The 70,015-nt window shown below is 53.1% G+C and overlaps 1 protein-coding gene across 1 annotated transcript; it reads left to right on the forward strand.

The window, feature by feature from the left end:
* Nucleotides 1-1,288: 1,288 nt before the first annotated feature.
* On the forward strand, nucleotides 1,289-51,566 carry LOC131411216 (GDNF family receptor alpha-2-like). Its single transcript, XM_058549835.1, has 6 exons — nucleotides 1,289-1,426; nucleotides 36,273-36,456; nucleotides 37,216-37,356; nucleotides 39,312-39,484; nucleotides 49,255-49,308; nucleotides 50,175-51,566. The coding sequence occupies exons 1-6, from the start codon at nucleotides 1,289-1,291 to the stop codon at nucleotides 50,325-50,327; spliced, it is 843 nt and encodes a 280-aa protein (XP_058405818.1). The 3' UTR covers nucleotides 50,328-51,566.
* The last annotated feature ends 18,449 nt before the right edge of the window (nucleotides 51,567-70,015 follow it).

Below are 70,015 nucleotides of genomic sequence, written 5' to 3' on the forward strand. Positions count from 1 at the left end.
TTCCTAGGGGAATAACTAGGGGGCGATGGAATCATTCAGTAGAGGGGTTGTTGGATGTGTAGCATTTGAGGTGCCTGGGGGGCCATCGCCATCCCCACAGCAGTGTCTGGGGGCGTTTGGACTTGTGGGCCTGGAGCTCAGTAAAGAGGCTGGAGTGGAGACGTGGGTTTGGGATTGTTGGACGCCTGGTTGGTGATGAAAGCCACTCGGTGACTGAGATGTACAGGGCGGGTTGGGAGAACCCAAGAGGGAGTCGGGCTGGAGATCCCTGCAGATTTGGGCATCCTCAGGTTTTGGTGAGAAGAGAAGCCGTTGGTGTGGACAGTGAGGCAGGACTCTGCTGGAAACACCAGTTCTTAAGGGAGGGGCAAAGGAAGTGGAGGCTGTGACAGGGAGGCTGGGAGGTGGAAGCACAGCCGGTAGAGAGTGGGCCAGAGTCCAGAAGAGAAAGGGGTTCCTGAGGGAGGGAGTGGCTGAGGCATGGTGCTTTTCAGAGAGAGAGAGAGAGGGAGGGAGTGAGTGTGTGTGTGTATGAGAGAGTGTGGAGTGTGTGTGGTGTGTGAGCGTGTGTATGTGTGGGGGAATGTGTGAAAATGTGTGTGCGAGTATGTGAGAGTGTCATAGTCTGTGAGAGAGTGTGGGAGTGGAGTGTGTGTCAGCGTGTGTGTGTGTGTGAGTGTGAGACTGAACGTGTTAGAGTGTTTGTGAGTGGAGGGTGGGAGCGGCTGCAGTGGGTGCAGGCCTGGCAGGGAGGCAGGAGTGGAGGCAGTGGGGGCCAGGGGCTGCAGAGGGAAGGGGGCTTCTTTGTGTCCTGGAAGCGCTGGGGTCCTGTTCGTGTGGAAGGAGAAGCAGGACTTTGGTTTGGAAAAGAAGCGCTGCTGAGTTCAGAGCAGGGGCTCATCCCCAGAGCTGGCTGCCGGTTGGGAAAGCCGTGGAGAAGATAGGCTTTTCTCTTTTGCTTGCTTAAAAAAATATACCTTATCGCCTACAAAAACTAATCGAGGCGATTTGAAATAAAACTGCATACAACAGGCGGACGCTTAGAAGTAAAAACTGAGACCCCTGATAAGGAAGTCTGGGAGCAAATGCTGCAAGTGTGCGCTCTGGCGGGGTTACTAAGCGGAGCTTCCCGGCAGCTGAGATAAAGCAGACTCATGGGCCACTTGAGCCCAAAACATGATGGAAGGGAGCATACTAATTCTTGGGTCAAGATGCATTCTCTCCTTGTTCTAAATGCTAAGAGGACCTTGTCAGGCCATGGCACGCGCAGCGTATGAGGAATGACAGGATGGATGAGGAACTGCGCCTCGAAGGGAGCTGGAGGGCCAGCCTGAGTCCAAGCCCAGTGAAGACAAGCTGGGGCCTGCGGACCCCGTGCACACGTGTGGGCTGGGTGCACGGCGGCCACCAGGCTGCAGGGGCATGGGTAAGCCTCCCTCAGACGTCTCAACAAGGAGTCTTGGGTTGAGGAGCGGCATGAACAGCAGCACCCCCTTTACTAGTGGTGTCTTAAGGAAGGACAGTGTGCGGCTCCTAAGGGGTCTGCGGCCCTGAGTGAGACGGGAGAGTTTGGAGCAGGGCGATTTGGTGGCTTGTAAGAACATCTGTGTCTGTTCAAAGAGCCAGTGGGGTTTGTTTGTTTGTTTTTCTGGAGGCAGGGGGACCCAGGAAGAGGAGAATTGGAGGGTAAGCTTCACATTGTAGAACCAGAAAGGGTATTTAAACAAGACTAGGTATTGGGAGGGTCGAGAATGAGGTGTCCCGGGAGCTAAGTGCTGACAGTTTCTGAGAGGCGCCGAGCCGAGTGGGGGAGCGCCAGGCACTGGGCGTTAATGTCCGCAAGGGCGACTGCAGGACCCACGAACGTGCTGTGTCTTGGTATTGAATCAGGTCCTTTGTGGGAAGGTCCGGTGCTCCAGCGTGTGGCCAGGTGAGCTCCTGGTCCAGAGCCAGGATACTGCTGTAACCCATCTCCCACAGCCCGTCCCACCCGCCCCCACTCAGATTTTCCACCACCTGCCAGTGGCGGATAAGGGATGAGGGAGAGCCTGCGTTCAGGACGAGTTTGGCAGGACCTGGGGATTGTTACAGCATGGCCAGCTGTCCCCTGGGGAACTCTGCCTGGACTCAGAGTTCAGGTGGGAGAGCTGCACTGGGAGAAACAGGGACCAATGGGTGGTGGGTGGAGGTGGTTGCCGTGGTGGCCTGGAGACAGGAGACCTGCCTTTTGTGCTCGCTCTGCGCTGGGCTCTGTAGTGGGCCTGGAGGGATCATTTCACTCCTCATACCCTCAGTTTCTTCGTTAATCACACAAGGATGCTCATCTGTCTCCAAGGACCCTTCCAGTTCTATGGATCTGAGTCTGTCAAAGCAGCTTTCCCGTCTGCCTTCTCCCCCTGCACCTGCACTTGAGGTTATGTTCCTGGAGAGGAGAGCTCTCCTCGGCACAGGGGAAACGACCAGAGATGCCCCTTCAGGGTAGATGGTGTGGGGGTGGATTTGAAGGAGAGGAGCTGACTTCTTTGCACACTTTTGCAAGCCTGACTTACTGACTCATGGACCTGTCCCTGTGGTCTGTGGAGGGGCCCGGGAGGTGGCGGGTGGCTGGAGGGGAGCGTCTGGAGAACAGGACATTCTCCACCATGCCTGGGAAGGAGGGCTCTCCCTTCCCTTCCTGGCCTTGGCTTCCTCCAGGTTTCTGCCTGCCAGAGTGGGCACCACGAGTGGAAGTCTTGACTGTGAAAATGGGGGAGCCCAGTGCCACAGTGTTTGGAGCAGGACTGTGGACCCCCAAGCCTTCCTTTCCTGGATACATGCATGGACAAAGCTGGCCTCGATGGGCGTCATGGGAAAGCCTCTCTGGGCTGAGCCTGTGGGAATGAGGCCCTTGTCCGCAGTGTCTCCCAGAACATGCCCCGTGCTCCAGCGCTGCAGTGCCCAGTCCTCATCACCGGGCCTGCCTGGCCCCCTTCACCCTCTTGCTCAGGGAGTTGGCCCAGCTATGTCCAGCCTTCTCCCTGAGTGAATCTTGGCCCAGGAATCCTGGGGGACAGCTCTGCCAGAGCCTGCCTCACCTGGTGCTACGTGAGAGCGAGTCCGTTGAGGTGCCGTGTGGCTCACCCAGTGGCGTGCTCGCACATCCCGTGTGCCATGTGATATTTAACAGACTCGGCTGTGCTGTCTGATGAAATGTCACTAATGACAAGGTGTTGGCGTTAGACAAGGGCGTCTCCGTGCTGGGGCCCGCGGGTTATTGGAAGCCCTTCTGAACCCTTTCCTGCTCTTCAGACCGGGATCAGTTTGGGTGAGAGTGGAGGCTCCTGTTCTACCTTGGCTTCCGGCTGCGCTTTTGCCTTTGTCTGGGTCACATCCCATGAGCCTTTAGGGCTGTGGACTTAAGATCAGGAGAGGCTTTTCCTTTAAAAGCCTTCTGATATGGAGTCTGGAAAGCCCAGAGAATCTCTGGGAATGAATCCATGGAATTTGGCTGAATTCTCTCACCCCAGGCCTCCAATGGGCCATGACCTACCATTTTTTTTTCTTTTAATATAATCTGTTAGTTTCTACTCTCTCAGTTTATATGCATTGCAAGAATGGTCCAGATTGTGTGTGTGTGTGTGTGTGGTGTGGTTGGGGGGCTGTGGGGAGGATGATTCTGTTGTCCTGCAAATTGTGTCCCTTCCAGGCCTTGTCTGGAAGAGGCCCTCTACAATGCCCTGCTCCTCTTAGTCTGCCAAGAGGATATAAATAACTCCGCGCTGGCCCTGTGCCATGTCCTGGGCTGTAATTTAACCTGTGGGTGCTGAAGATGTGTATAAATAGATTCCAGCCTGCGGCTACCCTGGCTGCCTGGGCCCCTTCATGCAGTGGATCCTGTCCTTGTCCCAGAGGATTGCTGGTGAGGGGTTCCCTCCCTCAAGACTGTCTGCAGGGAGTGGGGAGGAGTCCCTTCAGCAGCACCCTCCTTGCCCAGCTCGGGGCATATTCAGAGTCTGCAGGCAGTGTGGAGGGACAGGTCTGGGTTTGATTCTTGGCTCCTGGGCTGTCCCTTGGCTTCTTCTGGAGTCTCTGTAGGATCTGTTGGCTCATGTTTTTAGCGGTTATCTCTAACTGGCCGCAAATGATTATTTGAGTAGGAGTAGATGGGCTGTGGGGCTTCCAAGCCTTCACTTCTTTTAAAGGAGAGGTCTTGAGTTTCTTGAAATCATATGCAAAGTTTTATGTGTATATTCTAGAGAGAAACTTGTTGCTTTCATTAGATTCTCAAAGGGTCCCTTGACCTCCCAAAGCTTAGGAACCTCCACCTTCGCTAGCTGACCAACTTGGATTGGCTGCCTGGAGAATTGTGAATCAGCCTCCTGGCTCCGCAGCAAAGAGGGCTGTGATTGATTAGTGATGCCTGCCACAAGCAAGGGCGGGGCAGAATGGATGCCCTCCTGGAATCCAGCCAGTCATTCCTGGGGCCAGTGGGTCACCTGTAACAGGAAGAATGGGGTCTTGGGGCCATTCCTTTCTTCATTTGACAAGTGTTTATTGATCATCCACTCTGGGCCAGGCCCTGTGTTGGGATTGGCTGGTTAATGAAATAGGTAGGGGTCCTTGCCCTCAGGGTGCTTACAGTCTAGTGTCAGGACACTGTTTATTGCCTCTGCAATGGAGATGGATCCACACGATAAACTGGATAATAGCATTTCCCCTCAGGTTCTCTTGAAATCCCAGTTCTACTCTGCTACCTACCAGGTCTTCCCTGGGTCACTCTGGTGGCACTGGAGAGCAGCCCCTTCTTGGGGGAGACAAGCCACAGACAGATGAACCTCGTTCAGGGGCCTGCCTGAACTTGAACAGAGCTTAGAGCCCGACAGTCCCACCCATCCTCAGAGCCAGGCTGTGGCAAGGGGTGCCATGGGGTGAAGAAGTCACCGTCTTCCTGAAGAAAACCTAACTAGCAAGATTGCCAGTGGTGGGAGACTCTCTATGTGGGGAGAGGCCATGGGATCCTCAGCCCTGCCAGAGACCCTGAGACCCATCTTCTCCTTGGGGATCCCATGCTGGCTCCTGCTGCTGGCCTCAATAGGGGCCCTGCTCGACCTTGAACTCTGGGCCAAGGGTGCCCAAGTGACTCTTCCTGGAATTTCCTATGGCAAGTTGAGACAAGGCTGGAATGTTGAACATTACTAAAAGCTCTGGGGAAATAAACACAGGGGAGCAGATATCTAGTTTACAAGATATGGTTTACGTATCTTTCTGTCCTTGCCACTACAGGGATAGCAGCATGGTTGGGCAGGGAGTGGCTTTAACCTTTATCATCCAGGCTGCTCTCTGGGCATCTGGGCTCCTCAGAGTTCACACCCAGAGAGACGAGGTACACTCCTTGTTCAGTTAAGGCTCCCATGTGTGGAGTTCTGCCTGGAAACACATTCCATCGCTGGATGATTGGCAGGAGGAAGGACCCATATGGATAGATGCCACTTATGCAGAGAGAATCAGAATCTAAGTCAGTGAGGTTTGTTCATACCAGAGGCATCATCTGTAGTCGTGTGTGTGTGCTAACACAAGGCAGGGCTCACTTTCAGCTACCCTGATCTCCTGTTGTTCCACCAGGCTCCTTGATTACTTCTGCTTCCACTCATTGACCTGGGCTCTCTTCTTGCTAGTGTCTTAGTCTGCTGGAGCTGCCATAACAAAATACCACACACTGGGTGGCTCAAATGACAGCTTTTCTTTCTCATGGTTCTGGAGGCTGGGTGTCCAAGATCAGGGCGGAGCGTGGTCAGGTTCTTGGTGAGGGTCCTCTTTCCGGTTCTGTCCTCACACGGCCTTCCTGGGGCATGCACGCAGAGAGATCTGGTGTCTCTTCCTCTTTCTGTGAAGGCACTAATCCCATCTTAAGGGCTCTATCCTCATGACCTGGTTACTTCCCAAAGGCCCTGCCTCCAAATACCATCACACTGGGGATTAGCGGTTCAACATATCAGTTTGGGGGACACAGATGGTCAGTCTGTAGTACCTAGACTTACCCTTCATCCAAAACCCGTTTGGTCCTCATCTCACTGAGCCCTCTCCTATCTACTTCTTCCACTGGTGCTTTCTAGAACTTGTCTGTATCCTGCATGTGGCACTAATCATGTGGCTTTCCTTTAATATTTTGTTTATCTTCCCAATTAGGTCTGTGCTTTTTTATATTGTTATATTATGACTGTGTCAATTTATTTATTTAACAAGTAGTTATCACGTGCCAGGCACTGGGCTAGACGCTAGATATTTATTTACTGGAGAACACAAATAGAGATGGTCCCTGCCCCCTTGGAGCTTATAGTCTGATGGAGGAGCTAGTACTCAAGTAAACAGACAAGTATATAATTAACAGTTTCGGAATGGGCAGGATGTGGAAGTAGAGAATAACAAAGAAGGAAGGGGTCCCTACTTGCATGGGGGGTCAGGAAAAGTTTATCTGAGGAGATGACATTTAAACTGAGACCTGAAGAATGAGGAGCCGGAAGTCAGGCAGGTGGGAGAAAGAACAGTTCATGCGGAGGGAATGGCGTGTGCAGAAGTTTGGAGGAGGGGAGGATCTTGGCATTGCTGGGGAGGGAGAGGAAGCTGGTGTGGCTGGAGCACAGGGAAGCTCAGAAGGGAGGTGCAGGAGGAGGTTGGGGGGCAGGCAGGCCCAGATCACACAGCGCCTTGTAGGTCATGGCAAGGAGTTTGGATTTATTCTGAGTAGAGTTGGAAGGAAGCTTCCAAAGCCAAGTAGTGATATTAAAATTGTGTTTTGAAAAGGTGACTCTGGCTACTGTGTGGAGAATTAAGAGGAGGAGGCGAGAAGGACCTCAGAGAGGTTACTTTAGTAACACCACGTCAGAGATGGTGGCACCTAGGCCGGGGGTGGGGTGGCCATGTGGAGAGAGGTAAGTGGGTAAATTTGAGACATTTTGGAGATCGAAATGATGTACCTTGATGTGGGAGCAAGGGAGACAGAGGAACGCCAGGATGGCTGTGGGCTTCTGGCTTGAGTGTCTTAGTGGGTGATGGTGCCATTTTCTGCAATTGCGAAGGCTCAGTGGGGGGAGATAAATTGGGAATTCCATTTTAGGCATGTTAATTTTGAGATGCCTTTGAGACATTCCTATCTGGAGCTTGACTGGAGTTATAAATTTTGGGGGTAGTTAGCATATTTATGATATTTAAATCTAGGGGAATGGGTAGGATCTCCCACAGAGAGACTGGCTTGAGAGGAGGCACTCAGAATGTGCCTGGCCCCCTGTATGTGCCTGACGAGTGTTTGGTGGTGTTGTGATGGCGCCCCAGGAGTCAAAAGGAGATTTTTGAAGAAGAGGAAATGGACAGCTATGTCAGATGCTGTTGAGAGGTCCAGAAAGATGAGGGCACACAGGTGACCACTGGATTGGGGAAAGTGGCGGACAGTGGGGACTTCTTCCACAGCAGTTTCGATGAAGTGGTGATTGCGGAAACCTGATCAGAGCTAAGGAAACGTTTGTCAGTTGGTTGGTCAGAGCTTCCTGGGAAGGATCCTCATGGAAAGGGAATGCGTCCCATGTGGAGAAGTTGCTCGTCTGTCCCCTTGGTGGAGAAATGACTAAGGAGAACCCAGGGCTGGCTTGGCTTTGGGAAGTGTGGGGTGGAGGTCATTGCCGCTGTGGGCGATTCCGGGTGCTCTGTCATGGCACTCCGCAGGTCCTAGGACTACACCCTTGGCCAGGTCAGTCTATGATCCTGAGGCCCCCAGCCTTGGGGGCAGCCCATGGTGTGCCTGATGGTCTTCGATGCTGAACCATACTCTGCAATGTGATTTGGACCACAAACATTCTCACCTCCCATGTCCCTGGGCTCTGAGGGGCCACGATATGGTTTCCACTGATTCAGCTTCTCCAGCCATGGCCAAAAGAGTCCTTAAAATTTGGGAAGAGACCTTTCTGTAAGCCCCATGTTCTTCTGAGCAACCTAGAGGGCCTGCCCTCCCAGAGAAGGCAGCGTGGGGCCTCCCGGAGGAGCCTTGCTTTTTCAGCCTCCTTCATGAGGAGGCACGTAGCACAGCTGAGCAGAGCTTAAGAGGTGCCCCAGGCTACCCGCGCTGGGTTCCTGGCCAGGGCATTTCAGCGGGTGGGGTGTGACTTTTCCATTGTGTTTGTCTTTCTGGGGCAGTATCCACAGAGGTGAGGCAGGCCTGCTCCTCTTCTTATAAAGTAGCTTTAGCCTGGTGTCCTGGAGCTGGCTGTCCATCTCAGGGCCCTTTCGGGGGCTGTCTTTGAAGACTTAGAGACCTGCAGGTAGCCCTGTTATCCCAGGGACTCTGAGGTGGGTGAGCATATCAGACAACCATTGGCGCCCTCCCCCTGGAGCAGAACCAGGATGTTGAGTTAATGACAAAGGAACAGTAAGATATTGCTCCTCATAAGAGTGGGAGGGAGGGTTGGGATAGCTGCTCACGCCCGGCGTGGCCCGGGCTCCTTGCTGTAGTCCAGCAGGAGTCCTCCTGAGTGTGTGATTTCTCTGTCACTCGGCCCCCGGGGGGCTCTCTGAGCACCGTGAACGTGCTCCAGAACAGAGTCCCAGCTGTGTTCTGCAAAGGGTGGCAGGAAGAGGCTGGAGTCTCGGCCTGGCTTCAGAACCCCCCTCGGCAGTTCCGTGAGCTTGGGCAGGTTCTGTAACATCGCCGAGCCTCTGTGCTCCCTTTCAAAATAAGGACAGTAACTCCTTCCTTGGCGCTTGGTAACCTGGTCAACAGGACCTCCATGAGCTCCATTTTTAGGTGCTCAGCACCCAGGGTGCCCCGAGCAGCCCAGGCTAGCGCTGGCTGCGAGGTGGGGGGCCGCCCCTCCGAGGCTGGCTGGGGCTGCGGAAGGCAGCTTGGTGGTGGTATCTGAGCGAGCCTGAGGAGTAGGCCTATCCGAGGGGTGGCCCTCTGGTCCTCACAGGGGGAATGTGTGTGTTAAAAGGGGGTGAGGGAGGCAAGGGGGAACCAGCTCTTAAAACTCTTGGTGCATTTTGCCAAGGAGTCTGATTTTCTCTGGAAGACAGTGGGGAGCTGTGAAATATTTTAAGCAAGGTAGTAATACAATCCAGTTGGTGTTTTAGAAAGATGCCTTTGTCTGCCGTATGCACCATGGTCAGAGGAGAGCGAGGCTGGAGATGGGGAGCCCCACTGGGGACCCACTGTGATGGAGCTGAGGTCAAGGCAGAGGGGGAGTGGGGAGGCCTGATCCGAGACAGCTTCGGAGGCCTTCAGAGCTCAGTTCCGGGGACTTGCTGGATGCGGACCGTAAGGGAGGAGTCCAGGATGATGGCAAGGTCTCTGGCCTGGTGACTGGCTGGCTGGCAAAGCCATCACCTGAGAGAAGAGAGGAAGAGGAGGAGGTCTGGGCATAGAGGGAAGATGTTTGGATTTCTAACCTGTTGTTTGAAAGTCTTTGGAACACACAAGTGGAAATGTCAGCAAAGTATTTGTAAATGTGGGAGTTTGGGAGGGAGGCTGGGACTTGAGATCAAGATTATGGGATTAAGTGAATAATGCAGGAAAAGCGTCGAGCGTGGGGCCCGGCACACAGGCCCCTGCCAAACATCAGTTCCTTTAGGGAGCTTGTAAGCTCATTTGGGGAGGCAGGGCTCACGCGTGCCAACAGTAAATACTAAGAGGAGGCCCTGCTTAACTAAGTGTTGTAAGGCTTAAACCACTGGCTGCAGCATTCAGAGAAGGGGAGCCGTGTGGCTGGAAGGGTCCCGGAGGGTGGCGTGGAGGGAGTCAGGGTCCTGCAGCTGGGCAGGAAGGAGGCTTCCAGGAGAAGGGGACAGAGCAGCGAAGCAGGACTGGGCATGGCTTGTCCCAGGCAGGGAGGGATGTCCTGCTTGGAGCAGAAGGCGCCAGTGGAGGGAGGAGAGTGAGTGTGCGTGTGTGTGAGACTGGAGCTTTGAGATGTCCTGGAGAGACGCTGAGCAGATAGGGTCTCCCCAGCCCTTCCCGGCTCCCTGCCTGTCAGTCCCCAACTCCAACAGACTCAGGGTTCTCCAAACTTGTTGCTATTTTAATAAGAGGAAGAAATAGAGTCAGGTGAAGGGTCCTGGATGAGGAGTTACACTAAATCCTAACACACCTGCAGTCCTGTTACTACCTGTGCCCATAACTAACTCTGTGATCTCGTCGGAAACTGGAATCAGTTACCTTGTTAGGTAGTGAGTGCCCCATCCTGAGAGGTATGGAGCAGAGGATGGAGGCCCCTTACCAGGCCTCAGGTGAAGATCAGGTTAGTGATCTGTTTAGGTTCCTTCTGAGAGGTGTAAGTGGATCTGCTGTCTCTAGGGGTCAAGTGAAGGGAGTGGATTTTGTGATCCAGGAGGCTCCCTCTGCTCCTTCCCCTCTCCTCCCCCTCCCCTTTCTCTCTTTTCTTCCTAATTTTCAAAATCAAATTCACTTTACTGTTTTTGCTGACTGTAAAAGCTGTGTGCACTCACTGTAAAACATAATTCAGGCAAGACAGGACGGTCTATTAGAGAAAGTAGAAATCATGCACAATCCTCACACCCTGAAATAAGCCACGATTAACTTTTTGGGGAATATATACTTCCAGCCTTTTTAAATATGCATACACATATTTAACAAAAATTATGTTGTGCGGTATGCACTGTTTTGTAGGCTGTTTTTTCCTCTAAATACATTGTTACCATTTCAGCTTTTGTTCACATCTCTGTAAGGGTGGGTTTGCTGGTTTGAATGGCGGTCTGGTTTCCCCTGGGGGTTTGGGTCCCTGTGGGTGACATGCAGAGCCTGTCTTCCTACACGTGTCCAGTCATGCTCATCGTGTGTCTGGATGGGAGCGTGCGGATGGGGGAGACAGCACAGTCTAGGCTCTCAGAGGGAAGGAGTACTCAGGCAGCAAGACCCTCGGAGAGCCCTTGGCTCCCGGGACGCAGTACTATGAGGTGAGGTGGGGATGGGGAGGGGAATGAAGCAGCGTCTTCACAGCGGGTGGGAGTGTCCCTGGGTAGTCTCCATTTGTGGGTTTGGGTTGTTTCCCGCTGGGGTGCGTCATTAAGGAGAGTGTGGTCTGTTTGCTCTGACTTCTTAGGGCAGTGGCAGTGTGCAGGGCGAGGACTGTAATGGAGCCAGTGAATTTCAGAATGGAATATGCGGAGGCCTCTGTAGCAGCCATCCAGAGACAAGGAAAGATGGTGCCCAAAGAGGAAAATTTTAGAAATCAGTATGTGTGATGGCAACGTTGAAAAATAAGCTGGCTGGTGAGGTTGAGAGGGGCTGTGGGGCCCAGTGGAGAGGGCTGGAGAGTGTTGGCGGCTGGGCCCGGAAGGAAGGCCTGGGCTGGTGACATATTTTCTCCACTTGGTTTTCCTAAGTGTTTTGTTTCTCTGGGGCACTTTTAAATAAACCAAGCGAGGATCATTGCCAGCTGCTTGCTAATCTTCCCCTAGTTCCAGCAGGAACAATTGGAAATCCCTAAGAAATCAGCAAGTAGTAGCTACGGAGTGGTAACCAGTGAGCTCAAAGACTTGGGGGCTGCGGCAGGGTAGTGAGGCTGCCGGCCCGCCCTGCTGATGGCAGGGACTGCGAGCTGCGCTGGGGGAGGTGGGCCCCTGTCTCCTGGAAGGTGGGTGGGGCAGGAAGAAAGCTGGGCAGGTGAACAGGTCTGGGGGTCCTCCCCTACCCCCTGCCATTGGAATCTCGTCCGCAGAAGCCCAGCGAGGAGGCCCTTGGGCCACCCCTGCTGCCTGTCTCCTGCTGCAGGCTCGTTGTATTCTGGCTGCTTCAGTTAGGGCCTGTGTCTTTATGGAGCTTGGGGGTAGAGGAGGTCTGGGAGAGAGAACCAACCAGAGCAAGAAGGTGGGGAAGGGAGAGCCCTGGAGGTCCCGACCCTCTGGCCTGAGCACCCACCTCCCTGTACTGCGTGGAGAAAAGATGGCTTGGAGGGACCCTGGTATGACAGTGTATAACAAGGGGGCTGGCAGGGATGGGGCCTTGGTTTCTATGTCTCCAGTGTGCCTCAGCCTTATTCATGATGGGTGAAAGGTGTGCTGTCTGGAAAGGTGGCAGCTGTGGGCAGAGCAAGACATCACTGTGCCTGAAAATGTGTCTGGGTGGAGCCCTAAGTCTGCATGATTTCACCTTGAAACAGAGCTAGAGGAGATCTTGAAGCTCATCCCAACAAAATTTGATTTTATAGATGAAGAAACTGAGGCCCAGAGAGGTGACGTTATCTGCCTAAAGTCACACAGCTAGGGAGTGGCAAGACTCAGGCAAAAGGTCAGGTCTTGCCTCCCTGGGCAATGCGAGGCATCTTGGCATGGCAGAGGGTAAACAGGACTGGGAGTCAAAAACCTGGGACATGAAGCATCTCTGAGCCTCAGTTTCCTTATTTAAAAAATGGACAGTATCAAATCTGTCCTCTCCACCTCCTGGGGCCTTTGTAGAAAATGAGAGAAGATCGGGGAAGGTTCTGGGAATGCTGAAAAGAATGCCCCCGTCAGCCCTCCCCCCATGTTTAAAGGGTGCTGTTTCCCAGCACAGAGTGCTGGCCTGTAGACCTGGGGAGAAAGGTGGGGCAGCGATGGGTAGATGCCCCCAGAAGGGGGAAGGGGCAGAATGTCAGGGAAGGCTTGGTGGTTGGGTGCATGCAGAGCCCTGGAGATAGCTTTTGGCTTCTGGCTGTGCACAGAAGGTCTAAGACCCGCTGGATGACAGGCTAGACCCAGCCTCTCCTTCCCTCCCTTTCCTTCCATTCCCTTCCCAGGAAGCCCATCAGACAGTCTCGAACCCCTGTAGTCCTGCCAGAAGCCCGGCTGGTCCGTGGTGCCCTGAGCGCTGGGCAGGAAGGGGTGTGGGCCATGGGACTGTCCGTCACTGACGTCCCTAGGCTACAGCCGCTCCCTCACCCCCCCTTCTGTAGGGGCTCAGGCCTGCGCTGCTCTTGTCCCCCTGCCCTTTGGATCCACCTCCCGGAGGTCAGTGGCAGAAAGGCGCGGGGAGAAACAGAAACGATGACGACTTTGGTTTTTCCCTCCTGTCGGAGCCTGGGGAGGGTGGTTGTTTTGCTTCCTGGACCTCAGTGGAGAATTCTCTGCCAGACAATCATCTCGGAGCTTTCATTGCTTTCTGATGCACCTCTAACTGCACAGGGTCGGCTATTAAATGGTCATCAAACCTCAGCCTCTATCCCATCAATAGTCATAAAGTTGGGGAGATAAAAGCCATCAGTTTTCCATTATAGCTGAAAGCAGTACTGTAGATAGCTATTTTCTGAAAGCTGCAGATAGATGTATTTTAACTAGAGCAGGGTTTCCAGTGGCCCCCAGCTTAGCCGTGGGCCCTGCTGGGCCTGGGATACCCCACCAGGTGGTTAAAGTGGAGGAGGGGCCAGGGCTTTCTCTTTTCATCTCCTCTCTCCTCAGAGCACTGAAAGGGCACATCCTCAGGTGGGGGTGCTGGGCAGAGGTCGCCGTGGTGGGACTGTGGGCATGGATCCTTCCTTCTAACCAGACACTGTAGATAAATGCAGGGGTTGTAATCTGTTTGTTCTAAGGAGAAATGACCTTCCTCTTCCTGGTCTTGGGCTGTGGGCGGATGGGGGGCTGGGCCCCGGGTAGGTGCCTGGTGATTTGTGGGGAGTTTGGGGAGGGGAGGGGTCAGGGCCTGCAGGCTGGGTCCTGTGGAGGCTGGGAGGCGGGATGCGGCATGTTGGGAGGGGTGGCACTCCTGATGTGCAGTCCCTGTCGCCTCTCACGGGTGAGCAGGTCATTTGGAAATGGATTTTGCAATCAAACAGCTCGGCAGTGAGCAGCCATCAGATAAGTCCTCAGAATGAACTTTTAAAGCACTCAACCCCAGGGCCCTCCTGCCTCTGGTTGCAGAAGAATCTGGGCTCTGAGATCCCCTGCCCCGGACCACGCAGCCTCCTTTCTTGACACCCCTTCCAGGCGCCTGCGCCAAGCCTCCCTGGACGGGCTCTGCTTTGCCTGCCTCTGGGATCTTACAGGGACAGGGTCCCTGCCTGGAACGTCCTCCTGACGAAACGGGAAGTGCCCATTCGTCTTAGAAGACCCTTCGAGGTCACTGCCTCTTTGGAGCTTCTCTGTCTTCCTGGAAGTTGTGTTCTGTTCCCTGTGCTCTGACACCACTTTGTCCCAAGGCCCGTCACAGCTATTCTTAGGATGCATCGCACGTGTCAAGTGTCTGCACCTTACTCCACAAGGCTCTAGGGTCAGATCACATCTCCTGACTTCTCTAAATGGGCTGCAGTTTCCCCCTCCCCGCCCCAGCCGGCAGGAAATGCAGGCCCAGTTATTGAGCTTCCCCTGTGTGTGGCCTGCAGGACCCCTCTCTGCAGGGAAAGGCTGATTTCAGCCTGTGGTGGTGGTCCTCCTGCCAGCCTCATTGTGGGACTGAGTCCTTGAACATCTGCTGGGCACCCCTTTTCCCCACAGTTATAAACTCGACTCACCCCAGACTTGCCCAGAGAGAGCCTCCAGGCGCTTCCGTCAAGGCCGTTCAGCAGCTCCCAGCGTCCCTCATCTGGGCCCTAGGGCAGTGCGGCCCAGGTTTCCTCTAGCTTGGGGAACCGACCTTCTCTCCCGCCCTGTTGGGCTTCTCTGCTCTCTCCATCGCCAAGCCCTGGGCATCTCTAGCTCTTGGCCTGCCTTCACGAGGCTTCTGTAAATAAGGCCTCTTGTGAGTGACAGGGACACCTAGGCTTCCAGGCTTCAAAGTCATGCTCGCCTTCTAGAAGGGGCACATGGGTGTGGGGTGGCGAAGAGAAAACACTTGTCATCATTTCAGTTCTTTCTGTTCTGCTATACTCTCTGCCCGAGGATGAGACACAGCTGCCCTCTGCACCAGGCTGTCCTGCCTGCAGTGGCCCATGTGTCTCTCTCTCGGTTACACCTTGCTTGTTCCTTTACTCTTGCACCCCTCCCGGGCCTGGCACAGTGCATGGGCAATCAACACTTGCCGAGTTCTTGAATGCTCGTTGTCTCCTTAAACAGAGACTGTGGAAGGTAACTTAACCTTTCCTTGATGACACAAGGAGGTGGTACAGCTCTCCTTGACACCCAGTGAAGTCGCACAGATGTTCGATTTCAGCTGTTACTGACTTGTATAGAACTGAGTGCCCCCATGCTCATGAGCCGCAGATACTGTGAATTTTGACTCATCGTGTTTTGCTTTTCTAGTATTTCTATCTCCTTCACTGTGTTTGCTGTCACTTCTTGCTGAAGGTTCTGTCTGCCCCTGGGAGTTCCCTTCTGTCACCCTTTCTCTTTTGCTGGTTTTCCATGGAAGAGAAAACTAGAGCACCCATGTTAGAATTATGTGTGCTCTAGGAGCCACTGGCCTCTAAGTAGAGAGATGAGGGATTTTCCTGGAAGTGAAGTATCTGTGTTAGTGTACAAACGTTACCTCTGTGCAGGCGGCGTGCTCGTTCTCAGCAGGCTGCCAGAGGAGTGACCTACAAAAGTGCTGTCATGGTGGAACCTTCCAGATTAAAAATATATATTCTAAGATGACTTTGAAAAGGGACAAGAGAGTGTATTTAGGCCTTTTGGAATTAGAATTGGCTACTGAGATGGATAAGGATAGGGAACTCGCTGTTTCTCTGCAAAAGAAAATGACCAAGTCCTCATGGTCCTCAATTTTCCCTGATGACCTTGGTGACAACACAGTTTCACTGTCTTTTTGTCGCTGACTGTGGGCCCGGGGATTCGGATGAGGGCGGTTTTGGTCTCAGGAGTGGGGTTGTGGCCCAGCACAGGACCCGTCTCATCCTCCTCACTGTGGGATGGTAAGCACCCGGGGTCGGTGATGGGGGCAGTAATGCCTGTCCTGAGCAGGGGTGCTGTGAGGACCAGTGGAGATAACGCACAGTGAGGGGTGAGGGCTTCTTTTCAAATATCACGAAGTGCGAGCTGGGATAGTGTCAGCCGCTTGATGGAAGGGACAAGCCTTAGGCCAGAATTCCTGGCTCCTGCCTGCAAATCGGCCGCATGTCATTGGGGAACCTCAGGGACGCCATGTAACCTCTCAGAGTTTGCTGTTTTACCTGAAATCAAAGGGGCTGAATGAAATGATGCTTATTCCAGCATCTGTGTTCCATAAACTGTTATTTGCCTTATTTCTAGGATTGAGAGCAGAGGAGGAGGGAGTATGTGGTCCGAGGAGAACCATGGGCTCAGGGCATTAATAAAGTTCCTGCCACCCAGCGAGGTCAGAAAACGGAGGGCTGTGCACTGTGTCCTGTGCCTCTGTGTGTTTGCCCGAGAAGATGTGGGTGCTGCGTGTTTAACAATGCTGTGCATGTGTGAGGTGTGAGGTGTGGGGGACCGAGAAACACCCAGGGAGACGTGGGCCTGCAAGGCAGTGCTTGAGTGGCTGAGCTGTCAGGAGAGGGTGTTTCACTGTGCGTGGCCGTGCAGGGCTCACTCTCTCGCCCTTCTGGCGTGTAGACAGGAGCGGCTTCATTTCTGTAGTGATGCGTCTCGAAGGTCTCTCTTGTGCCACAACACTGAGAACCCTAGAAATACCTTTACAGTCCCTCCTCCTCCTGTCAAGGGAGGACGTGGGGGGTCTCCCTGATGGCCCATCCCATCCTTGAATTCTCTGGGTGGGGTGGCAAAAGACAGGTCATCTCTCCAGAGCATTCTGGGCACAGCCTCTCTAATTCTAGGTTTTCCGGGTCTGGGCCCACAGGCTGTTCTGTGTGGCATTTGGGCTTCCGAGGCCCAGAAGCACGGGGGCCAGGCAGGCTGGGGGGCGATGTGGTCCCCTAATTCTTGTGGCCAGACGAACAAAGAGGAGAGAGTCATTCCTTGGTGACTCCACCCAGGGTCACTGAGCCCTTTAGGGGTGGCAGTGGGAGGAAGGGAGACTGGGTGTGTGTATCCTTTGGGGGATGAGTGTGTATTCAGATGAGGGTGCGTGAGTGAATGAACGTGTGTGTAGCACGCAAGAGGTATTTTCTATGTGAGCGGGTCTGTATGTTGTCTGGATTTTGTCAGCATGCTCCCCCAGAATGTTTCTGAACTGTAGGTGCTACTTCTGTAAAGAAATGGCCTTCTTCTTTAATAATAACAGAACTCAGGCTCTCCACACTTGTAAAAAGGGGGAATCTATAAGTGGAAGGAGGGGCAGGCGGGCCCCTTTCCCTGGAGGGTCTTTCGTGATGGCCACCACCATCCCCGTGTGTGAAGGGGCGGGCAGCCCTGCCCTGTAACACTCAGGATCCAGAGAGAATGTCTCTGTACTTTCTACTACCCCACAGCACAGCAGGGGTCAGGCCCAGATGGGTATTGACACATACATAAAGGCTCCGGGGAGACACAGGGAGGTAAACGCAGAGAGTAACCTGTTTCCCTGAGGCTGGCATGTTCTTCAGGCCAGCCACCCCGACTATCTCCCATGTGATAGGCTCCACTTGGGATCTACCCGGGCACAGGCCTAAGTACCTGACACTTTGCTGTCCAGACCCCAGAGAGCAAGGCTGCCAGAGGGGATCTGTCCCTTCCCCTTGTAGTTGACGCTGGGAGCCCCACCCCCTTGGGGAGACCAGGCTTTCCCCAGAGGACATGGCCCTCCAAGGTGGAAGAGGCTCTCGTCTCAGGTACTGTGTCACTGTGAGGAATTTTCATGCTCAGCCTCACATGCTCTTGACAGCCCTTTGAGACGGGCACTATTATTATTTCTCTGTGTTCAGATAAGGACACTGAGGACCAGAGATTTTAAGTGACTTGCCCAAGATCACACAGCTTATAGGGTGGAGCAGAAGCCTGAAGCAGGGCTGACTCCAAAAGCTGGGTTTTCGCTGTTATTCTGCATTGTCTCTCCAGATGTGGCCCGTGGGCCCCAGATCCGTCAACTGCGATGCTTGTTAACATGCTGATTCCTGGGTCCCTCCTAAAACCTATGGATACAGACTCCCTGGGTTCGGGGCCCAGGGATCCAATTTTCCCCGGCTCCTTGGGTGGTTGCCTTCACAGTGAGGGCTGAAAACGGATGCATGCAGGCACACCCTGGCACTGGTCGGGCTCTGGGGCCCATGCCTGGAATCAGTGCCGTGCGGGGGCCTGAAGAGAAGGTCCTGGGCTGGGCAGCCTGACAAACTACTCTGCTTCCGTGATCCAATGTAGGGAGTTTGTGTGCTGATGTCTCCACCTTCTCTGTGTTCTGTAGAACTCTTCCAGTGGTAGATGGAGTGCGCCTGGGCTGGAGAGTGGCCCAGATTTATCTGCCACTGACTTGTGTGGAGCATCCAAAACTTTTGTTTTAATATCCAGCCAGCACTTTTACTATTAAAATGACCCCTCCTGTTTAGCCTTTGGAAAACAGCCCAAGTGTTTGCCATGAATCCAGACAGTCGTTGGAAATGGGATATCAGTGCAGAGACCACTGTGGTGTGATGGAACAGACGGATGGCCCAAGCCTTGGAGACTCAGTTAGGCCCAGCATGGAGGCCAGTGCTTGTGGTCAGACTAGGAGGGGGAGCGCTCACTGCATGAGTCTGGCTGACCCCCATTACAGCAAGTCAGCTGACAAATGTGGCATCCTGCACGGCCTCCCTAACCCCTTGCTGAGGCATGCCTGGCACTGGGGGGACATAGGATTGGAGCCTGGGAGCCTGAGGAAGCGAGGCCAAGGCCCTGCAGCTGTCCTGCCCTGATAGGACAAAGGGAGGGGGGAGAGAACAGTGGGAATCGCTCTCCCAGGGTGTTGCTGCAGGGGCAGGTCCTGGGGATCTGGTGCTAGAGGGGCCCTGATCCTCTCCCCATGGCAGCCCCCGAGGGCCTACCCAGAGAAGGCCCCCAGCAGGGCCAGGCAAGGCCCTGTCTGTCTCCCATAGAGCTGGGCTCAGCCCCAGATGGGCACGAGAGACTGAGACCCTGGAGAGTAAAAACCTGTCCTTGGAGGAGAGGTCACCCAGGCTGAACATGCAGAGGGTCTCAGCCTGCATCTGAACCCAGCTTGGGTAGGGATGAGGGTGAGGTCCAGTGCCTGCTGCAAGGGGAAGGCGATTGATGCATGTAAGTGGGTAGAACAGTGTCCCTCCAAAAATTCATGTCCACTTGGAACCTCAGAACGTGGTCTTGTGTGCATAGGGTCTTTGCAGATGTAATTAGTAAAGGCAAGGTCACACTGGATTAGGGTGGGCCCTGAATCCAGTGACTGGTGTCACTGTAACAAGAGGAGAGCAAACAGACACGCACAGTGAGAGCCCTGTGAAGACAGAGGCGGAGACGTAGCGATGCAGCTACAAGCCAGGGACAGCACGGGTTGCAGATTGTGGGAGCCACCTGCGGCTGGGGAAGGCAAGGAAGGCTCCTCCCCTGCCCCCTTCAGAGGCAGCGCGGCCCTGCCGACACCTTGGTCTCAGACTTCCAGCTCCCAGAACTGTCAAGAGAATTAATTTCTGTTATCTTAAGCCACTCAGTTTGTGGTGACTTGTCGTGGCAGTGCTAGGACACTAACACACTGAGGCAGGGTGTCCCGTACTTCTCCAGGGTGTCACTGGCCAGACAAAGGCTGTCCAGCTGCTGTCACTGTGACCCCCAAGGCTGGCGGGCCCTGGAAGAATTCATGACAGTTAATACCCCATGAGAGGCCAGTGGGAGGGGGCTCATGTGGGCAGGTGCTGCTCCAGAAAGGCTGGGAAGTGCTAGGGTGGCTTTCTGAGGGAAGGGAGAGGGGCTGGGATGGTGGGTGCCAGAGCACTTGGTTGGGAGGATGGGCTGAGGTCTGGGTGAGGGTTTACTAGTCAGAGAGAGGAGCTGGAGAAAGACCTTGATTTCCAGGGCAGACGCCAAGAGGAGGTGCACTGTAGGCCTGCAAGGGGCCAGCTTTCCTTGTGGCAACAAAGTCCAGTGCCCTCTGGGTGGACTGGATGTGAGTCTTAAGGAGAAAGGGGCCAAGCATGTTCAAGGCCAGGCAGTACTCATTCTGCCCTTGTGACCATGACTGTCACCCCACTGTGGGGCCTCGCTTGGATTCTGCTGCCACCATCATACCCACCCCCCTGAGGACGATGTCCGTCCCACATGGGAACAGAGGCCCAAGCCCATCTATATCTCTGAGAGGATGGCGGCCTCAGGCTTGCACCGCAGACAGGCCTGGGGTCAAGTCCCAGCCCCAGCGCTCCCCAGCTGCCACAAGTCGTTTAGTCTCTCCAAGCCTAGGTTTACTTCTCTGTGAAGTGGATTTTGTGGTACCTGTCTCAGGATGTTTGTGAGGATTAAACACGTTAATGCTTTTAGAGGTGCTTAGTGGACACACAGTAAACACTCAAAATTATTAGCTCTTATTATTTAGTGTTAGTTTGATAGGTCCCAGTAAATGCAAAGGCAGGACTGAAAGGAATAATTATAGAAAACATAAACAGCATAAAAATATAGGTTTCAGATCCTGAGCGACACAGGTTTCCGATCCCGAGCATCTGGGCTGGCTCAGCACCCTTGTGGCTCTCCCTGCCCCGGGCTGGGCATTGGGCTTCCTCCCTGGCGCCCTTCCCGGGGAGCTTCTCGGCCTCTTCAGTCTCCTGTCGCTGGTGGCAGCAACCTGTTCCCTGTAGTGGGAGCGGGGCTGCAGGTCTTGCTCCTTGTCAGGAGCTGGATTGGAATGACCCAGCTCTGAGGTCTCAGTTTTTGGAGGAACTCAGAAATGTCCTTTGCGATGAACTAGCTGGTATTAATCCATGGATCCTCAACTTCCCCCGGCTGGCTGGCTCTGCTCTGAAGATGCAAGCTTGGGTGGCATCCTGTTCTCTCTTGTGTCTGTTGCTCCCCCTCTGCTCCCTTTCAGAGCAGGAGGGTTTTGAGAAGTTCTGCTGTATGAGGTGAGTGGGAGCAAGTCCTAGCCTGGAAGGCTGGTTGTCCAGAGATTGTGCCTGGGCTATGATTCCATTGCAGCCTAGTCAAGAGGTTGACTGTGCCCCATGAGGAGTAACACTCTGTGATACCATTATGTGTACTGCCTGCCTTTGAGCCTGGGAGGGGGCCAGGGGACCAAGGAGACTGTTGCATCCTATGTCTACTCCCGGATGCCCCTTGGGATATGATTATTTTTTATTTCATTTATGTTCAGTTCTATGCACACAGACTTACCATTGTCTTGGGGTCCTGGACACCTTCATTAAAATGGCACCTTTCACCTCTTGCAGATCCTTTGCCTGCAGGTCACTAGCCACCTGATTGCAAATTGCCATTCATATTTTGCCTCCTGGTTTGGGAGGGCTCTGCTTAAGGCCTTCCAACAGCATGTTTATCTATCCACTATTTGTAGACCTGCCTCTGCAGAAGAGCGTATCAGCTGGGTATTCAGAGAATATTCCTCTTATCAGCTCTACAGTCGGTCTGTCTTCCTCATGACCACAGATTCACATATATCAAAACTCATCATACCCCTTTCCAGAGCAACCGTAGATTCTACTCTCTCTTTCCTTTGAGCACCAACATCTCCACCACCAGCAATATCCAGATGAAAATCAGGTTGCCTGTGAGGACATCCAGTACATGTCCAGTAGGCCAAGGGGCAGCCAGAAGGAACACCATGAAACACGAGGCCCCCTGGAAGACCATCTGTGGGAGGACACCATCAGGCTCTCCCGCTGGGACACGTTACCTCCCTGTGCAGGAGGCGGGCTCTCTGGGGCCCGGCGTCAGACGTCATCAGCCTATTGACTTTTCCCCCTTAGGCTTTGTGCCTCTTAGGCTGTAGTCCCCTCGTGGCTCTCTTGGGGCAGAACCCGACCACACGCGGCCCCTCTTGTTTCCTGGTGGGTCTGGAAACCCACTGTGTCTACCGGCTGCCATTTCTTCTGCCGTTTGACTCCCTGTACTGAGGCCTTGTCTGTTGAGTCAGCCCTGCCGTCTGCCAGCTGCCGTGCAGATCCACCTTGGCTGACATGCTGAGGGGCTGCGTCCTACCTGGTACCCTGGAAGCCGACCACGGGAGTAGGATTAAGGAACTGGAGTTTGTCCTACAGGAAGTGCTGGATGTCCAGTAGTGTTATGGCCAACCCACTTGCTAGCCTACTGGGAGGAGGACTGAGTGACTGGTCTTGGGACCTACCTTCCACTTCAAAATTCCCTTGGAGGGCTTAAAGCTTTCCAATGAGACCTGGGGAGACCTGTCCCTTACACTCACCAGATAGAATGAGAGGTTGGTGGTGAACCCTCTCTTGTTCCATTTGGGCTGCTGTAACAAAAATACCATAGATGGGAGGGCTTATAAACAACAGAAATTTATGTCTCACAATTCTGGAAGCTGGGAAGTCCAAGATCAAGGCACCAGCAGATTCAATCTGGTAAGGGCCTGCTTCCTGGTTCATAGACAGCCATCTTCTCAATGTCCTCACATGGTGAGGGAGCTCTCTGGAGCCTCTTTTATAAGGACACTAATCCCATTCATGAGGGCTCCACCCTCGTGATCTAATCACATCCCAAAGGCCCCACCTCCTAACACCATCACATTGGGGATTAAGTTTCAACATATAAATTTTAGGGGGATGCAAACATTCAGTCGTTAGCAGGCCCCTCAGGGGCTTCCTTTTGCCCAAGGCTGGTGCACAGGTGCGCTGGAAAGGATCCTTTTCTTTTCATCCAGACTCTGGGGCATCACTCTAGATTCTGCCTCAAGAACCTACTCATTGGTACTTTCTAGATGCAGGATCCACTTCCTGGTCTCCGTTGCACTATTGGCCATGATGGCCTTCCCTCTCTTCCTGGGTCTACCGCTACCTGTGTCTCGATTTTGACTCAGGCTTTTCTTTCCTTTGTACCTTACCCTCCTGTGTCCTGTTCCCCATCCCTTGAACCTCAGCCTTGGCAGAGCCCTGCAGGATATGTGTGAGAGTCAGTGGAAGCAGTGAGGCATGTTACATGGCCCCAGCATCTGCTTGTTCTAAGATAAATGTGTTCAAATGCTTGATGAGCTAAGAGTCCTCTGACTCCTTGCCTGGTGTTATGTCCTCACATAGGAGTTATCTTTCTTCTGCCACATGGGATGGTCTACCTGCAACTTTATCTTCTCCTGGGATGAAGCTGGAGGCTCCAGTGTTCTGATGTTTCACTGATTTGTAGTGGAGGTTTCCAGAGGGCCAGTGACTAATCTGGGGGGACCCAGTGATCATCTGCTCTTCCTGAGAGGTTTGCTCTGTCGCCTCTGATTTCCATCCACCCACTCCTCACGGGAGGCACTGGTGGAAGCTGACCCCTTTGGAGAGTGCAGCTCCGTGTAATCAGCGCTGGGGCATGCACTGCCCACACAGGAGGGGCGTGGCTCCTGGCCCTCTGATGTCAAAGGGACGCCTGAAGTTGTCCCTTGTTTTGGAGTTGGAGGGTAGAAACTAGGAGGACCTGCCGAAGATTCAGGGCTTGGGGGGGCCTGTCCCTGGGAGGAATGAGGACTTTTTACCTGAGGGGCTGTGGGCCCTCGCATGCGTCTCTCAGGGTGGCCGGGCCTTCACGGGGGCGTGCATGTGGGGACGCGTGTGGGCGAGCAGCCTGCTTGCAGGTGAGACAGGCGGGCCGTGTTCTTTCCTCCCCGAATGCTGCATCCTGTGTGCTTGACCTTAAGCTGACAGGCTGGAACCCCCCAGTTTATAGAGTTTATTTTTTATAAAACCCTTTTGTAAAACACTAACCTCAGTGAAGGAGAAAGAAGGAAGAAAAAGAAAAAAAGCTGAGTTCAGCAGCTGCAGTTTGCTGTATTTTTCATCTTGCATCAGCAAGTTGGGACCACAAATAATCTGGTCTTATATGCTTCAGCGATGCTGCCGCTTAAGACTTCGCTCTCCTCCTAAGGCAGTATATTCCTGGGAGCCAGCATCACTCCCCTTCCTCAGCCTGCTGGCTCAGGTGGGGGGAGGTGGGTGGCCAGGCAGGGGGTCCACATGGGAGGAGGAGCTCAGAGAGGAGCACTGGCCAGCCGTGGAGTGGGTAATTAATTTCTGAATGGTTTTTGGAATCAGCTAAACATTTCCTTTTAACCAGTTTCCCTAGCCTACATCCTTTGTTAGTTCAGGAAAAATGTCATTTATAATGAATGTTGCCGTGATAAATTGTTCCCGAGAAGCACAGCGTTCTCATTAGTCTGTATAATAAGACTCCTAGTGGTGGCATAGCTGTGCAGATATTTGCCTGATAGGAAAAATATTTGTCTATGTGCTTGCTCTAGAAGGCCTGGGATGGAGGCTGGTCCCCTGCAGCCTCAGTGGCTCTGAGGGTGTGTTCCTCTAGGACTCGTTAGAGCAGACTCCAACCACGCCTGGTCCTTGGTGCGTCCTGCTGGGTTGGGGCTGCGGTGTGTGGGTCCTCACTCATTCTGCCACACCAGCCTCCTGCCCCGCTCTGGCTGTCTGCACTGGGAGCTGGTCTTTTGAGTCAGCTGAAGAAGAGAATTTTCGTGCAATAGTCCTGTTTTAGTCTCTTTTTTTGTTATTCCTAGGGAGAAAGAGCATAAACATGTATGCAGCGAATTCTCTTTTTCCGGAGTACTTTTGCATATGTGGTTTCACTCCAAGCTCTCTTCTGTGTAGGTATCAGAGTCACTCAGGCACCGAGAGGGACAGTAGTGTTTCCAGGATTTATGGCTTGTAAGCAGTGGGCGTTCTGACCCAAATACTCTGCCCTGTCACTGATTCCCTTTGCCCTTCTACTGTTTGAGAATGGACAGTTTCCCCAGCCTTTCTCCACAGACACCCATTGGATTTTCTTCTGTAGGTCCCCAGGGCACTTTCTCATGTTAAGAGTGGTGCTTAAGGATGTGTGTTAATTCTTGCAGGCCTCTGGGGCCTCCCTTAGCAAATGGCTATTACCAGAGATATCAAAGATACTTTTCCAAATTCCTAACAACCACCAGACAGGATCTGAGGAGTGGAGGAAGACAGGCTTATCAAAGGGCATTTTGGGGGGCTGAGCTATCTTGGTGACCAAGTTAATGCAACATTGGTGCATTTTGCTGTGCTGCCAGCTGGAAATCTACTTGTAATTTTATTTTTCAAGAGGATGTGTTAGGAGAGTTTTTGGCTTTCCTCCTGCTTAGAGGAAAGTCTTCCATGCCTCCAGATATAGTCCCCATCTACTCATCCACCCATCCACTCATCCACCCATCCACCCATCTACCCATCCACCCATCTATCCACCCACCCATCCATCCATCCACTCATCCATCCATCCATCCATCCAGCCATCCATCCATCCACCCACCCATCCACCTACTCACCCACCCACCCAGCCACCCATCCATCCATCCATTCTTTCCTCCGTCCTTTCTTTCCTCCTTCCATCCAATGGCTTTTGAGTCCCTGTTAGGTGTGAGGCACTACTCTGGACATTGAAGATTCAAACATGAATAAAATGGTTTCTGTTCTGAGAGAACTTATAGTTTAATGGGAGAAACATAAAAAATATAAATTACGGTTGGTGGTGCAGGCATAATAATTGGAGTTTGTGAAACATGTTCAGAGTTGGTGCAAGGCATTCACAGAAAGTTTTCTGGAAGAGCTGGCACTGGAACTGGGTTGGGAAGAGTGAACTAGAAGAGGTTTTGTGGAGGACGAGGTTGGGGGAAGGCATTCCTGGCAGGAGCAGCACCACAAGATAAGGATGTAGATGTCATGGTTGGAGAACATGTGCTATTCAATATTGCTACAGGGGTTTGAGGTGGGCAGAAGAGAGGAGGAGGAGTGTGAGGAGAGATGAGATGATAGAGATCAGCAGGGTCCCAATGGTGGGTGGGGGTCAGGGTGGAAAGTGATGGGCTGTCAAAGCCCAGGGAGTTCTCCTGTGGGGGCGTTAGTGGGGATGTACCCCTTGTAATTGGCAGAGCTGGGATTTGAACCCAGGGGGTTTGGTGCCTGGGATTTTGCTCTTGGTCACTGTGCCTCTCCCGTTGGTCTTCAGTTTAGGCTATGCATCCACCTCTGGACTTTGGTTCTCCATATGTTACATTTCAGGAAATGTAATTTGATGTAAGAACGTATCTGAATCTGTGTAACAAAATGCTGTAGAAAAATAGGGTTTGGATGGATTGTGAAGGCCGAGAAACACATTCTATGGAGGTTGAAGGGAGGGGAAAGGCTGGGAATAGCAAAGGTGGGGAGGGATCCAGGTATCGGGATCAGTACTGGGAATGGGGATAGTAAAGGTCGGAACTGCTCCAGCTGAGAACAGAAGAACGAAGCAGTGAAAGCTTCGGTGTCAGTGTCTCAGGACTAGTTAACTGGGCTTAGGAAGACAGTCGGAGAGGCCAACCGCTGGCAGCTGGGACCTTGCCTGTTCCTTGGCCGCCATAGGATCACCTGCCACCCCTTACTCGAGGGAGATGGACTGAAACTTTTTGCTTTAGGGCAGGAGGGAGGGTGGTGGTGGAGAGGGAGAGATGGAAGAAACCTAACCTCATACCCCCAGCAAGAACCATATCAGCATTCAGAGAAAGTTGAAAGAAATCTTTCAGCTGGCTGGCTACCTAGCTCAAGGCTAACCACACTCTTAACACAATAATAAGTCAATCCTCACTGAATAATTAAATAGAGAGCCTTCATAAGTATTGACTTAATGTGACAGCAAGTCTATAGTGACTCGGGGTTTGCTTATGTAAACACAATCTCTTGTTCAGCTTACTTAGCAGTTCAATGGAATAGAACAGTCCTTCAATTAAAATCAAATGATGCATATGTTTAATTCTTTTCTCCTCTTACTGGGTAATAATAGATTTGGAACGTAGGTGAAGGGATTGGGGAAAAATGGAGAAGAAGATATCTGCTCATTTGCCTGTGTTTTCAGAGGACATGAAGGAGAAAAACCAATGGCTGTCTCTAGAAGAAGGAAGTGGTCTGGGTTCCCATCTCTGGGCGTGGGTGGGAGATCCTTGTGGGCTCTGGTTGGCTTCTGCCCCATCCAGACTCCCCTGATCCTCTCAGGCTTGGGTAGGCCACTGTGGTTGGTGTGTTGGGCCCTCTATCATGGCCTTGGTCTGATTGATTGCTTTTGGTCAGCTGGGGTCCGGGGGCTCTGACCACAGCCCTCTCCAGGTCATTTCCTATGGACACCCTCATGGCTGGGAGAGTTCCAGACTGGATGGAAAAGGGGGGCACCCCACTGGTTCCCTGGGATGACACCAGAGTGCAGTAAACCTCCCGGGATTCTGTGGCTGCAGGATGTGGGGAGGGGAGCAGTGGGCTGGGAGAGAGATGGCTGGGCAGGGACGGGGCAGCATGGTAGAAGGGAAACCCACTGGCTTTGGAGCCAAGATTTGAAGCTAAATCTTCTGGCCTCACTGCTGTGGTATTAAGCGAGTTAATTAACCTACTGAGGCCTCTGTTTCCTTATCTGTAAAACAGGGGGAATCATGCTGACTTCAGAGAGCTGTTGTCAGAGTGCAGTGTGGTGGCGGTGGTTGAGGCGCTTTGTGTGACACTGTGCACGTGCGGGGTGCTTGTAATAGATCAGAGACACTATGTCCCTTCAGCCTGAAGGGAAAGAGCTCCTGCCTTCCGCATGGTGTTCCATGCGCAGGAGTGGCTGGCGGAGTCCCCTAATCTCAGTGAGAGCGGCAGTAAGCATGGATGGGGCACCCGCCACGTGCAGGCAGTATCCAAGCACTTATGCACATGTGCCCCTTTGATGTGTCGGTCGATCCTCACCACGACCATGTGAGGGAAGTACTATCGTTATCTCCATTTGGAAGATGAGGAAATGGAGGCCTGGAGAGGTTTAATGACCTACTCAAGGTCACACAGCTAGTGAGTAGCTGAGCCAAGGTTCCAGCCCAGTCAGCATGATGTCAGAAAGTGGACCTCACAGCTGGGCGAGCTTCTGTGGAGGGCTAGGGTGGAGGGGCTGGGTTCTTGCGGAATTTAGGTCCTCCTGTGGGAGGAGATCAAATGTTTCCATGTGAGCAACCTGCCCTGGGGTCTTGGTCGTGTCCAGGAGGGTTCTGTCCACATTTCTCAGCACGGCACCTGGCTCTGTCTCCAGCCCACAGGCTCCTAGGAGTCGGAGCTGTGTGGAGTGTGGAGCTAGTTCTCTGAGATGATGGCTCTTCTCTCACTGCCTCTTTGTCTTGGGACAGAGCGTCACTTGAGTTCACTGATGCTTCTGTAACCAATAACATTTTCTCTAACCGAAGGCTTAGAAAAATCATTGTTTATAATGACTCAGGATTCCTGAAGCCTTTTCAGTTAAACTTAAAGAAATAATTATAATCTTAAAGCAACTTTATTAAAAGAGAACATAATGAACAGTGTAGTCTATTAGTATCTTTTGAAATTTACTTCTGGATCTCATCAGTCCATACATTTCCCATATTTCCCTGTTTTAACCAGGATGCGTTAACTGTATAGTCTTCAGCTTTTTATTCCTTAACATGATTTCACATTTGAATTTTCATATATCGGCACAATCTACGTCCTTGTTGTTTTAAATAGCGATGTAGCTTTCTGTGGCTTGTCCATCTGAGCCATAGCTCTCTAGTTAGGCTGGGGAAAGAATCCAAGGCTAGGTCAGTCTTCCTTCATGAATTTGACTATCATCCGTTTTCCAGGTTGCTCTCACTGAAGCGCTGCTGCAATGCTGGCGCTTTCGCGTGGTGTAGACAGACCCTTTGTGGGTTTCATTTTTGGTCTGTGTCCTTTTCAGTGTGTGCCTTTTCCAGTTGCTTTGAACTTGGACAAGAAGATCATATAAGATCAGAGAGCGAAGCTAAATAGTAGTCAAGAATTCTTCTGTTTTAAGTGACAGAGACCCAACTTAAGCTAGCTTAAGAAAAATAAAAAAGTAATTTATTGGCTTACAATAAAATATAGAAAGGGCAGGAGCGTATCCAGGACTCAAACACAAATAGGCCTCTCTCTGTCTCCCTGTCTCTTTTTTCTGTTCTCTCCACAGGGTAGCTGCATGTTTATTCTTAGTGTGACCAGGAGGCCAGAACTATGGTCCTAATTTGTCTGGCTTACATCGTGCTGATTCCTTGCCTGCTCCATTAGGAAAACGTCAGGGAAGGCCCCTGTTTTGCTGGTTTGTATTACATCCTTATCCCTAGAGCAGTGAGTGTGCCAGAAAGAGAGTTTTACGGTTGGCCCAGCGTGGGTTATATGTCTACCTGTGGCCCAGGAGGGTGGAGTGCCATGGTTGACAGCCTTTTTTAGAACTGCCTGGCCAGAGGAGGAAGTTCCCCTCCTCCAGTCCACCCTCAAGGGAGCAGCTATTTTGGGCAGAAGGAATAAATATCCACCATACACTTAAAGAATAAACAGGAGGGAGGGAAGCCAGGTTGGTTCTTGAGTTCATGAAACAAGTGGTGGCAGTCTCCTGGAGGAGGCAGGAAAGGATGGAGGATCAGGCTGTCCACAGTGAGTCCTGGAGGTGTCAGAAAGCAGCCATGTGGGTGAAATCTGTTTTCCCCTTTCTCGGTGTCACATAACATTGAACCCAGTTAACCAAGCCCTGCCCTGCTGGAGGGGACCTCAGAAAGCCATTCCAGAGGCACTTGGGTCTATTAAAGCCATTTTCTCTGCATTCCCATAAATTGTCTATGAAGCCCATCATGAGTAATTTGCACTTCTTGGGAGCCCTTTTTCCCCTCCATGAAATATTCAAGTGCCCTGTTCATTTGCATGAGGCAATGCTGGTGGCTGCCTCTGGAAGCATCATTGTTCACAGTGGTGGGTCATGGCAGCAGACCCGGAGAAAAGACCCTGTCCTCGTTGGTGGGTGCCTGGCCCTGGTGTGCTGGCTGTAGGATGTGTAACTGTGCGACCTACCTCTTGGAGCTGCTGTGTCCTCACTGTGAAATATGTTACTTTGTGGGATTGTTAAGAAAGTTAAATGAGATAACTATGCCTGGCACGTAGTAGGTCCTCAATAAATATCAGCTCCCTTTCCTCCTCCACTTCATCCAGTAGGAACCCATTGGTTTCCATGGAAGTGGCATAACAGGTATATCCTGATAAATGGGAACTTTGAGAAGTTGATGAGAACTTCAGAGCAAAAGCCGTGTGTTGGCAGCACTGGAAAGCTTTGGGGTTATGGGGGAGCCTTTCACCCAGCATTATTCTAGGCTAGACAGATTTGAGAAAGTGTATGTGTTTTGGAAGGTGTTTACAGTCTGGACCAAGGGAGTGTCTTGTTGGTGCCTGGACTTTCTCTTGGTTAAGACCAAAGAACAGAACTGAGGGGTGTGTATCCAAGTGTAGCTGTGTCTATGTGAGGATAAGGGTGTGTGTGTGTGAGTGTGTGTACAAACACGTGCACTCTGCCATGTAACCATGAGCCTTCTTGGGCTGCTGCCAGAAGCATTACTTTCCTCCATGGGTGGGGTGTAAAGTGGGGATGTTTAAAGCTGAGACCAGGGAGTGGGGTCTGAAGGGTGTACAGATGGCCATATCCCCAGACTTCAGCCTGCCTCAGAACCGCCTGGAGGGCTGTTCAGGCAAGATTGCTGGTCCTGACCCAGGAATTTCAGAGCTCGTATGTCTGGGGTTGTGCCTGGAGGATTTCCATTTCTGCAAGTGCCCAGGTAATGTCGATGCTGCTGGCTGGTGGACCGCACTTTGAGAACCACTGACCTGTAGGAAGTCCACCTTCCCCTCCCCGGTCTGGATGATTTCTGCTTGTGTGGGTTGATCTTTGCACGTCCAGCCTTGCCACTTTTTCCCTTTGCAGGAGCACATCTGCCTGTCAAGTAGGGTTGCCAGAGCTAACAAATAAAAATACAAGATACCCAGTTAAATTTGAATTCCAGAGAAACAACATTATAAGTCCCAGATATTGCAGGAGACATACACTAAAAAAATATTCATTGTTTATCTGAAATTAAAATTAACTGGATGTCCTGTATTTAATCTGGCAACTGTTTAATCAAATTGGGGGTCAGGTGTCTCTCTGCCTCTCCTGCCGCTTTCCTGTGATTGAATAGGCCACAGCTGCTGATGAAACAAGCCCAGAGAGGGGTTGTGTGTTTCGGACAGATCCACCTGCTGCCCTGAGCTCATTTGGCAGTCTTCGCTTGATCTCGCTGAGATGGGCTTGGCTCGTGTTCCTATTGGTTCCCTTGCTGGCTCTCTGTTTTTCTCTTTGTCTGTCTCTTTCTCTCATGCTTTCTTTCATGCCATCTCTCTTACGGGGGCTCTTAAAGGCAGAAATTTGCAAAGCTATGGGGCTGATCCAGGAAAAGTCTGTTCCTGGCAGCAAGAGCAGAGTCTAAGAGACCCGTGACCTCACAGTGTCTGCAGGGAAGAGTGGCATCTGGCCTGGAGATGGCACAGAGATCCCCAGCTGGCCCGCTGTGTCTTATGAAAAGGATAACATTTGCCTTGGAGACTGCACCTACAGGATAGGCTGAGCACCTTCACGTGGCTGGTTGGAGTGGAGCGCGTGTGGGCTTGAAGGAAATTGACGCCACTTAGTCTCTGATGCTGACAGAGGAGCCGGCTGCGTGGACTTCAGCCTGTCCTGAGGGGCGGAGAGAACTCGAGCAATCAGAGGCCTCCTGGAGACTTGGACGCGGCATCCTCCTAAACGGGCCCCATTTATCACTCTCACTTGCCAAGGCCACTGTGATGCTGAGAAGGAAGAAATGGAGGAACAGAAGGCCTTCACTCCTTTCTGCCATCTGCTGGTCTCGGGCCTACTCCCTGCCCTCCCTGTGCTCTGAATAGAGCCGTCAGGTCTGCTGTAAAGGAAGTAGGCCCCAGCCTCAGAGGAGCGGGGTGGCCCTTCCCTGCTGGTCAGCCCAGGGTTGGGCACAGGGGCCTTGTGCATGTTGCCCAGCTTCAGGGACCTGTGTTCCTCCTTTGTGTCCTTGGTGTGGCATGGAGAGTGAAGTTGGGGTGGGGAGGCCGTGGTGCACCTGGGTCCAGCAGGGTGACACTGTAGCCTGGTGGTGAGGGAGAAGTGCTCACATTGGCCTGCGTGGGACCCACACCACCTTGGCAGGTGAGCAGGTATTTTTCCTTCTATGTCAGACATAGGAAAAGTTCCGTTTGCGCTTGCCAGTGGCAGCTGCGGTGCTAGGGACGAGACGTCTGGGTAGAGAAGATAGGGGCCCTGCCTCCTCTCTGTGCCCTAGCTCTCCCATATAGCCCCGTGAGGGAGATAGGTAGGCATGGATCACCCCATTTGATAACTGGGGACCCTGAGCACAGAGACATGACAGGCCTGCCCGAGGTCACATGGCAGGTGAGTGACGGACAGAGCATGGCTGTGTGACAGACACTGTCTCCCCTCCCAGCAGCTGAGTCTGCCCCTCCCCTCCTCACTGGCCTGCTCACCTGGCTTCTGAACTCTTTCACCTTCTGCTTCCTGGCTTGCTTCCTCTTCCCCACTTCTCCTCCGGATGGCCCTGTCTCTCTGTGGGCTGTCATATTCTCCTCCTTCATGCTTTCACACCTCCCCCAGCCTGGGCCCAGCGACATTTTGAGGGGCCTCGTGGATGGTGTGGCCAGGCAAGGTCCTGAAGGTACCCAGTGTTGGTGACTGGAGAACAACCTTGCAGAAAGGAAGCGAGGCCCTGTGTGCAGGGAGGGGAGTGGGGGCTCCCAAAGCCTGCAGCTGGAGCCCCCAGGTCTGCTGTGGCGGGCAGCATGCTCCCCCGGGAAGGTGGCCTCTTGTGGAGCCCTGGCCCACTGGGTGCTTTGCCCGCTCACTTAGCTGGGATTTCCTTTCTGACATTGCACTGAGTGCATTCCCGTCCTCAGTCCTGCAGGCACATGGCAGGGGCTCAGTACATATTTGGAGAAAGGATGTGTGGGTGTCTACCACTTCCTCACTGCCCACAGGGGTTTGGAGGATGTGGGTGAAGAAATGAGTCAAGTCTGCCTCTCTAGGAGCATATGTTCCATTTGGAGAGACCAAACAGAGCGACATCAGCACGTCTCTATGCAGTTAAGTAGGAAATTGTCTGGTGCAGACGGTATGTGCAGCTGGAATACAGAGATGGGAGGCATCCATGGGGCTGGGTGGTCTGAAGGACTCCATGGAGGAGGGCTAGAGGTGGGCCTCGGGAAGGCGGTAGGAGGGAGTCGGACCTGTGTGTGATCAAATGGGCATTGAAGTGGACTCCTGTATTTTGGCTAAGAGACAGTATTTGGATGCCAAAGAGGCGGGAGGAGATGATAACTAGCAGCTTTGCTTGTAATCTAGCAGCCTCCTTGCCCCACACCCTGCAGGAGCTCAGTTCCAGCTTTATGCTGCCCATGTGCAGCCCTCCTCAGTGTGGGGCCTGACCGTACCCCTGACTCCTTCTGGAGGGAGACATTTGGCCAAAGCAGACAATGAAGACTTCGAAGGTGCTGTGTTAGTTTCCTGTGGCTGCTGTAACAAAGTACAGGTGTACCTCGTTTTATCCCACTTTGCTTTATTGTATTTTGTAGATATTGTGTGTTTTGTAAGACCCTCCACCAGCAAAAAGATTAGGACTCGCTGAAGCCTCAGATGGTGGTTAGCAGTTTTTAGCAATAAAGTATTTTTTAATTAACATATGTATGTTTTTGGTATCGCAAAATACCGATACATAACGTTATTGCACATTTAATAGACTGCAGTATAGTGTAAACATAACTTTTATATGTACTGGGAAACCAAAAAATTTGTGTGACTTGCTTTATTGCGGTATTCATTTTATGCAGTGGTCTGGAACCGAACCCGCAGTATCTCCGAGGTATGGCTGTACCACAGGCTGGGTGGCTTAAAACAAAAATTTATTCTCTCACAGTTCTGGAGACCAGAAATCTGAAATCAAGGTGTTGGCAGGGCCGTGATCCCTCTGAAGGCTTGAAGGGAGAATCTGCTCTGTACCTTTCTCTTAGCTTCTGGTGTTGCTGGCAATCTTTGCCCTTCCTGGCTTGTAGGCACACCTCTCCGGTCTCTGTCTGTCTTCATATGCATTCTCACTGTGTGTGTGTATCTCTTCTCCTCTTCTTATAAGGACACTGGTCATTGGATTGAGGGCCCACCCTAATCTACTATGACCTCGCCTTGGTTCCATGTGCAAAGAGCTTGTTTCTAAGTGAGCTCACATTCACAGGTACTGGGGATTCCGAGTCAACATATCCTTTCTGGGTGACACAATTCAACCCACAACAGCTGCCTAGAGGTTTTGTTTTGTTCACCTCCAAATTCTTTGTACTTGTTAAAGTCTCCGTCCCCTCTCAGGTCTCTGGAGGTCTGGGCAGAGACCACGCCCCACTGATCCTTTCATGGTACCTTCTCTCGTTTGCTGGGCAAGTGGGACATGAGCTGGGCCTGCCATTCAAGACCAAGTCTTGTTCTGCAGGGGCTGAAGGCTGGGTGGGAAAGGCCGCATTTCCCTGTTTTGGGGCTGGCTGGTGAGGGGATGGAGGGTGTATTCACGGCAGAAGGGTGGGCAGAGACACCGGCAGATTTCCTTTTGACGGAGATGCAGAACGTTGGCCCCGGAAGGACCTTTAAGGGCTTTTGCACGGGGAGTGGGCCCTGCCAGAAAGGACGCCCCCTTGTTGTTGGAGCTCTGGGACGGAGTCCTGGCCCCACTGCTCGGAGTTCTGTGATCCCGGGTTAGTCGTCAGGCTTCTTGGGGGCTCAGCCTCCTCCCCTGTAAATGGGTAGTATTGACCCTGCTTGTCAGGTCTCACAGAGCGCAGATCTCACCCAGTTTCTGTGGAGGATTAAGTGATAAAAGATGTATGCGAAAGGACCTTTTCTTAAATCATTTTTTATTGTGATAAATTACACATAACATAAAATTTACCATTTTAACCATTTTTAAGTGTACACTTCAGTGGCATTAAGTACATTCACATTATTGTGCAACTGTTACCACCATTCATCTCCAGAGCTTTCTCATCTTCCCAAACTGTGAAAATACCTGTTAAACTGTGAACTGAGAGCACTTTTTATTAGTTTGCTCCTGATGAATAAGGAGACCGAATTTCCTAGCAGCAAGGACTCGCCTACCATCCCCTGCTTAGTTAGGGCACCACTGAGTGAGAGTGCCGACCCCTGCCAGTTAGTTTGGCGCCCATCCTGCTCCATCTCCTGCACTGCGCTACCTTGGGGTCTGCGGGGGTCTGGGGATGCACAAGGCACTGGTGGGTCGATTCCCTCCGGAGAGTTTCCTCCCTCTCCCAAACACTATCCTCAGGACCATGGGGCCTCCAGAATTTGTCCTGTGGTGGGACCCACGCAGCCTCCTGCTTCGAGGGCGTTCCTCTCAGGCTGTCCCTCTCTCTCTCTTTACCTGCTCCTTCCTCAAATGGGATGGAGTTCTAGTGGAGAACCAGGAGAGCTGAATCTGGGGTGACATTTGGGATGGCTTTGTGAGGTGTCACATGGTGTGGACAGAGCGGGGCAGGGAGTCAAGCTGGGTTCTGGTCCTTCCTGTCGCTACCATAGTGTTCGCACTGTGCGCGTACTTGTAGATGTCCTGTCCCGTGCCCATCATTTGGAAAATACCAGGGAACAGACCTTATTACTCATGGCTTGCAGCGCTGGGAGACACAGATGATATGCTACCCAAGGACCCCGTGGCAAAGGGCACTTGCCTATAGGAGGTGGTGACGAGGGGGGATAGGTGACCCCCAGCCCAGGCTGATGGTAATAGCACGTGGCCAGGACACTAGGGCAGGAGGAAGAGGAATGGGAATTGCCGCGCCAGCTAGACGTGGGTGCCCTGGGCTCCATGAGACTCCATGTCCAGGTGCTGGGGCTAGGGACAGATCCAGGTCAGACGGCTCCTGTTGAGTGGGGAGCAGAGGGCTGTGCACGTAGTTATGATGCTGCGTCACTGGTGCCAACAGAGAGGTTCTGTCACCAGGGGAAGAAAAGGCTGATTCTGCCTGGTGGGGTCGGGGAAGCTGGTGGAGGTTTTGCTTTGATTTGATGCAGAAGACACTGGTCAACAGTGTCCACAGGGTATCTCAGCCGAGGGGACTCTCTTGCCACTCTGGGGGCTGGCTCGTGTGACCCTCAGACGACCCTATGAGGTGGCAGGAGCAGTGATTGTTGTACCCATTCTGCAGGCGGGAAGAGTGATGGGTTGAAGGACATGGGCACCCAGGAATGGGGCTGAGCAGAGGGCGGAGCCCAGCTTTCCTGCCGTGGTCCCAGGCTTCCTGGGCAATCCCACCACAGGTTCTCTGTGTTCCTCTGACTGGAGAGATCCACTCAGAGATGGCTGTGCCTAAACTCTGCGCCTGCTCTCTGGGAAGTCCTGTATCCAAGGAGCTCCCAGCCTGAAGGCCGCCAGGGCTCGGTTCCCCCATGTTCCTCCTCTTTGCCTTCCTCCGCCCTGGGAGGCTGCGGGGAGCAGCCCCCTGCTGCAGAGGAGGCCGGAGGGCGGCCAGACTAAACTGTTCTCTCCCGACACCAGGTCCCGGCTGGCAGACTTCCATGCCAATTGTCGCACCTCCTACCAGACGCTCACCAGCTGCCCTGCCGACAATTACCAGGCATGTCTGGGCTCCTATGCCGGCATGATAGGTAAGCCGCCCCCTGTGCCTGGGCTCACAGTGGCTCCTGGCTGCCCCCATCTCAGTGGGCATCGGCCGAGGCCCCGCTCAGGGCCCGTGGGTGGACAGCCTGAGCTGGCCCTTCTCTGTGGCACTTTCAGATAGAACTGTGATGGAAACCAGAGGAGAGGCCAGCTCTTTATCATGGGGAGGAGGGCCCCAGGGGCCTTAGAAGGCTTTCAGAATAAGAAGAAAAAGTAGCGTTGATTACACCATTCTGATATTCCAGGTACTGCACTGGACAGTTTACATGGACTGTCTTATCTAATTCTCACCACGGCGCTTACTAGGGAGATGTTGGTATCTCCATTTGTAGATGGGGAATCTGAGGCTTAGAGAAGTTGAGTGACTTGCAGAGGTTTACCTGGCTCATAAATGTGACACTGGGGTGGAAACCCAGGACGTGAACCTCAGTCTCCCGGACTCGCAAACACACGCTCTGCTTGTTGGTGAAGGAGAAAGCAAGAGCCTGTGCTCAGTGGGGAGCTCCTGGGTATTCCCTCTGCCCCTGATTTGTCCTCTATGTGGGTGCCTCTCTGCCCCTTGCTGACCCCATGGTTGCTGGGGGGGTAACGCTCAGAGTTTGGATTGCAATTGGGATGTGCGTGTGTTTGGCGGGCAGGTGGAGGGTGGAGGGTCTCAAGCCTCTTCTCATTTGTCTGGGGTCTGGGAGCCCAAAGAGAAGGCCTCATTGCTCCTCTCTTCTTTGCCTCCCTTTCTTGCTGCCCAGGGTTTGATATGACACCCAACTATGTGGACTCGAGCCCCACGAGCATTGTGGTGTCCCCCTGGTGCAGCTGTCGTGGGAGTGGGAACATGGAGGAGGAGTGTGAGAAGTTCCTCAGGGACTTCACTGAGAACCCGTGTCTCCGTAAGTCCCGCAGGGTCCTCCCCACACCCGGAAGCCCCTCATGCCCTTCCTATCCCAGAGGGGCCCTGGAGGGCTGCCCTAGCCACTCCCTTCTTCCTCCCGTGGGATGGCCAGAGATCTCCGTGGGGCTTCTCTAGCATGAGTGTCGCCTACGGAGACCTTGGGTTTTGTGCTCTTGGAGATTCATGCCAGAGCTGTCAGTAGGCCAACCTCAGTTTACCATGGGAGGCCCGAACCTATGTCAAGTCAAGGCTGAAGGCTTCTGGTCTGTTATCCTGACAGCTTCAGCCAGGTTCCTTCAGGGACAGCTGGGTGGTGAGGATCTCAGCTGTCTGTCACTTCTCCCTTTAAGGGTCTATCTCCCCTTGGAATCGGTGACTTTCTTTTCAGGTTATCAAACTCCTAATCTGAAGGCTAGAGAGAGGGGAGCCACAGCTCTGTCTGCCTTGATCTGTCCAGTCTGACACTCTTGCTACCCACACCCATCTGAAGATCTCTTCCCCTTTTCCTTCCCTCCTTCCCTCCTTTCTTCCTCCCGTCCATCTGTCCATCCTCCCTTCTGTGCGGCACTGGGGATTCAGAGGTACAAGTCACAGTGCTGTCGCTGAACAGCTTGCAGTCTGATGGAGGTGCACCAGGGGTCACTGTGATCAGAGCACAGGCTGAACAGTGCTGGGTGGAGGTCTGCACAGGGCGCTTCAGGATCCCAGGGTGTGGATGGTCAAGTCGGAGGGCCCCGAAGGCTTCTCAGAGGCTGACCCGTGGAGGGATAGCTGAAGAGGCGGGGAGGCGGGCAGAGGTGGGTTGCGGGAACTGTAGACTCCTTAGCCTTGCTACAGCACAAGAGGGTGCCTGGAGCTCTGGACAGGTGGGGAAAGGCCTCCTCACGAAGGGCCTCGCACACCTGAAGGCATTTGGATCTTAGGGTCCTGCAGGTGGTGGAGGTAGTAGTGCGGGTCGCAGAAGGGGTGTCGGCAGGTGGCATTGTGGTCAGACCTGCATTTCAGAAGGCTCATTCTCTGGTTCTGGTGTGGAGGGGGTGGGGATAGGGATGTGGTTCTGACAAGTGACCAACACAGAGTCCTTGGAGGGTGTAGTTGCTGCTCATGGGAGAGGACAGTGTGCCTGTGAGCCAGAGCAATGGCAGTGAGGAGAGATGGAGTGGAGAGATCTTTAGGAGGTGGGCTCAGTTGATGGCAAGTGGGTGGTTAGGGAGGCATCCTGGGGGACTTGGCGGGGAGAGATGACACCTTCAAGACTGGAAACGCGGGGGAAAGCAGTATTGCGATGGGAGGGGGCGCTGCCTAGTTTAGGGGCAGACGTGATGAACTTGAGGTGCGCCTGGGACTTGGAGGTGGAGATAGCTGCAGGCACTAGGTTATAGGGTCAAGTCTTGGGGTGACAGTTTTGTCTAAGAGGTCCCATTATTTAGTCCTCAGTGAATTCGTGCTGATGGTGAGGCCAACCAGGGAGGAGGGCTGAGTCTAGGGCTCTTGGAATGCCAGTGGCCGGGCGCTGGAACCATCTGAGGTCGCAGAGGAGCCAGGAGCAGCCTTGCCTAGGGGGCTGGGGTGTGAAGCTTCTGAAGGGGAGTGGTCTGCAGACTGAACGACACAGGGAGGAGGGCACTAGCTTGCCCTGGGTGTGGCCCGCCGCACCTTCCAGGCTCCCACGGTCCCACTTCTCCCTTCCTCTTCTACATTCCTCATTGCATATGTTTCTTTCTATTCTGGTTTCTCTGTCCTTTTCAATCTCCCTCTTGCTATTTTCTTCCCTTCTTGTGAGACCTTGGTAGGGATCTGAAAGGGAGCTTCAGCAGAGTTAAGTTTGGACAAGCCATACTCTGTCCCCAGCTCTGGGCTGTTCTGGGGAAGGTAGCTATTGGGGTGGCGAAGGGCAGGAGTGATGGAGGTGGTCCCTGATTTCTCTGCATCTGCCTGCTCTCTCCCCCACAGGGAATGCCATCCAGGCCTTTGGCAACGGCACAGATGTGAACTTGTCCCCTAAAAACCCCTCATTCCAGGCCACGCAGGCCCCTCGGGTGGAGAAAACGCCTTCTTTGCCTGATGACCTCAGTGATAGCACCAGCCTGGGGACCAGCCTCATCAGCACCTGCACATCCATCCAGGTGAGGGGACATGGCTCTGCAGCAGGGAGGTGGAGCCAGGGGCAGGCTGAGGGCCTAGAGAAGCACGGTGACGCCAGAGGCCGGTGTGGGAGGTTAGCAGACTGGGGCATAGATGGGGCGCACAAGTTCCTCCCTATGGATTGGGACCCCAGAGTCAGGGAAGAGCTGACGGGGGCTCGATTTTCATGTATTCATTCACTGGGCATTCACCTTGCAAGTGTTAAACACCTGGTCTATCACAGGGTTGTACTAGATACCTGGGGGAGCAGAGAAGTATCGTGGTTAGTGTTTATTAACCATCTACTAGTTACCAGGTGCTGTGCTAGTAGCTTCTCTACCTTTTCATTGAATTCTCACACAGTGTGGTGTTGGTACTCTCGTTTTACACACAGGAAACTGATCTAGAGGGGTAGGCAGCATATCCAACACAGCTGGTTAGTGGTGGAATAAGATTTCAAACCTACATCTGACTCCAAACCCATGCTGTGCATTTGTTTGTTTATCTGTACATCTGTCCACCCATCCGTCCGTCTATCCGTCCAGCGTGTGTTATGTACGCGCTGTGTGCAGGTCTTATGTGAGATGCTAGGGAGACGTTGGGGAATGAGGCTGACACAGTCTGGGGTTTGTGGTCCTTATGGTCATGTTGAGGGTCAAACAATTTAAGAAGCATCAGACAGGTACTGCGGTCAGTGCCACGATAGGGGACACACGCAAGTGGCACTGCGAAGCACATCACAGGGCTCCCCACTCTGCCCTTGTCTCTGCTGAGCTCCCCTCGGGCCGGCACGCCATTTGCTACAGTCGATTCTTCACTGAAGAGGTTGGTTCTAGTGAGACTCCCCCCCCCCACACTCTCACACACACACACACACACTCTCTCTCTGACACACACACTCACACACCCTCGTTCTCTCTCTCTCACACACACTGTCTCTCACACATCCTTGTTCTCTCTCTCTCACACACTCTTTCTCACACACACACTCTCTGTCTCTCTCACACACCCTCGTTCTCTCTCACACACACACACACACTCGTTCTCGCTCTCTCACACACACACTTTCTCTCTCTCTCACACACACTGTGTCTCTCTCACACACCCTCATTCTCTCTCACACACTGTCTCTTTCACACACACACACTCATTCTCTCTCTCACGTACACATTCTCACACAGGCACACACATTCTCTCACACACTCTCACACACACACACTTGTTCTCTCTCTCACATACACACACACTCTCTCAGACATGCACACACACACTTGTTCTCTTTCTATCACATACATTCTCTCACACACACACTCATTCTCTCTCGCACACACACTCATTCTCTCTCACACATGCACACACACACACTCTCTTACACACACACTCATTCTCTCTCTCACATACACACATACACTCCTAGAACACAGAGTTTCAAAGAAGACCTAAAGCAGAAGATGAGGGAGAGCAGAGGAGGGAGGGAACAGTGAGATCGTGGGTGGTGGGGCACAGGGGGATGTTTCAGGCAGGAGTTGGGACTAGAATTGCCAAGAAGGTTGGTGGGGTCTGCAGTACAGTCAGCGGGGGGCACAGCCTAGGCGTAGGTGTGGGAGCAGGGGGAACAGGGCCTGGCTGTGGATGAGGCAATGAAGACACCAGTCTGATGGGGGCGGCGGACTCCTGGGATCAACAGTGGGCATTCACTATAAAGTTTCAGTCATGCAAGATGAGTAAGTTCTGGAGTACAGCAGTGTGACCATAGTTGACAGTATTGTACTGTGTGCTTGAAATTTGCTAAGAGAGTAGACCTTAGGTGTTCTCACCACAGAAAAGAAAAAACAAGGAAAATGGTAAAGGTGTGAAGTGAATATTTCACCATGGATAAGTATACCGGGTCATCAGGTTGTACACCTTAAATATATACAGTTTTTGATGGTCAATTATAATTCAGTAAAGCAGGAAAAAGAAACCAGTGGGCATTCACAGTGGCAGGATGAGCACTCGAGCACGGGTGGGGCCTGACGGAGATGTTCTGGTCCTACAAGGCACCTGCTGCACCAAAGGAGCAGGTGCTGGTGCCCTTCCCTCTCTGGGGGCTCCCCTGCACTGTAGCAGCTGACCTCCAGGTGCCCTCCTGTCAGGCTCAGCATGGGCCCTTCCCTGCCCTGCTCCCCTCCATTACGTCGCCCTCCTGGTTTGGGCTGAGTGCCCGTGTCACCCTTGGGCAGCTCCTAATTACACTGGGCATGTTTGAGTGGCTGCCGGCGGGGGCTTGGGGCCTGCTGCACAGACAGTCGCCAGCTCAATTTCATGCTAGAGTGGCAGGCAGCTCAGCAGGTCAGGGCTGTGCCCCCTGTCAGGTGACTGCGCTCTGGTGTGATTCTACCCACGTGTCCCTCAGGGCTCCACCAGCTTCCCACGTGTCACACTTCTTCCCTGAGCCCCTCACAGTGGCTCAACAGGGAGATGCTGACTCAGCAGGTGGCTGCAAACCTTTCCCAGGATTCTCATTGTGACTCACTGTGGACATGAAAGAGTTGAAAGCCGTGGCCTCGTGCCCCCCCTGCAGCCCCCTGAGTGCCTGATGGCTCTGACTCCCCTTTTCCTGTTCTGTTTCTCCTCAGCAGTTTGCTAGACGGTTGCCTGGTTTCTTTTAGCCCCAGCCTGGTTTTCTGTGGACTCACCATCTGGGGGCTTGTCTTACACTTGGTTTGATCCAGGGCATTAATGCACGCTTTGTATGTGAGATGATGGATGTGAAAGTGCCTGGCAAACTAAAGAACCCTACGTACAGGTTAGGTGTTACGAATCTTGGGGGCTCTCTGCGAGGCTGACTGGCAGGGGGCTCCCCCAGGCCTGGCCCTGGTGACTGTCCGCTTGGGTTCTTTTGACTAAGTCACTCTGGGCAGGACAGCCAGGGACGGCCATCCCAGGAGGAAAGGAAGAGAAGCAGATCCTCAGAGGGGGGGTCCACCCCCATCACCCCCATTACCCCTCGTTCCTTCTCACAGAAACTGAGGGGGAAGGGCCCCTAGTTCTGTTTTGATTACCATCTTTATACTGAGCACCTGCCGCTCCTGCTAGATGCTGGGAGGGCAGAGTGAATAAGCCCTCGTCCCCAGCCTCAGCTGGGCTGGAGGCTGGTGTGGGTGGTTTGTCCCCTCCCCAGCCATACCCTCCCTGTCAGCTCTGCTGGCTTGGAGGGGCTCCATGGTGGCTCTTGTGGGGCCCTTGGGATGACTGCAACCCATGGTTACAGGAGGGGTCCTCTGAGTGAGGGCAGAGATGGGAGGCTGAGGCCAGGATGGGGGAGGAGGCTTTGTGCCCAGATACCCCCTGGAGAGAGAGGCAAGGTCACTTTCCTTATCTCTGTCCTCCTCCCCATCCACAGATCTGGACCCTTGGGGAAGCCTTAGGGACCCCCTTCACTGACCAGAGATGGCAGCCAGTTGGGGACCCCATGTGAGTGATTGGATGTTAGGACCAGAGGGCTCTCTGAGATCTCCTTCTCAAACACCAAAGGACGGAAGCCCAGTAAGGACAGTAACTTGTCCACAGCCCCCAGCCCCTGGCCCCTGGACAGTTTCCTTCTGGCTGCACTGTGCTGCCTCCTTCTCCCAGTCTGCTCCCCAAAGGACTTGCCCGCGCTGGGGTGGTGCTGGGACTGGGAGAACTCTTGTCCTCATCATGGGGCTGCTGAGCAAAACTGTGGGTGTCTTGGACACCACAGAGGAGCCAGGAGCTGGGAGTCCCCCAAGTTGGCCCTGTGTTTGGTGTCGTTGATGCTGTCTTGAGTCCTGCTCTCACATGCTTTTACTCCTTGCAGTGGCCCCCTCTCCAGCTGGCCCTGCCTGCCTGGGACTCGCTGGAACTTGGAGAAACCATGGCAGGATCTGCAGAATGGTCTCTCCCCTCTCCCTCTGGCCCTGCCTCTATGCATGAGCACGCACACATATCGCCCCCCACACCTGTGTGAATGCCCTCCCTCCTTCCCACTGGTCCCTAGAGCAGGAATCTGTAGGAGGCAGGTCAGTCTTGGACACTCAAGCCCTTTGTTTCTGAGCCCAGCGAGGCGTCCCACGGCACAGGCCTGAGGGCTGGGGCAAGCTCTGTGCAGCCTGAGCACTCGTCAGTCCCTGTGAGTCAAGTGCCTCTCCTTCCCCCCGCCGCCTGGCGAATCCTCCTGGATGTCACCCTTTGGGGTGGTCTCCCTGACTCTGCTCAGGCAGAGCTGCCTTCTGCTTTCTTTGGGCTCCCACTTACCTCACTTGAGCCCCATCGTGATGTGTCCTGCCTACCCCCCACGCTTTGTAGGCCTGTATAACTGAGTGCACAGTGCGTGGTGCTGAGTAGGTGCTTCATATGGGTCGAGGGGAAGAACCGGAGTCCCCAGTTCACTGGATCTATTGGAACATCCTGCTCTCCATTCCAGAACAGGGTCCGTGTGCTTTATGGCTCGCAGGCAACTGCTGCTCTTTCCTCCCTCTCACAGATGGCCTCTGTGCTGGGAGGTCCTGAGGTGAGGAAGGCTTTCTATCTGGGATGCAGGAAGATCAGTTAGAAGGCTCTTTTGTCATATGATGGGGCCTGGCACAGGGCCGTGCAATGTGGATGGGGAAGCTGGCAGTGGGGGGGCGCCTTCCCTGGCTATGGTTTATTTCCAGTGACTTTGGCATTCCCTCTGGGGTGCTCTGGGCCGGTTTGCAGGGCCCCATCAGATCAGCTGGAGTTTCACCTTTCCCAGGGCTGCAGAGCCCCAGCCCAGCAGAGCCCCAGCCCAGCAACAAAGTCTCCTCTGCTCTCCTGTCTCCACCAGCCAACTACTCTTACCCTCAACACTGCCCACACATCCGGGGGAATTAAAAATGAGTTTGGACGGGTTGCTGCAAGCCCCCCTCACCATACACCTCCCCTAGGCTCAGCAGGCCCCTCCTGTCTCCTCCTCGTCCTGCCTGTTCCCTGGATGGGTCTCTTACCCAGCACCTGGGCCCGTGGGCGTCAGGGTTTGGGACCCAGAGGCCCGGCAGTGGGTCCATGTGTCTAGCAGGCATACGCTTCTGATTTACAAACGTGCCTTGCTTCGAAGCTTTGAGGGACTTGGATGTATTCCTTCTTTTCTTCCCTCTCTCCAGCTCTCCCTTGTAGTCATTCATTTATTCATCCATCTGTGCATTCATTCATGTATTCAACACAAATTCTTTCTGGATGTCACTCTATTCCAGGCACTGAGGCTGACACCCTTACTAGGCAGTACCTCGGTCCTCATACCGGTAGGATGGACAGGATGTATGCTCAGAGAATTAAGTATGGGGGAGGAAGTGATTGGCCTACCAAGAGGACTGATGCAGTGTTCTGGGATCCAGAGGGGGAGGGCTGCTTTGGGCTGGGAGCGGAAGCAAGGGACTCAAGGACGAGGTAGACCCAGCTGGGCCTGGAGGAACAGGGAGAACTGAGTATGTGGGGATACGGAATTTGGATGCATCGGGCAGAGGTCCCAGGCAGGGGGCAAGCGGGAACAAAGTCAGGGAGTCAGAGCAGCACAGAGCAGGTTGAGTAGAGGGGCTGCTGGCCGAATCTGGCCTGCTGCCTGTTTGGGTAAAGTGAATTTTCTTGGAACACAACCAAACCCAATTGTTTGCGAACTGTGCGTGTGCTGTAGGCAGAGCTGCCATGCAGAGCCTAAAATAGTTATGATCTGGCCCCTGCAGAAACTGTTTGCCTACCCCTGATCTAGAGAAACAGTAGGCCACGGGTTTGGGGGTTTGGGGAGAACGCAGAGTACTTATATGCCGGCAGGGGTGGGACTGGGGTAAAACCTGACGAGCAGATTGAAGTGGTGAGTGTGGACAGGGCACCGAAGGCTTTTTAACGGGGAGTGTTGTGATGAGAAGATGAGGACCATGATTTGGGAAAATAATCTGACAGCAGGTGGAGATTGGTTGGCAAGAGAGAGAGACTGGAGAGACAGAGAGGCCTGTCAGGAGATCTTTGCCATAGGTGATAGATAGATAGATGGTCAGAGGTAAGAAAGGAGGGGTTGAACCAGGGGGGTGGCAGGGAGTGGAGGGGCAGAGGTGTGAGAAGAGGTGGGTGTGTACAGGAGGGAGGAGGCCAGTGCCAGAAGCAGGGGACACAGGAGAGAGCTGGCCAGCTCTGGCCAGCATATTCCCATAGAGACAGCACTGGCCTTGGTCCTAGCACTTGGGCCTGACTGGCTAGGCTCTGGGACTGCCAGACTCAGCGCTGGTAGTGTGGAGAGAGGTGGGCAAGGAAGAAGAGGAAGACAGTAATTTCCTTTCAACTTCCTTGGCAAAGGGCCTGTCTAGGAGAAGTTTCTAGAAGGATGAACCTTGCCTTTGCTGCCATCCTCCATCCATGTCCCCTTCCCTGGCTCTGGTTCCCCAGTGCCTTTTGCACAGCCAGTTCTTTCTTGCTTCTGGAGGCACCCCACAGCTGGGTCAGCTCTTCCCACAAAGTCCCTGTGCCCGCCTCCACATCAAAGGATTTGCTGTTAGAAGCCCTGCCTCCTGCCATCTCAGCAACCCAGGCTTGGGCCCTCTGGGACACTGCAGACCCCCCAGTCCCTGAGCTCCTTAGAGGGGATGAGAGCTCAGAGCAAGGTCGAGGGCAGGGGCTGGAGCCACCCACTTCTGTTCCCTGAAACTCATTCCATAAGAGTCCAAGAAAACCAGGTGAGATGGGCATTGAGGGCGGCCCTCGGGGAGGCATGGCTTTAGGGGACAGCCTAGAACCTGGGGTTGGGAAGGAGGCGGCCTCTTCTCCCCTCCCATTGCCTGACCCAAAGCAGAGGTGACCATGTGGATGTGTGTTTCTTTCACTAGAGCGTGAGCAGACCTGGGGCTCACCCGTCTTTGGAACCCCTGTGGGAGTGGTGGGAAGAGTTCACAGTGAGGGAGGGAGGCAGTGAATTTGAGTCAGGGGTGGTTTTGGCATTAGGTCCCGGAACCTCTTTCTCGCTGCACCTCCGCCATATGGCACTTTCAGAAAAGGTCAGCTGATGGCGAACACTGGCACTGTTCTGTGTGCTCCTGACTGGGGGGTGGGGGGCGTCTTGGATTTGCCCTTGGGGGAGGTTGCTGCAGCCTTCACTGCCTGCTCTGTGTCATCTGGAAGTCAGGTGTCCATAGGGTTGAGGGCAGAGACTTCTCCCTGTGCTCTGCTTTCTAAGCTGTCGGGGCAGAGGAGAGGCGGGAGGCCTGTGGGTTTTGCCTCACAGCCCCCTTCCTGGGCCATCTCTGCTTTTTTCATAGGCCCTGCCCTAGGATGCAAAACTAAACTTGACCCACTTCATGCCTTGTGGAACTAAGGAGCGCTTGTATTTGTGCAGAGCGCAGCTGTGCACTGTCTCATATAATCGTCTCAGTGGGTTGGTGAGGCCCCTTTGTCTATCCCTATTTTATATAAAGATGAGGAACTGAGGCCGCAGCAGGTGGATGGACTTGCCCCTCTCTCCCTCCCCTCTCCCTCTGCTCCCTCCCCTCCCCCTCTGCTTCCTCCCTTCCCTCCTCTGCTCCCTCTCCTCCCCTCCCCCTTCCCCCTCCCTCCCCTCCCCTCCCCCTCTGTTACCTTCCTCTCCCCCTCCCTCCCTTCCTCTCCCTCTCCTCTCTGCCCTGTGCTGCTTGTCTCCTTGGGTGCTGCCTTTCTTTTTTCTCTCTGCTTCTGTCTTCCTCTTGTTTCCTCTCCACCTCTACCTCTTTCCTCCTCCGTCTTTCCCCCATTTTTCCTCTCCAATATGTACCCCTCCCTTCTCCTTAAGAGGAGCCTGTCGAGAGTCCAGCTCACTATTAGGAGCAAAATCCAGCCAGAGGCCAGGCTGCTCCAGGGCGTCTGCATTCAGATTCATCTCCTCCCCGGGCTGAGCTGCCAGCCTGTGAAGGCCTTGGTCCTCGTGCTCCTTTCTGCCTGGGTGACCTGGGCACAGCCTTCCAGAGTCGCTGGTGTCCAGGTCTGTGTTGAGGACCTTGGGCTCCCTCAGAGCTGGCATCCCGTCACAAGAGGTTGTATGGCCAGGCCTCAGAGGTCATCTAGTTTGGTTGTTTTCTCAAACCTTATTTATTTTTAAGCAGTAGACAGTTTTTAAAACAGTTCTGTGCATAACTGCAACATACAAAACAAAAACAGCGGCTTTGGTAGAAGTGGGGGTGAGGACCTTGATCTGGTCTGTCTGCCCGTGTTCTACACAGGCTCCTTATTTAGTGAGCAGTATGGGGAGGGGGCGCACAGGAAGAAGAAGACATGGACTCCGGAGGGCAGGCGGATGGGGGGTGAGCAGAGACAGACCTGTCATACCTGGAACACCTAGAGCAGGAAAGGATGCCAGGAGAAATAGGTGCAGGGGTGTGTGGCACAGAGCCCGACAGGCCACAGGACGTCCCAGGTCGGGACCTAGCAGAGGCTGGGAGTTGCTCAGGGAGGTGACCAGTCAGAGGAGACAGTGGTGAAAGCACGGCCTCTGAGGCAGGCGAGTGGGTGGGCTCTCTTCTGAGGCAGGCGAGTGGGTGGGCTCTCTTCGGCCAGGGCCTCCCACTGCCCTGGCTGGAGCTGCCCTTGGTCCTGGGCAGCAGAATCCAGTCCTTGGGTCCAGAAGGGCCCTTCTTCAGGCATGCAGGTTGGTGGCTGGGCCAGGCTGGATCTTGGCCAGAGTCACTGGTGCTGTGGTCTTGAACAGGATCCTCCTGGGTCGGGTCCCTGGCTCCATTCCTACTGTGCTCCTCATCAATGCAGTCACATCTTCATTGTTGGTAGTGACTCTGCTCTTGGCTGGGCCTCTGTGTGACAGCTGGGGCCTTGTTTAGCTGACCAGATGCCCTGGGTGGTAGGTTGCCTGTGATGTCCGAGAGATTATTGGTACTTCTGGCCAAGAGCAGTGATTTAGGCATGATTTCTTGGGCTCCCTAGTTGCTTCTCGTTGCCAGAGCTTCCCCACAAGTGCCTTGGGAACCAAGCCATTTGAAGCCAGGATAGAAACACCATGTCCCCCAGCTGGTTCCCATGGATCACTGTGATGATGGCGATGATAACGAAAGACTGTTCTTCATGCACACCCTCTGGTCCTGCATCCAAGTGGTTATGTCAGGAGTGGTTATGCTAGGAGGACCCTGGAATTGTCACCAAGCCAGCCTTCCTTTCTCAGTGCTCACCTTGACCACAGAGCTCCCAGGTGCCACACATCTGTTTATGGTGGAATGGCCAACCCCTGGCACCATTGCTCGATGTCCACTTAACGTGCACCAGTGGCAGACATCATTAATCACTCACAGTTCTCTTCCCCCTTGAGCCCAGATGAGGGCTCATGGTCTTCATGGAGCTGTGCTCAGATGCCAGTTCTGATCTGTGGTATTCATTCATTCATTCATGAGTCTAGTAAAACATTTATTGAGCTACTGTTATGAGTCAGACATTCAGTACAAGGAAGAGAAGACATGGTCCCTGCCTTGTCAACAGGAGCTCTGAGTATGGTAGACAGACATGAGAATGGCTCATTACTACATAATGTGGTCAGTTGAAGAGCAGAGTTAGAACTCTCTTTGCCAGGAGCACAGAGGAGACAGGACCTAATCACCAAGGGTGTCAGGAAGGGGCCAGAGTCTTTGTGCTGCGTGGGACTGAGCCAGCGCTCTTCATGTGTACCCTGTGCTTAATGATGCCAACAGTGGATGGGAGGGCCACAGAATGGTCTCATCGGAGTTACGGGACAGAGCCTGGCCAGAGACCCAGCCCTGGTGACCCATCCTAACTAGGGCCTTCTCCCCCACAGGAGCAGGGGCTGAAGGCCAATAACTCCAAAGAGTTAAGCATGTGCTTCACAGAGGTGAGTGAGGGGCAGGCTGGGGAGTGGGTGTGGGGGACTGGGCCAGAGGGGGCTGTTTCCCTGGTAAGCCTCTGACTTGGAGCCCCAGATCCCACTGCAAGGGCTGGGCCAGCTGAGCTTCTGGCCCACCTGGACCTGGGTGGTCACTCACTCTACTGGAGGGGGGAGGGCGGGTGCAGAGTCTGCATTCAGGACCCTGGGCTGTCTTCTTGGGTGACAGACAAGTGGCTGCTCTGAGCAGAGGCCCTTCCAAGCCTTCCTGATTCTTTAAGACAAGTGTACCAAGCACCTGCTCTATGTTGGTTCTATGCGATCGACGGGATAGATGGAAAAGGACACAGTCCCTTCTTGGAAGGAGCCCCAGCACAGGAGTATACCTGTGACTACATAGGTATAGTATATGTGTAACTTTGATGAGAAGAGAGGGCAGTGTCCGATTCCACAGAAGGAGAGAGCTCAGACAGAGATGTGCGCGGAAGCTGCAGGGAGGAGGAGGGGGATTCAAGCACATTTAGGAACAGGAAGAATGGAGCTTCTCGGTCCTCTCCTCTCGAGAAGCAGGTCCTTGTGGACCCCAGGACCTTCTTGAGATCTTTATACCGTGCACCTCCTTGCCGGACACAGACCTTCTTCCCTACTTGCCAGCATCAGCCAAGGCGGGAGAGCAGCCCGTTTTCTTGGGGACTGCTGCCCTGTCTCCCTGAGTGAGGGCTCAGCCCAGCTCCGCGGAAGCCTGGCTTGCCTCTGAGGGAGCGCAAGGAGAGTCCCCCTGGGTGGACTGAAGGGCAGGGGCTTGAGGAGTCCCCTTCCCAGTCCCTTTCTTTGTCTGACCCCAGCCCTGCTGTCTGTGGTTCTCTTTGCTGCAGCTCACGACCAATATCATCCCAGGGAGGAACAAGGTCATCAGACCTAACTCAGGCCCCTGCAGAGCCAGACCCTCAGCTGCCTTGACTGCTGTCTCCCTCCTGATGCTGAAGCTGGCCTTGTCGGTGCTGGGAGCCGCGTCGGGAGATTGCTGAAAGCTACACAAATGAGAACCCCTGCCTGACAAAATGGAAACACACACAGACACACACACACACCTTGCAAAAAAATTTTTTTCCCACCTTGTCTCTGAACCGTCTCCTCCCAGATATCTTCTTTGGAGAAGTTTTTCTAAACCAACAGACAAGCAGGCAGGCAGCCTCAGAGCTGGCCCAAAGGTCCCCCAGCAAGGGGAGCCCAGTGCAGAGGAGGGCACAGGAGTCTAGAAATGCCCTTACTTCGTCCTGGTGTTTTCCTCTCTGGACCCTGGTGACGTAAGAGACTGAGGCGCCCCCTGCAGCCCAAGGGACTGTGCCTGTGCTGATGTGGGCTGGGGCAGGATGACGACAGCTGCTCCTCTCAAGCTGCCCACTCGGGGGACCCTCCAGGGGACTGGCAGAGGGTGTTGGGCAGCAGAGCAGTGAGGCTGGCCCCTGGGGGTCCAGCTGGGCACCTTCATCACCTCCGCTTGGCTTCAAGGATGGAGTTGATTTTGTCCTCCCTGTCTGCGGACTGAGTGGGTCTGCGTCTGACCTGGGAACCCCCAGGGCTGCCTGTGGAGGGGCACTGCCCCCCCTGAGTAGCACGGAGGGGCAGGGGCCAGCTCTGGGGGGGGCTTGGGAGCTCAGCCCGCCAGGAGACCCCGTTGGGAGGAAGGAGCAAACTGGAGCACCAGCTCAAGGCTGTGTCTTCCTCCTCCGTGGCAAGAATTTTGAAATCAGAAATGATTCTTTGTTGGCTCTTTTGGTTTCTCATAGGTCCATTTGGCGGGTCTCCCTTCAGGGAGAGGGGACGCTGAGAGGGGCAGAGAAGAGCAGGGGGGATGTCTCCCTGCACCACGCTGTGGTCTCGCAGCTCTCTCGTCCTCTCTCCTCCCTGCTCCTCCCTCCCACCTTCTTTTTCCTATTCCTGAGACGTCGCCAAGTGTATGTACATAACAAGGCTCCTTTCTCAACATATATGTATATACACATCCATATACATATATCGTGTGGTCTCCCCTTTCTTTCCTTTTTTAAAGAAACTATCGAAATAATACCCCAGCAGATAAGCAAAATGTATTATTGTAAAGTTTATTTTTTTTAATAATGTTGTCTATAATGGCAAAAAAAGGAGATTGACTGCTCCCCATGTCCCTGCTGGAGTCGGGCTGACTGGGCTGTGGAAGGGGCTCCTGATCCGTATTCATGCTTAGCCAAGGCTCCAATAAACGTACTAGGAGGCAGTTTGCCTTCTGCCGCACTGCGGTGTGCCTCTCCTTGTTTTGTTCTTGGCCCAGTGCCACCTCTTGGCTGCTTACCTGGGGCTCCCACTGGCCTTGGGGAGAGAGTGTGTGTGTGCGCGTGTGTGTGCATGCCCAGGTGTCTCCACCCATCACATGTCCTCGGTGTGGGTGACGGGGCTCTGTGAGGAGGTGGGTTTATACTTGGAGGGTCTGAGGGTCCTGGCTGAGCTAAATCTGCTGGGCCGTTCACCCTTCATCTCCCACCTCCTCTTCCCAATCAGAGCCAGTGCCCATTGGTCTCAAACTGGAAGAGAGTGAAAGTAGCCTTGGGGAATGAGGGAGAGACAGCTTGGTGTTACACCTCGGGTATGTTTTTGTTTAAGACTGCCTGGGTGACCCTGTTAGGTGGCCCTGTGAGTCTTATGTAGATGGGCTGGTGTCTTCCTGGTGGGACTTCTGGTTTATTTAGGGTATGTGATTGTGAAGGCAGGGACCTGGACTCTTGGGTCCCACCAGAGAAGGAAGACAACTGTGGGTGTTTGGGGTTGGGGTCCAAAAGAGCAAAGATTTTTTTTTTGTCTATCTCCATCCCTTCCTTCCACCCAGACACTGGGCATGCTGTATTCTCTTGGAGGGGTTCTCCCCAGAGAGGATGAGGAGGATGGCTGCTGGCCAGGTGTGTGCACGTATGTGTGTGGGTTTGTGAGTGTTCACGTGCACGTATGAGTGTATGCATGTGGCAGGAGGGAGGGAGGACTGCTAGGTGAGAGGTGTTCCCACTGTTAGCAAGGCCTCCAGGGCTGCACATGAATCCATCCTGTCACCATCGGGAGATGGGAGGCTATTTTCTAGGCTCCCAATCCTGGGTCCCCCCAAGTGGCCCTCATTTCTGGTTGCGCACGCACTGGGACATTGGTCCATGGTGGTGATCACTCTGGTGTGCTATGTTCTGGCCTCTGCATAGAGGCACAGTGAGCTAAGCCAGCCCTCATCCCCACCACCGCTGGCCTTACTGTGGGTAGAGAGGGCCATGGAGTCTGCTTGGGAATCCATATTCTTTGCAAACAGGAAAGACTGGTTAACTTAAAAGGCTTTGTGGGGCGGGGGGTGAGCGGGGGCCGCCCTGTGGGTTAGCGGTTAAGTGCGGGCGCTCCGCTACTGGCGGCACGGGTTCGGATCCCGAGCGCGCACCAATGCACCGCTTCTCCGGCCATGCTGAGGCCATGTCCCACATACAGCAACTAGAAGGATGTGCGACTATGACATACAACTATCTACTGGGGCTTTGGGGAGAAAAAGGGAAAAAAAGGAGGAGGATGGGCAATAGATGCTAGCTCAGAGCCAGTCTTCCTCAGCCAAAAAGAGGAGGATTAGCACGGATGTTAGCTCAGGGCTGATCTTCCTCACAAAAAAAAAAAAAAAAAGTCTTTGGGGAAAGGCGGCTCACAGAGTCAGTGGGAGGAGGGAGGACCAGGGGAGCCTAGGGGCAGGCACCTAGGATATCTGAAGGGCTGGGAGGCGGGATCTGCAGGGTCAGCACACTGCTGCCTCTGTGATGAACAACCACCAGCCGTCATTCAGCTGGCTGAATTGGGTCCTTGTGTCTACCTCTTGCCGTATTTGGGTGGGAGAGGAGAGTATGTCACGTCTGGCATCCGGAATGGGAGCAGCCCCTGGGTGGCATAACGGGGAGAGAAAATTCCCCAAGGAGAGTGGAGCTGCCGTTATGAAGGAGCAGTGGCGGCTGGTGGGCTTTACTCTGCCTTAAAATGTCTCCCCACCCAGGTATCGCAGAGCTGAAATTTTACCATCAAATATTCATTGCTTTGGTGGAGACGATTCCTGTCCTCTGTGATTTTCTCAAAAAATGTAAATAGAATTGGGAAGAATAAAATGTTACTATTTTAATGCTAATTAGTTTAATGGTTTGAATGAATTTAGTGACATTAAGACACTTGGACCTAGATGCTGAGATTGCGGTTGGGGGAAAGGGAGAGGAAGGGAATCAGGAGAAGGTGGTAGGCGCGAGAAATGGAGCTGAAATTATGTCCGAGCTCTTTTGGGGAGAGTCAGCCACATGCGGTATAGGCCCACTGTTCCTTTACCCCAGAGTCAGCGAAGTCTATAAAATTATACTTTCTTTGCCACTGGCCCCCTGGGGATTTTTGATCTGGGGCTGGCATCTGTCTGCAAGGCTGTCTTGTCCTACGTTTTCTAGGCTCCAGTACCTTGTCGAGACTGACACCGCATAGGAATGCTTCTCCCTCTCAGGGCAAGCTCTCAGCCTGGGACAATTTTGCTCAGCCAAGAAGTCAGCCGTCAGCTTCCCACCTGGCTCTTACCCCTGCCGCCCTCCTCTCAGTGCAGCAAGGACCACTCGACCTGGGCTAACGGCCCAGCGGAGCCCCCCGGTAGCGAGGGCCTAAGGAGGCCGGGTCAGAAGCTCAAGGACTTGGCGTTGAGTGAGCAGCGCCCTGGTCTTGCGCTGACCTGGCGGCAGGCCCCACAGCTGGGCCTCTGCCTTGTTGGAGACCAGATACGGTCGTGATCTCAGTCCTTTGCACCCCAGGCCCTGCCTTCATAACCTGCTTGGCAACACAGGTTTCCCAGGACTGAGCCCAACGCTGTTCTCGCAAGTCCTTCCAAGACACAAGTCCTGACTTGATCCTCAGGTCCTAGCTGGGTCCTGCTGTCTCCACCAGACTTTCCTGAGTCTAGGCTGCTCCAGGCCTGCCAGGATGGCCATTCTTTCCTGCTCCTGGGCTCCTGCCCGTGGCTTACCTGCTCACTGAGAAGCCCACCCAGGAGCCCTGCTTTAACCTCCCCACTGCTGGTTAACTGCTGGTCCCTGGGCTCCCAGAGTCTGATGGTCCATTTGCAATGGCTTAACTTCACGCCATTAACACACACGACCTTGTGTGTGTGTGAGTGTGTGTCCATCCCTAGTTCCCAGCCAGGTCCCACGGACCTCCAAATGCCTGAATAAGACGAAGACTTTCCTTTACTCACATAAGGGCAAGGCCCCAGTGTGACCTGCCAGCTGGAGGGATTCTTTGCCAGCCTTTTCTAATCTGTGAAGTGAGTTTAAATCGGGACTTCGCTCTCAAGTCAGCTAGGATGCCAGGAGACGCAACTGGTCAGTACTCTTTGTTAACACAAGTAAGCGAATTCATAGCCTCTTGCTCATTCTTTTGAAGCTTCTCAGTGGGGGTAGATATTTGTCTTTTAAAAATAGATTAAATTTTTTAGGAAAAGCCAAAGTCATTTGGACCCCAAATTTACCAAATGGTAAATTCGGTGGGTAACGTTCTTGGTGGTGGGTTAGTGGTGGTGAGGCTGGTGTCTGGTCACCTTATTCAGCCTTGATTACCTCACCTACAAAGTTCTACTAGATGGTAATTAAGGTCCTTCTCAACTCGAAACAAGCTCTGGAGGGCAGGGGAGGAGAAGGGAGGAGAGACACACAGAAAGACAGAGACAGACAGGTGAGGTGGTCTTTCTGCCCAGTGCCTCCAGTGTTCTGAGTAATGGGAACGAGCCTGTCTGCCTGGGGAACCACCTTGCATTTCTGAGTTCTGATATATTTTCTAAAAACCCAGCCCTACTACTTCATCGTTACACCTCCTACGTTCAAACAAGTGGGTAAATAGAAGGGCTGTGAAATCTTCACAAAGATGTTGGTTACAAAGTCAGGGCTGTGTAGCACATCAATTAACCAGAGCGTTTCTCCACATTCCACTTCTGGAGTGAAGTGCTTATTTTGTGCAGTACCTTCCAGAGCAGAAAAAGGAGAGTGAACTAAAAGTTTTGGAAGGATTTTGATAGCATCACTGAAAACCAAGACCAAAATCCAATGTAGATATTTTAAAATATGTATATTTAAGATTTAACTAATGCTTTCATAGCCCTCAGCGTGTGCCAAGCCCTGTTCCAAAATTGCATGAGTATTAATTCCTTTCATCCCCACTGGGATGCAACGAGGTTGGCGCTGTATCCCCATTCTACAGATGAGCAGACTGAAGCACAGACAAGTTCCTATCTTGCCCAAGATCGTACAGAGGGTAGGTGGCAGTGCTCAGACGCAAGCCCAGGCAGGCTGACTTGTTGGTCTGTGCTTTAACCGCCGTGGCCGTTCCAGGCTGCCGCCTGAACTGAGCTGCCACTTTGGTGCCCTTCCCTGTGCTGGCCTGCGGCTGCCCAGACAAAGGCAGCCACTTCCCTGGGGGCTCCAGTTAATCTGGGCTTCTTTGTTGCACTCTCCTCTCCCTCTCCAGGGAAAATGGTAGCTCATTAAATCCAGTATGGTGTGGACTCAAGAAAGGAGAGAAGTGCAAGGAAGATGCTACCCCACATGTGGCCCTGCCCCAGACCTTTGTGGTGGGGCAGTGGAGGACTGGGGTGAGCATTCCACCGCGGTGTTTGCCATCCTGCTTTTGCTGGGATGACGATGACCTTGTCAGGAAACAGCTTTGGCTGGAAGGTGGCCTCTCCTGGAAGGAGACTGACCAGCTGGGAACCAGCTTGCCTGACTCTGGACTGCTCTTGCCTTGGGGGCACCATGGTGATGAGGAAAGAGATACATTTGGGGGTCAGGCAGACCTGGATTTGAATTCCAAATCTGCTGCTCACCACCTGGGTGACCACACTGAATCTGCACTTCAGTTTTCTCATCTGTGAACTGAGGACGGTGGTCTCTGCCTCATAGGACGTGTTAGGATTAAATGGGATACTCATCAAGGGCCTGGCACACAGTGGGGGCTCAGCCACGCCCCTCCCTTCGCCCAGTGGGACACTACCCTGGGCCTCTGTGGATCTCGACACGAGCCTGGCGGGGTTGACAGTAGGCGGAGCTGTGCTGGGTTCCGTCCTCGGAGCTTCTCCCTTCCGCCTCTCTATGCCTTGGGAGGCTTTCGCCGATTCTCTGTGGCAGACACAAGAACATGACTGTTACCAGGGCCCCGGACTGTGCTCTCGGAAGCATTGTCAAGTGGAGTTAAGAGGGCAGGAGAGATGAGAGGAAAAAGGAAACTTCCTTGTATTTGTAAAGCAAAATTGATTTGATCTGCAAGTCGCTGGGGACAGTGGCTACAGAACATCCCAACGTCACACTATCTGAGTCCCTTTGATTGGCCACCCCGTCTCCACACATGAGGCAGAGGATATGCCGCTGCATCGAGCACACCAGCTCAAAACCGAGAACAGGAAGTATTGATTGGCGTGGGAGCTGAGGGCTGTGTCAGCACCTTTGGGAGCCAGGCTGGTGGGGGTCTCTTGTGGGGCCAAGGCAAGAACAGAGTGGCTTGGCTACCTGCAGGGTGGGAGCCCCAGGCTCCCAAACTCAGCTTTTGGGAATGGATTCCACGTCACCTCGATGTTTTCTTAGTGGAACCCTCTCTCCTCTATGATTTTGCTAGAGAAAAAAAGACAGGCAACAAGGTGAGAGTCTGATGACATGTCTGAGTCCATATTCTCTCTGCAAGAAGGCCGAGGAATACCGGAAAGGCTGTCAGGGGACCCGCGTTCAAATCACTTAGTGACCCTAGCTGAATCACTGAACCTGTCTGAGCCTCAGAAATGTTGCTCTAGATCAAGGACGGGCAGACTTTTTCTGTAAAGGGCCGGATAATAAATATCACAGCCTCCGTGGGCTGTGCCATCTTGGTTGCAGCTACCAGCTCGGCCACTGCAGCTTGAAAGCCGTCAGAGGCAGTATGTAAACAACAGGGACTGGCCGTGCTCCAATAGAACTGTGTTTACAAAAGCAGGCCCAGGCCGGACTTGGCCCATGGGGCTGAGGTTTGCCACCCTCTGTTCTAGGTGATGTCTGAGACCAACCCCTCAATCCCAGGCTGTTTGACCACAGAGCTTTGGTGGCAGGGAGTGACGGTGGGTGACAGGGCTGACATCACCCTTAGGTTGGAGGAAGAGAAAGGACAGGTTGCCATTGTGACAAGGGTGTGAACTCACAGCCCGGTGGGTGGAAGGGAGTGCTGGGAGGAGAGGCCCTGTGCTGGGTGGGGTGTGAGGAGAGAACCAGGTAGACTGTGGGCCAGACACACATGGCTGCAGCTCTGGGGGCTGCATGTCCGATTGTGAAGTTGTGCTCTGCACAGAGCGTTGGGCCAGGCGGGCCAACGGGGCTGAAATTCGGCTGTGATCAGCTCATCCATCCGTGCGCCCGTGCTGGGCCTCGGCGCGGAGAAGCAGGCATCATCCCCTGGTTTGCACGAAGAAGCCTGTGTGTGCTGGAGCAGGACCTGTGGCTGCAGGGGTGGGAGGGGAGGAGGCTCACACGCACACAGAGAAGGCCGGGGCGTGGCAGTGGGGCCGCCGAGAGTCCTCCCTGGCTGTTGGCAAGTCACTTAACCCACCTGGGCCCCACTTTCCTCATCTACAAGGGGAAGGTCAGAGACGCTGCTCTCCGACGCTCCTCTCCACAACGGGATTCTGTGATTCTATGACTGCCGCTATTTCTGAACTCACCGGCCTGGCACAGAATGACTCGGAAGGAGACAGAAGTCACCTCTCTCTCTCAATAATCACTGCCACCCAGCTTAGTTGCTCCAGTTCTTCACTGAGGATCTTGTGTGGAGCCGTGGACTGCTGCCGTGGGCTCATTCTGGGTATGGCTGATGGTGGTGCCTCTCACACTTTTGCCCCATTCCCTCTCCTCACCAGACAGCGTTTCCTGGAAAATCATACCCCCCAGGCCACGTGGAGCAACAACTGACCCTGGCCTGGCCTCTCTCCCTGGGGAGGGCACTCTTGAGTCACGCCTTGGCTTGAGTACTGCTGGGCAGTCAGAGATCACGGAGCCGCCTGCGCTTGGACCATGCGGGCAGAAGGGACTAATTCTCGTCTAACACCTCTGCACCTGCAGGAGGAGTTTGCACAGCCACGGTGGCCAGCATGATTCAGGGCGCTGAAGCTCTTGCAGTGGACTGACTGCTCTGCTCCCCTCCCTTACCCACCTACCCCAGGAGGTTGACAATTTAAAATAAAGGCTGCAGCTCTCACCCTGCTCCATCTAAAAACCAGCCTCGTTGGCCAAACAAATCCTTGTGGGATGACACTTCTGGCCCAGTCCATCCTTCACTTTTATCCTCAGTGGAAGATGAAAGGTCTTTTTGTCAGAGGCCCCAGCAATCTGAAATCACTCTTAATTCTCACTGTGTTAGAAAGCTGGGCAAGTGTGAGGCTGCAGCGACACGAAGGACTCGTGCTAAAATGCCTGCCTCCAGGAAGTGTCTGTATAGCACTTCTACCTGGGGGCTGCCGGAACAACCCGCTCTTCCAGGGGGAGGAGACTTGTTCTGACTGACGACTGGAAATGGTCTAGAGGTGCTGTTGTCCAGGTGACGGAGATGACCCCTCACCAGCCCCTCACACTTGCCCAAACCCCTGCATCCCACTGTCTAGCCCCAGGGCAGCATGGAGAGGACAGGTCTGGAAAGAGTTGGGCCGTCTGAGGAGCGTTTTGTGAGCTGCCACAACTGCTGGGTCCATGCTGGGGGGAATGGGCCGAGCTAGCTGGAGGCCTCATTCCTCTTTGGGCGTCGGCTGGCAGGACTCCTCCACACCACCCCAATACCTGCCTGGAGTCTGCCTGGGCAAAGGACCCCACTCTGAGACCAGGCCCAGGGCCTTCTTTCCCCTGCATCATGGGGACAGCTCAGCCTGCCCAAGTCCTGGGCTTCTCCATGCAGACTCAGGACTCCACAGCTTCAGCAAGAAATTTGATAGTGTCAGGACAGTGGGAGGACCGGGGGCGCCACCTCCTTCTGAGTAACTGTGACTAATTGATTGGTTGATTTCCAGTGGAAGACGGGTGCTCCCAGGGATCCCCTCAGGGTTCTGTTTGTCTTCTGTAGGGCCTCTGACTTCCACCCTGGGGGCTGCTGCCCCGGAGAGCCCCCTTTTCCTCTCCTTACTTCCCGCTCTGTTGTCAGGCCAGGGCTGTGGCCGTGGACACTGTTCCTTATTGTTGGAGCAATTCCAGAGCCTGCACTGTGGGCGGGCAGTGTGGGGTTTTGATGACGGGTGTGGGCTCTGGGTGTGGCTCTGATGGCACCCAGGTGCCCTGTCCTGTGAGTTCAGCGGGGCACAAACTTGGACTCACAGTCATTCTCTCCCGGGAACTCCGTCTTTCGTCCCCTTCCTCTTGAGCCTCTTCTGCCTGGCTGGTCTTCTCGGGGGTCGCCTCCTGGCGCGGGCATTTTGATCAGCACTTGTAGGCCCTGGATAGACTATGGGCATTCTTCCTCCGGCTCCTCTGCTTCAGGTCAGCTTGCTCTTCCTCTCAGTGGCTGGATCCAACTGAGCAGCACCTGGGGGACCCATCCACCCAAAGCCCCTGGACTCGCCACCGGCCGGCCCCATCAGGATCCTCCCACCTCTGTTCTCCCACTGTCCGGTCCAGCCCTCTCCCCTCCCTGGGGAGTGGAGTTGAGAGCAGAAACCTGGCGGCGTCTCACCAGCCTGTTAGGCACTGCACCCACCATGGGGTTTCCCCAAGGATTGCTGTTCGCTCAGTATCAGCCTCTTGAGATGTCACTGTGCATTTTCTTGCATCTCCCATCAGCCTGGGGCCAAACTCCTCTCATCGGAATTATCTGGGAGGTTGAGGGAGACTCGTCTAAGTGAATAAAGAACCTCAACTATAGGATCTTGCTTAACAAATGTGGTATAATCTTTCTAAAGAGGAGAGAGCCCTTGGAACAGCCTGGAAGGCCTATAGGGTCTGGCCTGGCTGCCTTTCCCACCTCCTCTGCACCTGCTGTCCCTGCCCACTCTGCTCCACAGAGCGCACGTTGGCCTCCTTGCTGCTCCTCCAACATGCCCGGCTGACTTGCACCTCAATGTCTTCGCAGTGACTGTTCCATGTCTCTAGGATGCTCTTCTCCTAGTCATTATGGCTCCCTCTCTCCCTCCCTTCAGGTCCCCACTCACACGTCAGCTAAATAAAGAGATTTTCCCTGTCCAGGGCACCCCTCCCTGCCCCCACCTCAGGACTTCCCATTCCCTAACACTTTACTGTCCCGAAGTTCTTAACACCTCTGACAGACTATATATATGCACATATGTTCGTGTGTGTGTGTGTGTGTGTGTGTGTGTGTGTGTGTTGGGGGGAGGTGTTGGGTATTTGTTTATGATCTACCTCCTTCCACCAGAATGTAAACTCCAAGAGGCCAGGGTCCTCATCTGTTTTTTTTTTTCACTGCTGTATCTTTTAGCACCTAGAACAGTGCCTGGCAGAAAGAGAGCCTTCAGCAAACGTTTGTTGATGGACTGAAAGTAGGTGGGGAGTTTCAGTGGGTCCCAGGAGAGTGTGCAGGTGGCACATTGAGGGAAAACGGTGTGGAGAAACAGAGAGAATCTTGGATTAGCATATCAAAGCAGAAGCCCAGAGAGTGCTGGCCTGGGACTCCTCCTGACTGTTGAGGCGAGTCCAGAGCCCACGCCTTATCCCGGGTCACCCAGCACGTCCTTAACAGCAGGGCTAAGACTAGAACTCTGGACTCTATTTCCTAGTCTGATCCTGGTCTTCCTTCTTCCACTCTGCAAAAACGGTTCCTTCTCTTAGGCGATTACATACACACCCTGCAATCTCATTTAGAAGAATTAATTTGCTTAGCAAACTCTCTTCTGGTGGGTGGAACAAAAGGAACTTTTGGTCGAGCCAGTGAAGCACCATGGATCCAGACCTGGTGGGATCTGATGAGGGTGTTTGCAGAGAACCGAGTGGGGAGAGTGTCTTGGTTGCGGACGGAGATGCAGACATCTGCCTGAGCAAGCTCAGGTGAGTCCCTCTGCAGGAAGCTTATTTTATAACCAAGCTGATAGTCCTCTGCGTTTCTCCATCCTGCCTCTCGAAATACCTGCGCCTCATGCTTTACCCAGCCTCACCCTTCTAGTTACAAAGAATGATGTTCCAGCTCAAAAAAGCCAGGCGTCTGCAAGTCTCTTTCTGAATTTGCACCAAGCGTGTGTGCTTGCTCTGCACTGAGGCCAGATGTCTTGGTAGATAAAGTGGGAAGTTAGTAAGGAAAGATCTACCCAGCGCTCGAGGCCAGGCTCAGAAGGGTTAAAGAGGGGCCTCGATGGAGAGTGCAAAGAAGAGGGCAGGGGTTTATTTACTACACGGAGCTAGTGATAATAGAAGGGGAAATTGAGCCTTGCTTGTTCAGGTATGTGACTGAGAAAGGCCATGAGCAGAGGGACAAGGGGCTCGTTAGAAATCACAGGCTGTCATAACCAGAGATCAACAGCTGCCTCTTGGAATGGGGAGGAAATACATACAATCTCAGGGGGATGATAAAATCAAAAGGTTCCAATGTGCCCCAGTGAACAAACATAACTTCCTGAAAAGGCTATTTGGGCGAGCAGCCTCCTTCTGGTAATTATCCCCCCGGCCATTGGTGATGGACAGAGAGAGGCACTGGACGGGGACTAGGGTCAGGGGTCAGAGGCAAAAGTTCCTCTGCATCTGGGCAGTGGTCACAAAGCTGCTGACTTTTAAAGACACAGGGGAACGGAAGGACCCAGAACAGCAAGTTCTAAGTCTTAAGTTTTCTAAATTTACTGACAATCTTCTACTTTAAAAATTGCTGTGTGTGCATGACGCTGTGCTCTCCTCTCTAGGGAGGGCGAGTCTAAGAGGCCTGCACGTGGTGCCGCCCACTGGACCTCCGCAGATCAGATCAGCCGGTTTCAGGACTGAGGGACCACATGTATTTTCTCTTTCTTATGCCCCCATCTGCTATGCGGGGGTGACGGGGTGTGTGTATGCCGGGGGGTGTGTATATACAGAACATGGAGGCTGGGTGGCATTGTGTACTCTTCCACAATTCTCTGAACCAAACCCTGAGTTCCCTTTTGGGAAGCTGACTGACCAACAAATCAAAGGGAAGTGGACCTTAGAACCGGCTTCCTTGGCCTGGCCCTACGTTGACCCGGCTGCTTGTGGTCTCAGGTGACCACAGGACCATCACTGAGCCTGGCAACAGGCTGGAGGAGCCCACGCTGTGGATGGGTCCTGCTGCTGCCTTGCTGTCTCGCCTTCCGATGGAGAGCCCATCAGTCCAGGGCCATTTCCCTCAGTGGCCCCGTGATGGCTTTCTTTCTGTGATAATTTACAACTAGCGAAGAATTTTGCTAAGCCCCTCATTTGGCTTTTAAAAATGTCCTGACTCAGACCACACAAACTCAGAGAGAAATTAGAAGAATGGACAGAAAGAGAAAAGCATCCACAGAGAAGGCTGATGGAAAGATTTCCCCTCTCACTTTTCTTGGCTTCCCTGTGCATGGTGGAGATTGCCTCATAAGAAAAGATGGACGGGATTTTGGATACTGCATCCCTTTGGACGGGGTCTAGGATGTGTTCATCCTTTGGGGAATTCTGTGCATGGCCCTCAGGGCTGTACTGAAGTGGCTGTGTCCTTGAGACGGAAGGCAGGTAAAGGGCAGAAGGGCCCTAACAGGCTTCTCCCCATTGAGGAGGAGTCTTTAGTAGGGGCGCTTGGCTGGCTGCTCCATCAGGATGAACAAGCCTTTTTGCTGGGCCTGGAAGAAAAGTTGTGAGAGAGAAGGAATGTCTCTGGGAGTCAGGAAAGCAAGGCTGTGGCCCCTCTCCTGGTCTAGGTCACTGCCTTGTGTCTGCCTCAGTTTCCTCTTTTGTCAAATGAGTGGTTTGGACCGGGGGATCAGGCAATCTAGAATGAGTAGGATGGGTGAGATCTCTGGGTGGCCATCTCAAGAGGATGGGCTGTCGCAGCGTGGACTAGCTCAATTTCCAGGTCCTCAAACAATAAGCTCCAGCTATGTGACCTTGGGAAGCCACTTAACTTCTATAAGTCTCAATTTGTCACCTCTAAAGGGTATTAAGTGACACTTTGAAGAGGTGGGAGAATTGAATGAGCTAATGTGTGTGAAGTGCCCAATGCAGGGCCGGGTATAGTAGGCTCTTAAAAAAATAGGTTCCCTTCTCATTTTCTGATTTTCTCACTGCCCACGCCTACGTTCTTCTTTCTCAGTTGCTGTACCAAGTTTGAGAATTGGAAAGCCACGTCAGATGACTGCACTAGTTTGATTGCTATATCAATGTGTGCACTGGGGGACATTCGAGCATTCTACTCTCGGTTTTTTGGGGGGATTTCTGTAAGTCACAGCCATTTGATGAAGGTTTGCATTGTCTGCAAACCCATCCAGGAAGACACTGCCATTTATAGGTTATGTCCCTGAAATATGGTTATATATGATCTTAGGTTTTAGTGCAGGAAAAATGAAGTCTTCCTTGACCTTTGACCACTATGGAACAGGCCACATTCCCCTTTTACCCTTGGTTAACAAAAAAACTCAATTAAATTTTGTGCTTAGGAACCATAATGTCTGAAATACTTGTACTACCCAACTCTCTTACACATCCTGCGGGGAAAGCTTCTCTCCCTCCCCAAGTCTGGGAAAGAGGCCTGCTCCAGCGCTCCTGGCATTCATGCTTTCCTCCAAAAGAAGCCTGTGAGGCCGACCGTCGCATTCCTTTTCTCTTGACACACGCACACACACACACACACACGTGCACGCACGTACAACGTTAAGTTCCTTGAGGGCAGGGAGTGTGTCTTTCAGCTCAGCACACCCAGCACAGAACACCTGGTGCCTGGCACTATGAGGTGCTCCATAAGTGCTCGTTGAATGGAGAGACGAGTGAATGAACAAATGGTTGAACACAGCGTCTAGTTCAGGTGTCGGATGTGATCATCTTCCCTTTCTAATCTACGGGTTTTGATCTTTTACAATTATTGCACACCATTTATTATAAACCCAACTTTGAAGCTTTTTGGAACTATGTGGAGTGAGGGATGTAAATAAATGTACAAATAACTAACTACATTTCTCTTCCACAACACCTTCTTTGCCAACTCCAGCCAGCGAGCGCCTTGTGCTCAAGACATAGACTTTGGAGTAAGGCAGGACCTGCATTTTCCTGGCTCCGCCACTTAACAGCTATGTGAACTTGGGCAAGTTGCTTCGCCTCTCTGACCTTCTGTTGCCTTATTTATAAAAATGGAGGTAATGACATTTCCCTTGTAGGGTAGTGGGAGATTAAACAAGTGAAGCCTGTGACGGAGTCCTTGGCCCATAGGACGTGCTCAGCAGACGTTGTGGTGAGGGGAAGGGAGTCTCGGCACAGGGACACCGTGTGCCTTACGTGTCCTGCGGTTCCCACTGGTCTCTAACTCTGATGCCAGGCCCCGTGCCTGATGCTCCTCCCGTGTACTCCTGACCCACCTGGCTCAATGCTGGGCACAATGGCTCTGCAAATCCCTGAATAAACTTCTGAGCACTACTGGAGAGACTGTCCGGGCAATTCCAGTCTGGCCCACGGACTCACAGCACACAGACGTGGGAGGGGCCTGTGAGGCCGGTGGCCTGACTCCCATTTTACAGTGGGAGAGACCAGGGGCTAGGCAGGTGCTGGCTGGCGAGGCTGGCCGGGACCCCGGGGTCCTGACGTCAGGCAGGAACACTTCCCCTCCCAGGTGTTGCTCCACCTGGCCGTTGGCAGAGACACTCACCAGGATGGACTGAGACTGGCCCAGGACGTCAGCCCTTGGAACCTGTGGCCCCGGGGCTGTCCTGAAGCTGCGGTAATTACCCGTGATGTGGTGCAGGCGTGGAGCTGTCTGTTTCCAAAGTGCTATTCCACAGCTGTGCTCTCATTTCTCCCTGGTGGGGATGGTGTGAAGTAGGCCGGCTGGTGTTTCCATCTGGATTCTCTGTGAGAAGCTGGAGGGCCAGAGAGCTTAACTGATGGAGGGGAGGTCCTCTGTCGGTCAGTGGCCCAGCTGGGGAGGAGCTGCCGTCCGGGGCCCTGGCTCCGTGCTCCTTGCCCTGGGCCGGTGGGCATGCCAGCAGGGGCTGTGTCTAGTTTGCTCTGAAGGTCAGCACCTGAATCTCACCCAGTCCAGCCTGCAGAAGCAGAGAGGACCTGGCCTGGTGAGGACACTTTTGCCTTGGCTCACATGTGATGGTGGCGTCAGGGAAGTCTGGGGGCTAACTCCGAAGGCCTTGATTTGTCTCTAGGGCTGGGTTCAGAGTCAAAAGCTCTGACAAGCAGTGTTGTCAAAGGCTGTATTAATAAGGCGGCAGGGGTGGGAGAGGGCCATGGGCAGACAGGAAAGACTGAACTTGCCTTGGAAGCAGTGTCAGATACACACACGCCTCCATTCGGATCGGCCCTGGGACGCACACATGGATTGGCATTTAAGAACTTTTCAAATGTGAATTACAGTATAAAATGCAATCCACATTTCAGGGCTTTTAAAGCATAGCCTATTTATTCAGCAGCTCCTTATGAAGCCCTCACCGATTTATAATCCATGCAGGAACTCACACCACGTTGCTGAGGGCTGGGTGTTAACCCTCAGCTAGAAGAACCGTATCTCTCCCCAGACAGAACCTGTCTCAGCTCCCGGGGCCCCTAAGACAAAGGCGGCCTTGGGATTGTTACTGACTCAAGGAGGCAGGTGGGTACCTGGGAGGGAAGGTGATCTGCCTGCCACCCTCCCCCTGCTCTGAGGACCTACTTCTAATCCCTGTAGGCCCAGAGCCCGAGATGCAGGAGAACCTTATTCATTCAACACGGTTTATCCAGAGCATGCTATGTGCTGACTATGTGGGAGCCCAAGGAGGAACCGCGTTGAAAAGTTCCTGACGGGCAGAGCCAGTAGCGTGGGCCTCCCCTTTCTGTTCTTGGGTGATGGTGCCCATAGACTCTTACCCCTCAGCCCCCTCCTCACACCTTCCTAGGGAGTGAAGAAAGACTTGGCAGCCCACCCCCAACCTTGCCCCGGGAAGATCCCCAGCTCTTGGCCTACCTCCTTTGGGTCAGCAGGCTGTTCTCAGAAGGTTTTCAATTAAGTCTGTTCTAGGGGGAAAATCCTTTCCCAATACTTGGGCTAATGCAAGCAACCTTCTCTGTGGTCTCCTTCTGGAGAATGACCAGGCCTCAGGGGATGTTTCTTCCACTTCTATTGGGGAAGACTGGTGCTAATTATTTGCCGTCTCAGTTACATAACCAGGCCTTTGTCAGCCGTTTTCCTATGGGACCTTATGTGGAGTCTGGATTTGCTGTTCAGTAAGCATTTCTGATGAATGCTCCGGAAAGCCCAGGGAACTGTAATTGTGCTTCTGCCCTGCTGGGCTCTGCGTGCCACCGGGCGCTAACCCAGACTTCCAAGCCTCTGTGGTGTGCGCGGGAGCTCTCTGTCACTGAGGCAGCTGCTCTTAGGGACGCCAGATCCAGAAACTCCCCAGTCCCTCTGCACCGGCAGGCCCGGCACACACAGCCTCAGCGGGGGCAGGAGCCTGTCCTGGAGGGAGCAGATGTGGTAGAAAGAGCTTTCCTGTAGGAAAAGGGACCCTCTGCTTAAATGTAAAGCTCAGGCTTCAAACCTCGTTACCTAAAATCTTGTTAATGGCAATGATAGTAGCTGACATTAATTGAGGGCCTTTTAGGCATTTTATGAGTGTTATCTTGTCCTATCAACAACCCGATGAGGAGGTGGTATTATTCTCTCCATTTTACAAGCATGGAAACTGAGGCTAAGGGAGGTTTAATACCTTGTCCAAGGTCCCTTAGTGGTGGTAAGCGGTGGTGGTGGAGGGCTGGGATTGGACCCCGCGGACTCCTGCTTACTGCTTTGTTAGCTCATCCAGTGTTACAAATACGTTTGGGTGTTTTCTACGTGTCCAGCGCTGAAATACAAACAAAGCTGTTGCCCTGCAGAAGCTCAGAGTGTAACGGGGAGGCTTTCTTTGAAGCATTCCGCGTGGGCATAGTCCAGGGGAAAGCGCTCAGGAGTAGACTGTGCAGAACAGATGGCGCTGAAGCGCTCCCAGGAGGGTGGCTAAGCCTCAGAGGCTGTTGGCATACAGGAAAGGGTCAGGGTGGCTTCATGGCAGTGGTGGCTGCTTGAGCTCAGTCTGGAAGAGTGGGTGAGAGATGCCAGGCAGCCAAGGGGAAAAGGGCATTTCAGCAGCAGGAACAGCATGTGCAAATGCATGGACAGATGAGAGCCATTGCTGCCTCTGAGCATCTTGAGTTGTTTGCTGTGGCTGGAATATGACGGGCCCAACGGCAACAGGCGGCTCATGTGTCTGGAGGAAGGCTCATATGGATGGAGGGAAGGGCCTAAAATGGAAAAACAAGGGGAAGTTTCATGGATCTCAATATCTTGCTGAGGCCCATCTCTGCTATCCATATATGCCTTTCTCTCTAACCTTTAAAACTTAAACCCCCTTTGGTGTCAGTGTCATGGGATTCCACCTCCTGCATTAAGCGGTTGCAAGGGGCTGAACCCAGTTCCCTTCTAGGGTGTCTGGGAATCTACACCCCTTTGTAATACCCCTTCCCCAGCGTTAGCACATAGGAAACACCCACGAAACTTGTAACTTGTCTTCCTCTGTTTCCCAGCCCCGTACAGTGACACTGAGCAATCCCAACCCTAAATTGGATGTTGAGGAGATTATGAAATTAGATCACACATTTAGGGAAGTCCTGCTTAGTCCTGCTAAACTTCCTCAATGCCCCTTATGTCCTTTTATAAAATCTCAGATAATAGGAGTAAACTAGGAACAATCGGGGTGAATGCTGGCCACAAATACCGTCATAGCAGGAACAGCTGGGGACATGGTGAATTCAGACTTAACACTCCCCACCTCCTTACCCTGTCACACACCTGCCTCAAGACCCAGAGCTGGGACTCCTCTCTCCCCACCCCAGTCCCCACCGGGGGGACAGGGGCAGATTCGATGTCATGAAAACGTCAGTGCTCCCGAGGTTAATCTATACATTTAGTACAGTCCCAATAATAAGCCATGGGTTTTGTTTTTCCCCTGGAACTCGACAGGGTATTTTAAAGTTTATATGGAAAAATAAACAAGCAAAAAACCTGAGAAATAACTAAAAAAAAAGAAGAGCCACAAGGGGAGATTAGCCGTGTCAGATGGTGGGAAACAACACAGAGCTCACCATGAAAGCAGTGTGGCCTTGGGGAGAAAGGGACCGATGGAACAGAGGAGGTGCAAGAGGTCAGCAAATGATACAGGGGCATCTCCAATCAACGTGCTGGTTCAGAGATGAATTTTAAGTAAAGGATATTGGGACAACAGAATAGACAGCTTTTTAAAAAGTAAGTTTGGCTCTGTACTTTATGCCGTGTACTGGGAAAATCTCCAAGTGGAGCAAAGATTTCAATGTTAAAAACAAACATGAAGTGCTGTAGGAAGCATGGGAAACACTTGGATGGGGACGGCCTTTCTAACTGCTATTCAAAAATCTAGAAGCCAAAGACAGGACAGATAAGTTTGACTATATGAAAATAAAAAAGTTTATGCATGCCCAAAACACCATAAGCAGAGTCAAAAGGCAAACGACAAACTGAGAAAAAAGTATTTGCAACTCATATCACAAAGAGCTAATCCCTCTTGTACAAGAGGAATTAGAAATCAAGGGGAAGATCCACAACCCAACAGAACAATGGGCGAAGGACATGAACGTGGAGTTCATAAAACAGAAATGCAAATGTCCTTTACTATTTGAATAGATGTGCTACCCATTCAAAATGAGAGAGATGCAAATTAAAACTACACTGAGAGATGCCATTTCTCACCTCTCAGAGTGGGCAAAAATCCAAAGTCTTGACAAAACACTGTGTTGGCAAAGTTGTGGGGAAGCAGGTGGTTTCTGCCACTGCTGGCGGAGTGTAAAGGGGATAATTCTACGGAAGGAACGCTGGTAGTGTCTACCAACATCACAATGCATTTACCCTTCCACCCGGCGATCCCACTTCTGGGAATCCATCCTACAGACACACCTGCACAAGTGTGAAACCACACACGGTCGAGGTTCTTCATTACGGCATTGTTCCTGACAGCAGAAGGCTGGAAACAGCCCGATGGCTGGGCGAAGCCATTGTGATACAGCTACCTGGTGGAAAACTGTGAGGTGGTAGGAAAGAGAGAGGAAAACCTCCACAAATGGGCATGGAGAGCTCTCCAGAATATTTTTCTTAAGTGAAAAAAGCTAGGTAGAGATCATGTAAGTAGTATCATATCTTTTGTGAAAGAAAGAGAAGAAATAAGAATATACATATTCATTTATGTTTCCATTTGCATAAAGAAATATTAGAAAAATAAAGAAGCAATGGATCAAAAGTTATCTGTGGTGGGGAATTGGGGAGCTACAGAGCCAGGCTTTTCTGAGTTTATCTTTTTATTTGGTCTGGGCTTTTGATGAATACAGACATATTACCTGACTTATCCTGGAAGTAGGGATGTCCTAATCCAGCCTGATCAGAAGATCACTTGAGTTAGGAACAGTCTGTGCAAATGCAAAGAGAGATGAAGTTAATCCAGATCCCAGGTCCCTGTCTGTGATGGGCCTTGGGAATGTGTCTT

This window comes from Diceros bicornis, chromosome 11 (genome assembly GCF_020826845.1).
Source record: "Diceros bicornis minor isolate mBicDic1 chromosome 11, mDicBic1.mat.cur, whole genome shotgun sequence".
Classification (NCBI taxonomy): Eukaryota; Metazoa; Chordata; class Mammalia; order Perissodactyla; family Rhinocerotidae; genus Diceros; species Diceros bicornis.

Excerpts from the sequence above, each read along its gene's own strand:
- LOC131411216 (XM_058549835.1), top strand. The coding sequence starts at position 1,289 with ATGGATGAGGAACTGCGCCTCGAAGGGAGCTGGAGGGCCAGCCTGAGT. Across the intron at positions 36,457-37,215 it reads CTCCTATGCCGGCATGATAG|GGTTTGATATGACACCCAAC; the intron begins GTAAGCCGCCCC and ends CTTGCTGCCCAG. Across the intron at positions 49,309-50,174 it reads TAAGCATGTGCTTCACAGAG|CTCACGACCAATATCATCCC; the intron begins GTGAGTGAGGGG and ends TCTTTGCTGCAG.